The following is a 72,089-nucleotide window of genomic DNA, read 5'->3' as shown; positions in this document are numbered from 1 at the left end:
GTATTAGGATCTTCTTGAACTGTATTAGTGGCTGGGTTTAAAAGTGAGGTTACGAATTTTGTTGCTCGAGTCTGACGTGCCAGCAAGTTAAGGCGGAGCACCAGTTACCTTCGGGTTTGTTATAACCCGTTAAGGTTCTTTTATGGAAATGGGAACGAGTAATGATGGATTTCGTTAGTGGGTTTCCCTTGACACCCACTAAGAAGGATTTTATTTGGGTCATCGTGGATCAATTGACCAAGTCCACTCATTTTATTCCGATTTAGATAGACTATTCTTTGCAGAAGTTAGCAAATCTCTATATCTCTAAGATTGTAAGACTGCATGGGGTTCCTGTATCGATAATTTCTGACAAAGAAATTGCACGAGGCTCTGGGTTCGAGACTAGACTTCAGTACTGCGTTCCATCCTCAGACCGATGGTCAATCTAAGAGAGTAATTCAGATACTGAAGGATATGCTTCAGAGTTGTGTAATAGATTTTTGAGGTAGTTGGGAGGATTATCTGCCACTAGCTGAGTTCGCCTACAATAACAGTTTTCAATCTAGCATCTAGATGACACCTTACAAGGCTTTGTATGGTCGTAAGTGTTGTACTTCGCTATGTTGGACTAAGTTGGGTGAGCATCGGGTTTTGGGTCCTGAGTTGGTTTCTGAGACCGAAAATAGGGTTAGATTAATTTGGCATGTCTGAAGGCGACTTCTGATAGACAAAAGTCTTATACCGATCTGAAAAAAGAGAAATATTGAGTATGTTGTCGGTGATTTCGTGTTTCTTAAGGTTTCTCCGTGGAAGAAGGTTCTGAGGTTCGGTCGTAAGGGCAAGTTGAGCCTTAGGTTTATTAGGCTGTATCGGATTCTGAAGCATATGAGACTGGTTGTTTATCCGTTGGAGCTACCTCCAGAGTTGGACTGTATCCATGATGTGTTTCATATCTCGATGTTGAGGCAGTACCGATCTGATCCATCTCACGTTGTGTCTGTTGAGGAGATTGAGATTAAATCGGATTTGACTTTTGAGGAGGAGCCGGTTTAGATTCTGGATCGTGATATTAAGGTTCTGAGGAGGAAGGTCATTCCGTTAGTAAAGGTTTTATGGCAGAATCATGACACTGAGAAAGCCATGTGGGAACTTGAAGGCTCGATGCGTCAGCAGTATCCTCATATATTTTGATCAGGAAAATTTTGAAGTCAAAATTTCTTTTACAGGGTAGAGTTGTAACGCTTGAACAATTTATTTCTATTTCTGTAAATATCTGCCACAAATGTATATCTGCTTCAGGGGTTAAATGCTCTGGGTGTGTGTGTGAGGACTTAGGTTAAAGTCTCACATTTGCCAAATGTTGTTATTTTTCTAATCCTAGCGTTACCCTTATTGAGTGGGCTTATAGAAGGTTCTCTGCTACTTTATATCAGAATGAGCATGCTGGTTCGAGTGGTAAGGGGTTGTTATGTTGGAGGTCCTGTGTTCGAATCTCTATGGGAGTGAGGGTGTTAATTTTTGCTCGGTTGTGTGTTAGAGTTTTAGGGGAGTTCAGATTCTAAGTAAGTGGTTTGTTAGTGGGTTAGTGGGGAGAACTTCGAGGGATTTAGGTATAATCATATTATTTTTTTCTTTTTGATATTTTTTTCTCTTTGAAAACTCCCAAAATTTTTTACGTTAATTTTTTTGTGTTCTGGTAAAATTCTTTTTGTTTCCTTACTTTTGAAATTCCATCACAATTTTGTAATTTAATTCCGGTTTTTAGTTCTCCGATGTCTTTGCGCGGTTTGGTAAGTGTAAAGGGTGTTTTCGTGTGGGTTGGGGTAATCGTTTTAATTGTTCAAATCAATGCTATTCTTTTCTTTCCGTTGTTGATTTCGAGTTTTGGTAGTAGTGAATCGGGAAGAAAGGGGCTCTCTTCTCGTGGAATCGTAATTGAAATTATTCGGAGTGTTGGGGTAAGTGATGAAGGTTTGAATTGGACTGTTGTCGATTTTGATGGTTTCGGTTTAATCATGAATTATGATTCTTGTGTTCGAATCTCTACGGGAGCGAGGGTGTTAATTTTTGCTCGGTTGTGTGTTAGAGTTTTAGGGGAGTTCAAATTCTAAGTAAGTGGTTTGTTAGTGGGTTAGTTGGGAGAAATTCGAGGGATTTGGGTATAATCATATTATTTTTTTCTTTTTGATATATATTTTTCTCTCTCTAGAAACTCCCAAAATTTTTTACATTTATTTTTTTGTGTTCTGGCAAAATTCTTTTTGTTTCGTTACTTTTGAAATTCCATCGCAATTCTATCATTCAATTTCAGTTTTCAGTTCTTTCCTGTCCTTGCGCGGTTTGCTAAGTGTAAAAGGTGTTTTCATGTGGGTTGGGGTAACCGTTTTAACTGTTAAATCAATGCTATTCTTTTCTTTCCATTGTTGATTTTGAGTTTTGGCAGCAGTGAATCGGGTAGAAAGGGGCTCTCCTATCATGGAATCGTAATCGAAATCATTCCGAGTGTCGGGGTAAGTGATGAAAGTTTGAATTGGACTATTGTCAGTTTTGGTGGTTTCGGTTTAATCATGAATTATGATTCTTGTGTTCGAATCTCTACGGGAGTGAGGGTGTTAATTTTTGCTCAATTGTGTATTAGAGTTTTAGGGTGGTTGAGATTCTGAGTAAGTGGTTTGTTAGTGGGTTAGTTGGGAGAAATTCGAGGGATTTGGGTATAATCATATTATTTTTTTCTTTTTGATATATATTTTTCTCTCTCTAGAAACTCCTAAAATTTTTTACATTCATTTTTTGTGCTCTGGCAAAATTCTTTTTTGTTTCGTTACTTTTGAAATTCCATCGCAATTCTGTCATTCAATTTCAGTTTTCAGTTCTTCGCTGTCCTTTCGCGGTTTGGTAAGTGTAAAGGGTTTTTTCGTGTGGGTTGGGGTAACCGTTTTAACTGTTCAAATCAATGCGATTCTTTTCTTTCCATTGTTGATTTTGAGTTTTGGCAGCAGTGAATCGGGAAGAAAGGGGCTCTCCTCTCGTGGAATCGTAATCGAAATCGTTCGGAGTGTTGGGGTAAGTGTTGAAAGTTTGAATTAGACTATTGTCGGTTTTGGTGGTTTTGGTTTGATCATGAATTATGATTCCTGTGTTCAAATCTCTACGGGAGCGAGGGTGTTAATTTTTGCTCGGTTGTGTGTTAGAGTTTTAAAGAAGTTGAGATTCTGAGTAAGTGGTTTGTTAGTGGGTTAGTTGGGAGAAATTCGAGGGATTTGGGTATAATCATATTATTTTTTTCTTTTTGATATATATTTTTCTCACTCTAGAAACTCCCAAAATTTTTTACATTCATTTTTTTGTGTTCTGGCAAAATTCTTTTTGTTTCCTTACTTTTGAAATTCCATCGCAATTCTGTCATTCAATTTCAGTTTTCAGTTCTTCGCTGTCCTTGCGCGGTTTGGTAAGTGTAAAAGGTGTTTTCGTGTGGGTTGGGGTAACCGTTTTAACTACTCAAATCAATGCTATTCTTTTCTTTCTATTGTTGATTTCTAGTTTTGGCAGCAGTGAATCGGGAAGAAAGGGGCTCTCCTCTCCTGGAATCATAATCGAAATCTTTCGGAGTGTTGGGGTATGTGATGAAGGTTTGAATTAGACTTTTGTCGATTTTGGTGGTTTCGGTTTAATCATGAATTATGATTCTTGTGTTCGAATCTCTACAGGAGTGAGGGTATTGATTTTTGCTCCGTTGTGTATTAGAGTTTTAGGGGAGTTGAGATTCTGAGTAAGTGGTTTGTTAGTGGGTTAGTTGGGAGAAATTCGAGGGATTTGGGTATAATCATATTATTTTTTCTGTTTTATATTTTTTTCTCCCTCTAGAAACTCCCAAAATTTTTGACATTCATTGTTTTGTGTTCTGGCAAAATTCTTTTTGTTTATTTACTTTTGAAATTCCATCTCAATTTTATCATTCAATTTTAGTTTTCAGTTCTTCGATGTCCTTGCGCGGTTTGGTAAATGTAAAGGGTGTTTTCGTGTGGGTTGGGGTAACCGTTTTAACTGTTCAAGTCAATGCTATTCTTTTCTTTCCATTGTTGATTTCAAGTTTTGGCAGTAGTGAATCGGGAAGAAAGAGGCTCTCCTCTCATGGAATTGTAATTGAAATCGTTCGGAGTGTTGGGGTATGTGATGAAGGTTTGAATTGGACTGTTGTCAGTTTTTGTGGTGTCGGTTTAATCATGAATTATGATTCCTCTGTTTGAATCTCTACGGGAGCGAGGGTGTTAGTTTTTGCTCCGTTGTGTGTTAGAGTTTTAGGGGAGTTGAGATTCTGAGTAAGTGGTTTGTTAGTGGGTTAGTGGGGAGCAATTCGAGGGATTTGGGTATAATCATATTATTTTTTTTCTTTTTGATATATATTTTTCTCTCTCTAAAAACTCCCAAAATTTTTGACATTCATTTTTTTGTGTTCTGGGAAAATTCTTTTTGTTTCGTTACTTTTGAAATTCCATCGCAATTCTATCATTCAATTTCAGTTTTTAGTTCTTCGCTGTCCTTACGTGGTTTGGTAAGTGTAAAGGGTGTTTTCGTGTGGGTTGGGGTAACCGTTTTAACTGTTCAAATCAATATTATTCTTTTCTTTCCATTGTTGATTTCGAGTTTTGGCAGTAGTGAATCGGGAAGAAAGGGGCTCTCCTCTCATGGAATCGTAATCGAAATCGTTCGGAGTGTTGGGGGTAAGTGATGAAGGTTTGAATTGGACTGTTGTCGATTTTGGTGGTTTCGGTTTAGTCATGAATAATGATTCCTGTGTTCGAATCTCTACGGGAGCGAGGGTGTTAATTTTTGCTCAATTGTGTGTTAGAGTTTTAGGGGAGTTGAGATTCTGAGTAAGTGGTTTGTTAGTGGGTTAGTGGGGAGAAATTCGAGGGATTTGGGTATAATCATATTATTTTTTTCGTTTTGATATTTTTTTCTCTCTCTAGAAACTCCTAAAATTTTTACATTCATTTTTTGTGTTCTGGCAAAATTCTTTTTGTTTCCTCACTTTTGATATTCCATCGCAATTCTGTCATTCAATTCTGGTTTTCAGTTCTTTACTTTTCTTGCGCAGTTTGGTAAGTGTAAAGGGTGTTTTCGTGTGGGTTGTAGTAATCGTTTTAACTGCTCAAATCGATGCTATTCTTTTCTTTCCATTTTTGATTTCGAGTTTTGGCAGCAGTGAACTGGGAAGAAAGGAGCTCTCTTATCATGGAATCGTAATCGAAATTGTTTGTAGTGTTAGGGTAAGTGATGAAGGTTTGAATTGACTGTTTTTCGGTTTTGGTGGCTTCGAGTAAGTGGTTTAATCATGAATTATAATCATATGATTTTTCGTGTGGGTTGGGGTAACCGTTTTAACTGTTCAAATCAATATTATTCTTTTCTTTCCATTGTTGATTTGAGTTTTGGCGGTAGTGAATCGGAAGAAAGGGCTCTCCTCTCATGGAATCGTAATCGAAATCGTTCGGAGTGTTGGGGTAAGTGATGAAGGTTTGAATTGGACCTGTTGTCGATTTTGGTGGTTTCGGTTTAGTCATGAATAATGATTCCGTGTTCGAATCTCTACGGAGCGAGGTGTTAATTTTGCTCAATTGTGTGTTAGAGTTTTAGGGAGTTGAGATTCGAGTAAGTGGTTTGTTAGTGGGTTAGTGGGGAGAAATTCGAGGATTTGGGTATAATCATATTATTTTTTCGTTTTGATATTTTTTTCTCTCTAGAAACTCCTAAAATTTTTACATTCATTTTTGTGTTACGCAAAATTCTTTTGTTTCCTCACTTTTGATATTCCATCGCAATTCGTCATTCAATTACGGTTTTCGATTCTTTACTTTTCTTGCTTGATTTGGTAAGTGTAAAGGGTGTTTTCGTGTGGGTTGTAGTAATCGTTTAAGCGCTCAAATCGATGCTATTCTTTTCTTTCCATTTTTGATTTGAGTTTTAGTGAGTGAACTGGGAAGAAAGGAGCTCTCTTATCATGGAATCGTAATCGAAATTGTTTGTAGTGTTAGGGTAAGTGATGAAGGTTTGAATTGGACTGTTTTCGGTTTTGGTGGCTTCAGTTTAATCATGAATTATGACTGATTTTTGACTTTGGTTTGTCAGTTTTAGGTTCTGGTGGTCTCGGGGTTAGTTTCGCATCAAAATCATAACAGGTATGTTCCCAAATAGTGAAAAAAAGAGGTTTTTGCGAAAGCTAAAATTGCCTACTGTCGACGCCACACGGGCGTATGGGTGTAGTGTGCGATACACGATAATGTGTTTGACGAGGGCATGGTCGTGCGCAAGACGCGGCCGTGTGGTGAGGTAAGTGTAGTCGTGTGGGCCGCACAGGTTAGGCCAAATTGGGCATGTGGGTTTTGGGCCAGGCCGTGTGAGGCACACGGGTAAGGCTAATTTGAGCATGTGGGCCCACACGGGCATGTAGGCCCATATTTCTGAAATTTTCCCTAGGGTCACACAAGTTATTTCGATCAACTGTGGGCTACCGTAGGGTCGTTAAGGGCTAACCAAACCGTAAAATAATGTGATCTGATAGTGTATATTCTGCTCTGAGTATGACACTGTTATGCATGTCTGATTATTTTGTTAAATTTATATATTTGATATATGTATATGAGCATGTTAAGCATGACATTTCTGTATCTGTAATCTGTAATTATGTTGGGGTCCAATTTGTATATGTGGAGGAAGTGTTCTGTATGGCGATCATCGCCTATATTCTGGTAGCATGACTGCATATTATCTGATATGTGTCGTAACGACACAATGTGGTGTGTAGGGATGGGTGGACGTTTTTAACCCCACATGGTGTGATGGGATGGTCTGAGTTAGTGTGTAGAGAATGGGGGTAGGATTCTGTATATCTATTTTATTATCTGTGTAAAGGACTTAAGTCCGAATCTGAATATAGATCTGATTGCATTTATGATATTTGTAGGATTAGCATGTCTAATTTTGTTGGGTTACACACTGAGTTTTCGAAAACTTACATATGTTTGTCTATTCTATTCAGGTAATCCACAAACTTAGACGGGTCAGTGCGACGGAGGCTCAGCGGTGACCACTTGATCGAGAACCATTTTACTTAGTAAATTATGGTTTTTATTTATAAATCTGGTTTTATTTGGGAGTTTGTATTTTTTGGCACTCTCCAGACTGTTGGTTTTTATTTGGTTTTGGATGCATTTTTTACTCTTTCATCGTGTTGCATGACAGAAAACACGGTTTTACGAAAATAATGGTTTTGTGAAAACACGAATTGAATTTTCCAAATTATGATGGTTTGAAGACTTCCACTGTAAATTATGTTTTGACTAATAATTTAATTAAATAACACTTTCGAATATGGTTATAAACGATTATAAATTATGAAATTTGAATGATTTAACGAGACGACTCTGTTTTTAAAAAACCGTACCTCGTGACATTTCCAGATTCGGTCATAACGTCTAGGCCGAGTTTGGGGTGTTACACACACATATTTACATTGCTGTGTACTATGAAATTTTGATATATGTGAAATTACTACGGAGAATTGTTTGATGAATAATATTTCTGTATGATTAACCGTTACACCGATTATTCTTGTGTTGAATTAATCTGAAATAACAACATTCTGAATTATTATTCAATTATGATTATTCTGAATCCAGAGAAATTTATAATGAAGTGTTTTATGTGAAAAACTGTTAATCTAAAGTGTGTTTGTGTTTATTCTTGGAATTGTTAAAGTGCTTCGTCTACTGTTTTGTTTCGATTCCCTTGTGACAGAACTCACATTGAGCTTTCATATCTCACTCCCTTTCATTTTCTTTCTCTTCAGATAACCCACAAGGTTAGGACGCGAGTCAGCATTCAGAGGGCTCGACTTGGAATATTGATTTCTATATAAAAATATTTTAGACTGATTATTTTATAATTCCTTTTATTTAAAACTATATTATTATTGTGGCATGGGACTTAGTTTACGATTTTTACTTAGGCATGCATGACATTTAAATCATTTAGGCTATTAGAATATGAATTTTTATTTAATTATGTATGAAACATGGTTTTATTAAAATTATGTTAATATCAATTTTCCTCTGTTAAATTGTAAATGTGTTTTGTTAAGAAAGTAATTCGGATTTTCAACTAAGTTTTCAATAGAAAACATCAGTATAATAAAGATATTAAACTTAATATTTTTTCTTAAAACTCTCGAGTTTTTCTGAAAAGAGACAAAAACTTCTTTCTAAAATGAACAAATGGTTCTAAAGGACCGTTTTTCAAAAACTCTGATAATTTACCAGGCCACTTTGGTGGCCGATGTAATCTCTCAATACGGGTCTAACGTCTAGGGTGGGTTGGGTTGTTTACAAGTTTAGCATTTTTAAAATAGGCCAAGTTTGTGCAGAATTTTAAGCTCATTTTTCGAGTCGAGCCGGGTCCAGGACCTAGAAAATGGGTCTAAAATTTTGTACAGGCCCGACCCATGATTAGGTCTAATTCTATCCTTGGACCAATATTTTTTTGAAAGCATTTTGATTTCTATTAGAAACTAATAATTTGTTTTATTTTTCAATATATATATATATATATATATATTACTTTTTACCTCTCATGTAAAATTTATACTTTTATCTTGATCTCTAATACTAGGAAATATAGTAAGGTAGTCAGTATCGTACCGATGAATATATCGTTTTTCTACTGGTATTGGTATATATTGGAAACAATTTATTTTGGTGTACCGTTTCGAATTTTTCAAAAGTTGGATTTAATTCAAATAAACATGAGCAGAATAAATAATAATTGCTTTATTGTTGGTTAATCTTAATCAATCGATTACCATGTCCTGCTAATACTATAGCTCCATATGCTTGCTTGTAGAAGTAATACTATAGCTCCATATGTCTCATGTACCAAAATTCATACCCTATTTCATTTGGCAAACTCATAGCAATATACTAGACTATGTTTTCAATTGTTGCATCACATTCATTTATATTTCTTAGCATATTACTTGTTAACCTCGTTTTCTCATTTCTTTCTAAATATATTGATTTATTTCATATTCATATCGGTCTTTAAGGCTCGTTTTAAGCCGGTTCGTATGATCTTTCACATGCTATTAGTTGCCACATAGATACAAGTTTCACCATTAACTATTTGCTTCACATATCATATATCATTAATCAAACTTTATGTTTTATCATCCCTATTAACCAAACACAAACTCAGGATGGATACATAGATTATCCAACCATCACAGCCATATATCTGGCACCTAGTGCTTCATCGGAACATCTGAAGTATAAATTACGCTCCACGCCTCACTGGTATAACGAAAGTAAAGTGTGCTCCGCACCTCATTAGACGTCCGAAGTATAATATGCGCTCCACTCCTTATCAGTATAAACCAAAGTATATCTTGTACACTAATCCCGTAACATACCAACAATACCCAACCCTGCTCGAGATAGTTAATAGGGTAACCAATGTTCCACATACACATTTATAAATATGATCACATATCATAGTTTCATATAATACTTACTTAGACCATGCTCATCTCGATTTGATTCTTAACATATCATATCATTATATACTTACCGTATCATGAGACAAGTAGAGTCATTTCCTTAATCACGCCATTTTGCAATAAAGTATATATATATAATGATATGATATGCTACTCGTCTACGAGTCTTGCCTTTCCTTTCTTTCGAGACAGTCCAACATCACCTTTAGCTATGCTTGATAATTCAATTATAATGACAATAGTAGTTCACATCCAAATCACATTAAAACACATAATTAACATATTTTACATTTTATTCATTTTAGTCCCTACATTCGAAATACTCACATTTTTCGATATTTAACTTCATATTAAAATCCGATTTCATACCCTTTCATTCACTACACCAGAACAGATTTTTAGCGGCATTTTTTTAGGCATTCAGCGGTCCTTTTTAGCGCCACTAAAGGTATTTGCGGCGCTTCCACAAGCGCCGCAAAAAACGCCGCTAACGACAACATCGCTAACGTTTGCAGCGTTTACAAAGAAAAACGCCGCTAAAGGTCATGTTCTTTAGTGGCATTTCGAAAAAAACGCCACTAAAGGTCATGTTCTTTAGCGGCGCTTAAAAAAAAGACGCCGCTAGAGATCTTGTTCTTTAGCGGCGTATGGAGAAAAACGCCGCTAAAGATCATATTTTTTAGCGACGCTTACACAAAAACGCCGCAAAAAGAAATGTTCTTTAGCGGCGCTTTCTTAAAAAACACCACTAATTTGGGGATTTTTGTAAAATAAAATTTTCCATTTTTTCAGCCCTCCTGTAACAACAAATCACAAGCAACCAGATTTAAACCAGCCAAAAGCAATAAATTTATATAATATTTCAAATTAACCGAATAAAATAATATTAATATCAATAAATAAAAGTGAATTCATACTTTTCTTTACAAAAATGTTAAAAGTTAAAATGATAAAAATATTTATGCAATACACTATGACGGCGGAAGTTGCATTCTTTGAAACATCTTCATCATAATCAAGCTGCTGTTGAAGTTCGTCGTACTTTTTGCTCTGCTCTGCTTCTCTCGATGCCGCATCTGCTTTAAGTTGTAGCTGGAGTTCTTCATATTTCTTTTGAACCTCTGCTTCTCTCGCTATAGCCTCTGCTTCTCTCGCTGTAGCCTCTGCTTCCCTCGTTGCCACATCTGCTTTAAGTTGTAGTTGGAGTTCTTCATATTTCGTTTGAACCTCAAATGTGGTCACTTGCATCTGAGCCATCTGGTCTTTTAACCTTTGAACTTCAGCTTGAGCCTGACTCCCCGAAGCCATGTATTGCTGCGAGCTGGATCTAAAAATTGGGTTGGGCTAACAAAAGATCCTTGAAATCGAACCCGACCATACCTTTCAGGACCCAAAACTTCAATAATAATCCAGTTATCAATGTCTTCAGGATGAACAGAACTATCAGTAAAAGCAATCGCTTCGTACTCCGCCTTTTTATCCTTTAGTTTTTCCTAATAAATAAATCACATAGTTAGAAACGCAATATATATTAAAAAAAACAAATGCAACATAACAATAGTCGCATTACAAGCAATGAATTAAACCATTAGAAAATAAACACTATAAATAACTAAAACAAGTCAAATCGTATTAAGTAAACGTACCATAATTTCACCAGCTTCAGGAGTCATAGCAGATCCATCTTTCTTCCTATGTGTAATTTCAAAAAGTTGAAGGCATCCAACTTTTTGACCGGACGACCGTTCCTACAATATAGTAGTAAAAATATTATTTAATGGAAACTTATACATATTTGACAATATTAAAAAATTAAAAATACCTCCGCCTCAGCTACACATGCAAAACTTCTCGACCCGGCTGTTTGAGTGAATTTTTGTTTCTACCTGCTGCTTTTTCCAACTCGTTCACGATCCTACATTATGAAATTGTTAGTACGTAAATAGTAAATACTATAAACCAAAATAATTACAATAGTTTGGAAGTACGTCATACCTCGCTTTTCTTCGAATGCCAAAATCTAACCGCATCTTCCCATTGGTACCTCAGCATACCCGACGGGACATTTTGAAATTTCTTATCGAGGGTTGTTTTTGTCTTATAATAATATTTCTTCAAAGTACTTTTATGGTCTCTCCATCTTTTTCCCAATACCTTCTTTACATAAGCATCCGAGACCTCTAAAGCAAACCTCGCCTACAAAAAACACAAGTTAATAAAGTAAATATAAATGAAACTATTTCCCAAGCATTACAGATGACATTAACATTTTGTTACCTTAATATTATTGAGGGCTTAGTTTTTGTTGCTATCGGGCATTTGATGCCATGACTCGTAGTTGATAGGCAACATATTCGCATTTCGTGCTAAAATGCCCATGTATCCTGCTAAAAGTTGAGCTTCTGATCCAACAGGCTGACCAAAACTGTTTCTTCATACCTTAACACGCTCGACTGGATCTAACTCGTATAAATCTCTAAGTAGCGTACGTCCTTGACCTCTGCGCGTTCCACCATTTTCAGCTGCAAATGGTATATTATAATATAAGAATTTGAAAAATAAATCAATTATAAGTCAACACGCATGTAAATTAAATGTAAAATTATTTTGAACTTCTGTAAAATCCTCAGGTATAATCGGAACATTCGAAGATCCAATTACTGTCTGTTGTTCAGTACTATTTGTTTCTGTCAAGTTTGGATCATTTTGAACAAAGCTTCCCCTTGGAATTTTTCTTCTAGGAATTTTATCTGCAATACACATAAAATAGTTGAAAACTTAATAACTAATTACAACAATAACAACACATATAAAATAGTTGAAATATATAATAAGACCAAGATTTAAATTATGATATTACATATAATTAAACAATCGTAAAATCTTACTACGTCATTATTCGTAAATATCTTCATCCGTATGCTGACGAACCCATTGAAATTGTGTACTAGTACTAGGGATATTATCGTTTAAGTTTTGTTCTGGAAAGGGCAAAGTTTCTGATCTGTCATCGATGTTATCTTTACTTCCACTGCCCATGTCAAACAAGTCTCTAGGAATGTTACGGAGTACAACGTACCAACCTTCATTAGTTGGATCTTTTGAGTAAAAAACTTGTTTGACTTGAGATGAGAATACATACGGCTCATCTATCAGTTGTTGTCCTGTTTGAATCAATCGAGCAAAGTTCACCATTGTAAAACCAAATTAATCTTGCTTAATTCCACGAGCAGTATTAACATCGGCCCAATCACCTCGAAATAAGACAACTTTCCATTTGCCGTAGTAATCCAACTCAATTATGTCAGTAAGAAGTTCGAAATATTCCACATTTCCCTCGACAGGATTATTGTCCCTAGCACTAGCATAACTTGTAATTGAGGAATTAACAACTATTCCACAATTTTGCGTTCTCCTCAACCTCTCGCGATATTTTGTATGAAATCTGAATCCGTTGATGAGGAACACACTATATCTTTCAACCACTCGATTTGGACCTTGGGAGAGCCATTTAACTTTGTCGTTTACGTTCTTCCCACTCCAAACCTATTGAATGGAAAGTAAACTGAGTAATTAAAAATGTTATGAGAAAAATGTTAAAAGTAAGCGGAAGCTCCAACTGCATACCGTTTGGCTTAACCATTCATGAAAAGATTCTGTAAACAACTTATTGATATGTCGATGTTGTGTTCTTCGAGAGCGCGAACGAGATCTCAATATTTGTTTGTACTCACTATGTTAAAAAATGTTCAATTTGTTAGAAGATAAACAATTTTTAATTTGATAAATATTTATCAAATTTGTAGAACTTACTTCCGTAAAGGTTCCATTGATTCGTGATGAAACAGAACATATCGATGTGCTTGTACCCACGATAAATGATCTAATTTTGCAATTTCAACTTTGCCGATTGGTTCTCCAAAACTTTGGAACAAATAAGTATCGGCAAAGTTATGGTTCGTGAGTCTAGCATTCCTATTTGGTCTGTTCAACCTTGTTTCAACATCTTCCAAATATCTTGAGCAGAAGGTTATACATTCCTCTGCCAAGTAGCCTTCAGCAATCAATCCTTCTGGATATCGCTTGTTGCGGCAGTAAGACTTTAATTTGGATAGGAACCTAAACATGATATACAACACTATCAAAAGTTGTAACTAAAGGCATAGAGGTGAATGAAGGAAAATTTTAAAAATTTTAATTAACACCTTTCTATGGGATACATCCATCGATAGAAAACGGGTCCGCCAAGAATTGCTTCTTGCGGGAGATGGATTATCAAGTGAACCATAATGGTGAAGAAGAAAGGTGGGAAGATTTTCTCCATGTTGCATAAAGTCAAAGCGGCTCGATCCTGTACCTTCTGAAGTTCTTGAACATCCAAAACTTTGCCACAAATGGCTTTCATTATATTGGATAGTTCAATTATACAAGACGTCACCTTCTTGGACATACAACATCGTAGAGCAACTGGCAGTAAATCTTGCATCAAGATGTGATAGTCATGTGATTTTAGCGAATATAATATTCGATCTTTAACACTAACACATTGAGATATATTTGATGCATATGCATTTGGAACATTTATATCCTTCAACACTGTGTAGAACACTTCTTTTTCTGTCTTCGACATTGAAAAAATAGAAGGCGGCAACTGATATTTCCTATTCAGAAGTGGACTGGGATGAAGATCAGGCCGAATTCCCATTTGGGCTAAATCAAGTCGACTCTGAAGATTGTCTTTTGATTTTCCGTCGACATTCAAAATTGTACCCACAATGTTCTCGCAGACATTTTTCTCAATGTGCATGACATCAAGATTGTGTCGTAAAAGGTGATGCTCCCAATAAGGCAACTTAAAAAAATACTTCTTTTTTTCCACAAGTCCGCCTTATTAGGATCGTCCTCTTCATCAGAGTCATCATCAGCTTCATCATTTGATCTTCTATTTCTTTGCGTGTTTGGTGGTTGGTTCATCTTCCCATAAATGAAATTCATATCTTCCAACATGAACAAGATTTTAGAGCCACTGGTCTGCGAAGGAGCTTCTCTGAACTCTTCAGTACCATCAAATACAGAACTCTGAAATTTAAATCTATGATTTTTCGGTAACCACCGACGATGCCCCATGTAAGAGAACTTCTTCCCATTGTACAACCATTGCGAACATGTTTGTGCAGCACAACAAGGACACGCATAACGACCCTTCATACTCCAACCGGATAAATTGGCATAAGCGAGGAAGTCATTAATGGTCCACATCAAAGCTGCACGTAAATTAAAGTTCTCCTTTCTCAGCACATCGTATGTCTCGACACCAGCCCATAATTGTTTTAACTCTTCAATAAGTGGCTGTAAATAAATGTCGATATCATTCCCGGGCCCTTTCTCTCCAGGGATAATCATAGATAAGATAAGGGAAGATTGCTTCATGCAAATCCACGGAGGCAGATTGTAAGGAACAAGCACTACTGGCCAAGTACTGTACGTAGTGCTCATGATCTTGAAAGGATTAAATCCATCAGATGCTAGCCCAAGCCTCACACTCCTAGGATCGCTTGCAAAGCTTGGAAAATTATTGTCAAATGATTTCCAAGCTAAAGAATCTGCCGAATGCCTTAATAATCCATCATCGGTTCGTCCATCATGGTGCCACGTCATAGACTCCACTGTCTTGGACGACATGAAAAGCCTTTGAAGCCTCGGTATCAGGGGAAAATACCGCAAAATCTTGACTGGCTTCTTCCTCAACTGTGCATCATTTTCATCGTCATTCTCATCCTCTGTGCTTCTATTTATCCAATGGGATTGGCCGCATACATGACAGCACTGTTGGTTTTTTCGATCGCCCCAATACAACATGCAGTCATTTGGGCAACTATGGATTTTGTTGTACCCAAGGCCTAAACCTTTTATCATTTTCTTCATATCTTTGCATGACTGAGGGATTTTTGCAGACGGAAACATTTCTCTCAAAAACTCTAACAGCATTGTCAACGAGTTTCCAGTCCACCCTCCCAAACATTTTAACTGAAAAAGACGAACACAGAAGGACATTTTTGAAAATTTTGATCCCTCATACAGTTCTTCATTCATGTCATTAAGTAGAGCGTAGAACTTCGCCGCTTCTCCATTCGGATCTTCATGAGGTACACTACTTCCCGGTTCGGTAAAAGCAGTTCCACCAATATTACAATCACCAGATGCCACAAAATCCGCTGGGAACGACTGCACACCATGATTGTGCATATTAAATGCATCCCGCAACATACCTTCCATGTCATCCCCTCTATCAAACTGATGGTAAGCAGTACCAGGATAAGATACATCCATCGTTGAAGAGGAAGTACTAGGCGGGCATTCTTCATGAAATAACCATTGTTTATAACCCCGAACAAACCCATCAACAATTAGATGCTCGTATACAACCTCACGATAATGCCAGTTTATGTTGACACACTTCTTACACGGGCAAAGAATCATGTTCTCTTGGCTTGCATATTAAAATGCAAAATTTAGAAAAGTCTGTACTCCATTTCGATAATCGTTGCTAACCCTTGAAAAATTCATCCAAGACCGGACCATTTCTTAATTCTTGAAGTCTAACGTTGACAATAATTTGCACGGGTAAGTTAAAATGCCAGTTATAACCATAAATGAGTTATGTAAGTTATGTATTATGTAAGTTATGTAAGTTATTTAAGTTATGTAAGTTATTTAATTTATGTAAGTTATGTAAGTTATTTAATTTATGTAAGTTATGTAAGTTATGTAAGTTATTTAATTTATGTAAGTTATGTAAGTTAAGTAAGTTATTTAATTTATGTAAGTTATGTAGGCAATGTATTATGTAAATAATGTAAGTTAGGAAGTTTATGTATTATGTAAGTTATTTAAGTTATGTAAGTTATGTAAGTTATTTAATTTATGTAAGTTATGTAAGTTATGTAAGTTATGTAGGTTATGTATTATGTTAGTTATTATGTTATTATATAAGTTATGCAAGTTTCTATATATATATATATATATATATGTATTATGTAAGTTTATATATAAGTTATGATATATATTATTGATAAATTTGAGTTAAGTAAGTTATGATATGATTGATAAATTTAAAAAAAATATAGATTTTAAAATATATACATTAAAATGTATATAAATATGTAAGTTATTACATTGAATTTAATTGAAAAACAAATAAATATATGTTTTAATTTTTACACATTTAAGTCAATGTTTTAACTTTTTTTATGTTTTATTTGTGTTGTGTAATTTACATATTAAAATTATGGTTCATACTAAATTAAAGAGGTGAGTAGAAATGATGAAAAGAGAGGTTATATATATATATATATATATATATATGATTTGCTTGCCATGTGGTAAGCATTGTTTTATTTTATTTTTATTTTGATTTGATTTATAATGAAATGAAAAAGAAAATACATGAAAAAGAAAAATTACCAAAATTATGTGTCAAGGTTCAGGATTCAGGTTCGAGGTTCATGGTTCAGGGTAAAAAAATTACCAAAATTATGTGTCAATGACGTGAAAAAAAATCATCGAAATATCATTAAATAATTGGAAAGAGATCATAAATTATCATGAACAAAAAAAGAATGGGGCTTATTTCGGGGCTGTTTTGATTTCTTTTTATTTATGCATCAGGAATTGTTGATTAAAAAAAAATGGAGCTTATTTAGGTAAAAAGAAAAACTATGAGAACTTATTTAAATAATATATTATAATTTAATTTCTTTTTTAAATATCTAAGTGTTATTTATTTATAAAAAATAATATAAAAACTCATGAAATATATAAAATAAATTTAAAAAAAACATGACATGGCATGAAGACATTATAAATACACAAATGTGTCAAAATTTACATATAAAAGTTATTAACATGAAAAGAAAAGCTCAAACATGATATGGATATATGATTTTTCTTTGAATTCAAACACTACCAAATTATACAAATATGAAATAAGTTTAGAAAGACAAATTATTCTCTAAATAGCCTACGCAAAACACGATTTAAAATAAAAATAAAAAATCTATATAAAACAAATTATTAACAATATGTTTATATTACTCTAAATTCACCAAAAAAAAACATGTTATAAAAATTTACGAGTTAATTACAGAGCTAATTACAGAGTGCTGGAAAATCGATTACATTCTAAGAAAATTACTTTCAACAATTTTTACTGCAACATTCTGAAAAATTTAAAAATATATAACGAATAAAGAGCAGTTTACCTAAATACGAGCAGTAACAAATGCACCAAAAATTCCAAGCCATTCAAATGTTGATAAAAATAAAATCAGCAAACTTACCTAAATACGAGCAGTAACAAATGGTTAATCCACAATTTTCAGTTCTCCTTTCTTTAACAGTTGGGCAAATGCAGTGTTACTCATGGGGAACAAAACATGAACATAAGAACACTATAAATATTTTTGGGGGCCCTTCAACAATTAGAAGAACAAACTAGAAAACAAACACACAAGATCGAAACTTCTTCCCAAACCCTAGACACGCAAAAATTCCCAAATTCCCCAAATTCCCAAACAAACTTGTACAAGCTTGGTGATTGAACTTGGACCCTAAACCTCAAATTCCCAAATTACAGTGAACCAAAACCCTAAATCAAGATACAATGTTTCTAAAGAAAAAAAGCTTACCTTTTAACCACAAATTCTGCAGCTTTGATAGTATCCTCTCAATATTGACTCGTACGTTATGCTTTGTTTCTGATGATTTCTGAGTTCTCCTCTCCCTTTTTTCCTTCGTTTTTTCTCTTTCGTTTTTACCCCTTTCGTTTTCTCCTCTGTTCTGTTTCTGTTTGTCTTTCTACCTGCTGAGATATAGAGAAAATTATAAGTTAAAACACGGTACAGAAACGACGTCGTTTCACCTAAAGCTTAAGAAACATTTGCGGCGTTTTTCTGAAAAACGCCACTAAAAATTAAAGTTCAAACCGAAACGGCACCGTTTAATTAAGCTTTAATGCACAGTTCTGGCGTTTTCTGTAAAAACGCCAGTAAAAATTAATTTGCTTAAGCTATATGGGGTCGTTTAGACAATATTTTAAGTCATTTTACGGCGTTTTGTAAAAACGCCACTATAAATTAAGAGAAACGGCGCCGTTGGATTAATTTAGAGAAAATGCTAAGTTAAAAACTAGTACAGAAACGACATCATTTAGACAAAATTTTAAGACAATTTTGTGGCGCATCCTGAACAAACACCGCTATTGCTTGTACATTTACGGCGTTTTCTAAAAAGCGCCACTAAAAGTTAAAGTTCTGATCCAAAACGACGCCATTTTATTAAGCTATAATGCACATTTCTGACATTTTCTGATTAAACGCTAGTAAAAATTAATTTGCTTAAGCTAAACGAAGCCGTTTAGGCAATATTTTATGTCACTTTTGCGGCGTTTTGTATAAAAACGCTACAAAAATTAACAGAAACGGCACCGTTGAATTAATATAGAGAAAATGCTAAGTATAATAGCATGTACAGAGAAGGCGCCGTTTAGCAAAAATTTTAAGACACTTTCGCGGCGTTTATTGAACAAACGCCGCTATAGCTTGTGTACTTGCGGTGTTTCTAGACAAGAGCCACAAAGAATGAAGGTTCTAATCCGAAACGATGTCGTTTTGTTAAGATTTAATGCACATTTCTGGTGTTTTCCTTTAAAGCGCCACTAAAAATTAATTTGCTTAAGTTAGACGTCGACATTTAGCCAATAAACGACGCCGTTTTGTTAAAATAGAAAAAATGCTAAGTTAAAAATCATGGACAAAAACGGCGTCGTTCAACCAAAATTTTAAGTCACTTTTGCGCCGCTATTGCTTAAGCATTAGCGGCGTTTTTAATAAAAACGCCACTAATTGTTAAAGTTCTAATAAAAAATTGCGCCATTTTATTAAGCTTCAATGCACAGTTCTGGCGTTTTTTTGAAAAACGCCACAAAATAATTATTTTACTTAAACCAAACGGTGACGTTTTAAATAATTAATTCTAAACTTTTTAAGTAATATTTATAAGAATTATATAAAATTATAAAGTTTAGGTTTTCTTGTCTTTTTTGTTTGTATTTTTATTTCATTTCTTATAATTTGGTCCTATATATATATATATCCAAAATAATTAATTATACCTATATATATATATATCCATCCATATATATATATCAATACTTTTTTTAACTTATTTATTAATTCTATTTAAACTAATATTAATTAAATACATCAATTGGTTTAGATTAAAATTTTAAAATATATTTTAAAAAAACTAATTACTCTAAACCCAAAACTCTGATCTGACTCCAAAATCCCTAAACCTTAAATCCCTAACTCTCAACTTCTAACCCCTAAACCTTAAATCCCAAACCCTAAATCCATACAAGTGTCCACCAAGCATTGTTATTCCATTAACATATGTAAGTGTGTCCACCAAGCTCTGTTTTTTATTCTATTTATTGATTTTTTTTCTATTTCTTTAAGAATTATTGTTTTATCGTGCTTTAATGCGGTGTTTTATTAATTATTTCAGATTTGGTTGGTTAATAATTTTTATTTATGTTCAAAACTAATTAAGATCTAAACCCTAAGTCCCTAACTGTTAACTTCTAACCCCTAACCCCTAAACCTTAAATCCCAAACCCTAAATCCATACAAGTGTCCACCAAGCTTTGTTATTCCATTTACATATGTAAGATCTAAACCCAATACCCTTACTCGACCCGCCTAAATCTCTGGCTAAACCATAAATCCCTAACTCCTAACCCCTAACGTCTAACCCAGCCCCCGACCCCTAAACATTAAATCTGATCAGCTCTTAAACCATAATCCCTAAATCCATATATATACACTCCTGATCAATTATAATAACCTTAAAATAGTAACCCGGCCTTAAATCTGACCTAGATAAAATCTTAAATTAATAATCATATATATATATTATACCCTAAACCTAAAACCCTAAATTAATTATAGTGAGAATTAATTAATTCAATATTTTAAATTTAAATTAATACTATCTCTTTTATGATTATATAAGAAATTTTTTATGATTATAAATTAAAAAACAATCAATAATCATGTACCTAAAAAACTTTAAAATTCTTTTAAAAAATAACATTTTAATTTTTCCATGTGTTTTTATTTCAAATTCTTTCTACGTGTTATTTTTTTTCTAAAGATTTTAAATATTCAATTAGAAATAAGTTCAATTTTATTTAATAAATATAAATAATAAACAAATTAAGATAAAATGATTTTTGTGGCGCTTTGTCAAACACGCCGCTAAAAACCAGAACATTAGCGGCACTTACCCATAAACGTCACTAAATCCCCCGAAAGCTCCGAAAACGGCATCGTTGGGCTTACGTATTTTTGTGGCGCTTTCTAAAAAACGCCACTAAATCGCCAAAAGCTCAAAAAACGGCGTCGTTAGGCTTAGGTATTTTTGCAACGCTTAACTAAAAACGCCGCTAAATCAGTGAAAAGCTCAGAAAACGGCGTCGTTGGGCTTATGTTTCTTTGCGGCGCTTTACCGTAAACGCCGCTAAAGCCCTGAGCGTTAGCGGCGCTTACCCAAAAACGCTGCTAAATCCCCGAAAGCTCAGAAATGACGTCGTTGGGCTTACTTTTTTTGTGGCGCTTTTTTAAAAACGCCGCTAAATGCCTGAGCCTTAGCGACAATTTCTTAAAAAACGCCGCTAAATCCCCAAAAGCTCAGAAAACGGCGTCGTTGGGATTAGGTATTTTGCGGCGCTTTATGGAAAACGCCGCTAATGCTTATTTTTAGCGGCGTTTCCATGATGCGCCGCTAATGATCTTTAGCGACGTTTTTTATCCAACCGCCGCTAAAAACACCGCTAAAAGCCTGTTTTGGTGTAGTGATTAGGGACCTAGAACTTTCAATCTATAACATAATTTCATGATAGCTTTCAATTTATCCAATTTAGTCCCTAATGTCACAAAATTATCTATAAATCTTAACTTAATTTCTAACTTAATCCTTGACATATCTCACTATCTAACAATCACTTCAATTTTAAGCTTAATTTCATCAATTATGCTTTTAATGACATAACAATTAAATAAATTAAAATATAAGTTAGCTAAATCAAACTTCCATATTTCAAAATTCATATATTCAAGAAAAATATGAATACGTTAAGAATTTTAGACCAATTTGCAAAGACTATGAAAAGGAAAATTTTCTTTCTTTCTTCTTCACTTGGACAGCCGAAGAGAAGATGATGGCTTTTTGATTCCATCCACTAACATCTAATATATATATATTAGGATTAGTTTATTAATTAATCATGTTTTATTTGTTTAATTAAGATAATTATTTACTTATTAATTATAATTATAAAACCAATGATTGTCATCATCATTTTCCACTATCACATAAGAAATAATTATTTAATAATTATTTTGGTCCCTTGGTTAATTACCAATTGGGTCCTCAAGCATTTTCTAATTTAAAACTCAATATAGATTGAACTTTTACAAATTAGTCTCTGAACTTTAATTAATGATTTTCTCGGTTAAATTACTTAACCGTTCTTCAATATATTTTCATACTAACCCCGTAAATATTCTTATTTTATCCTTACCCTAAACCCTAAATTTTGACAGGAACCATCAAAAGCGATAATCATTGGTGTGCAATTTTGAAATTGGAAAAAGTAAGATTGTAGGGGCTAAATCTCAAAATATGTAGAAGGTCAGCTAGGAATTGATATCAGCATTAAAGAAAATGAGTTTTTTTATTTTATTATGATTGTTATAGTCTTCAGGGCAGGAAATTGGGTTAGAAGAATTTTAAGTCATTTTCTTGCGTCAAAATTAAAAGATGGAGGCATTGAATTGAATGTTGTGGGTTTTTCCCATAAATATTACAGCACAAATATAATCTTTACACACAAGAAACCAATAAAGTAGGCATTCAAATTTACTTGAAAAAATGGATTAATTTAAAATTCGAATTTTTTCAACTTTTTTGAATCAAATCGAGTTTTACTCACCGTCTAGAATTCTATCTAAATGGGTAATTATTTCTTAATGGGTTTGTGGGGAAGATAAGAAGCTGTGGGAATCTACCGGAATAATTAATAAATTAGATTTTTAGTAATGCTTTTGGTAAATTAATAATTTAGTTGTTGACCGGTTGAAAGTGACATTAATCCAGTCATGATTCTAAAATATTAGTATTAGAATAAATATATAATTGATAGAGATAATAAAATGTGTATATTGAAACAAAATGTATAAAATTCATTAAAATTAAGTTTTTATTGAATGGTAAATTTAAGGTTTTAGTAATCTAATTAGCGCGAGTTTAAATTCCTTTTGTTAAAATGATAATAATTATAGAAAGATATTTCCTAATTTCCTAACTCAATTACGGGTTTAATAAACTGCTAATGAAAATTAAAATATTGAAACTTCCTAATCTTTATAATAAAATATTTAAATATTGAAATTTGAAGTGGTTCATATTAAAAAAACAACATTTAGAATGAGATAAGCTGAATTATAAATGGACAAAAATGAAGATGATCCCGTTGCTGTCCCAATGCACATTAATGAGTGACGTTTCTGGTTCTAATGTCCGAGTTGAGGGGTCGTTCGTGCAATCTCTTCTACATAAATGTTTATGGTAAACTTCAGTTAATTATTCTACAATTTTAGTTAATTAGCTTTTAAAGTTCATCTTTGGTTAATTTGTTAATCAACCTCAATCCTTGGTTACTCATTCAATTATTAGAAAGTTTTCGACTTCATTATGTAAAGCTACACATTAATTACTAATATTATCGTTTTCTAACAATTTGTTCTCTCGTTCGTTAACTTTAAAAATATTTAGGGTCTGTTTGTTTGGTGGAAAATATTTTCCGGAAAATATTTTCCTTAATTTCCGGTGTTTGTTTCGTGGAAAATGAATTCCTATAGGAAAACATTTTCCAAAACACGGGTAAAAGCAAAGCCAATTTATGGAAAATGTCTTACCGATTTCTAAGCCGTAAGACATTTTCCCTTCTCTTCGTTCTCCCTTCCTCTCTGTCCATCGTCCCTTCTCTTCGTTGGCCTCACCAAGTAAATCTCTGCCTCGTCATCTCCGTCGGTCGACCGACCGTCATCCTTACCTCTGTATTTTGAAGAAACTTAGCAGCCACAGTCGAGAAAAGAAGACCCAGAAGGTTTCTCTCTCTGTCATCAACATGTATTTTGCCTATAATTTATGAACAGATATCTTGCTGTTTCTACTGGTTTTGACTTTTAGGGTTTAGATTTTTTTGTTTATAGTAATTGCTCTCGCTTTGCTTGGTTATAGTATGTATAAATTTGTATTGATTTGGTAACAGAGGAAGCTAGTTGGATTCCTAATCAATGGGGTCATACTCGATTTAGAGCCTTAATTGTTTCTGCAGACAACGCGACAAATCAGAAACATTTAAGTGGTTTGCGCTCACTTTAAAAGGCAAGTTTCTGAACTTTTAATTGGTCCTCATCTGCATATATCTTCATTAGTGCCCTCATAATTATGTTTACTATATAATTTCTTCATTATTATTGTTGTTGGGTATAATTCTGAATAATCATTGCTGTGTTTCCTTATTGTGGTTAATAGGTTTGTAAAAAAAAGCATGCATGTCCCCCCCTTCTCACAATCAAAAACCTTGTCTAAGATGCTGGGGAAGCTAATGCTAACTTTTAGGATTCTTGCACTGGCCTAATTACAGTATAATTATAAATGTTAATAAGTCATTGCCCTTTCGCTTTTACTCTTGATAACTTGATTCTCTCCAAGTGTTTATTTGACATTAGATGTCTATGAGAGCATCTCCTACCATGATTTTCCTTAGATTCTAAGCAAATTGGTTTTGTTCAAGCAGTCAATGCATGACCATGTTGATGCTTGGCCATTCAAGGAACCAGTTGATGCTCGCGATGTCCCTGATTATTATGACATTATCAAAGACCCCAAGTTATTACAGTTGCAAGTGGTATAGAATATCATCATCAAATTATTTCTCATGATAACTTAGGCTTCAGTTTACAGAGATGCTAGTTTGTTTAGAACAGTTATTGTTATGCTAATGGATCAAATATATACATGTATGTATGCATATATATTTATTAAAGATCCTTGAATATTATCCTCAAACTGTTGTTCTTGAATATCTGGACTTGTTTTTTTTTGTCATAAACTATTTATGCATATCTCGAATGAGCCATCACTTGCGCCACAAAATGACCTCAGGGAATTCAATTGACCTTATTGCTTTGGTAGTATCATAGATGTGGTCAAAAAGATTATTTTTTTGGGGTAAATCACTAATTAGGATCCATATATAATGTGTTTTTGATTAAACTACTTGTTGAATCATATCATTATGTTTGAAGAATCATCCAAATGATTGCTTTGATTGCCACTTTTTTTTCTCTTTTGATAAACTTTTCCAGCAATTTGATATGATACATAGTTTCATGACACTACTGTAATGATTTTTAATCGTTTGCCCGACATACAAAATCAATGGTGAAAAAGCTGTACATTTGAACCCTCGGCCTCAAGCTAAAGATGCCAAACCATCGACGAAATTTGTGGAAGATACCTTCAAGACCCTTCTAATAGATTTTTCTCTATCGCATGCAAGGTATGCAAATTCAACCCCATTTTTTCACCACTTGAATTCCCTCATTTCCTTTTACGAATCATAAACAAATGTTTGTGTTTCAATATGACACTGAAACCGAACCGATAAAATTGAATTACCGATACGAGAATTCCCTTATGTTTCATGGAAATACAATAAAAATTCACCTGAAATAAGTACAGAAGAAAAGCAATCATCTCTTTCATCAACTGATGTTTCGGAGGAGACAAAGACATGGGTGACCAAAAGTCTATTAAAGCCTAGGAAAAGAGTGAAGAAAAGGAAAGGCATTCCTCATAGAGCTCCAGTCAGCTAATAACTCAAGAGTTTTTGGTAGATACTCAACAAAGGGTACTTAAAATAACTTTTAATAGTTGGATCAAATCATACATTTTTTTTTTGTTTGGCAATGAATTGACGTTGGTCTTCAAGTTTAGACCCTCATTTTGGAACTTAGTTGGGGTTGGTTGCGAAAGGCAGTCCCACAATGCCATTAAAGACTGATTTTTTTTTTTGTTTTGGTTCTAGCTGAGATTGTACAGCATGTGAAAATGGTTTTGAATTGAAGTTGATGGGCTGCATATAACAATGTTTTCAAAGACCTATTGTATCTACCCCTCCTTTGACAGATTTCATTGGATCTATTATATGATTTTGTTCTTCTTTCGGTAGCATTCCTTTTTCATGGTTTCACTAAAAGCATTATTTTCAATTTATGATGGTTAATATTCTAGCTTAATAATTGAGTATTATTATATATTTAATTTGATTTATTTATTTATAAATAAATCATTGCAATATATGTAAAAACAATTTAAAATATAAATTTATTAATATGTATATAAATAATTGAGTATTATTATAAATAAATCATTGCAATAAAATATAAAAATTTATTAATATATGTAAAACAATTTTTCCGGAAAATATTTTTGAAATCACAAACAAGAGAAAATATTTTACATAGATTCAATCAAACACCGTAAAATATTTTCCAAGAAATCATTTTACGAAAAGTAAAACATTTTCCAGAAATCATTTTACGGAAAATATTTTACTGGCAATCAAACGGACCCTTAATTTAGGTACTAATGTTTGAATCCATTTATGTTTTGATTACTTGCCGTTAAATTAATAACGAAAAATCTTTTTTTTAAACAGTACAATAACACATTTAGTTCGCAATATTTGATATTCTATAAATTTAACCCTTCATATTTACAAGTTCTATAAATTTGATCCACAAACTTCTTAACCAAAGCTTCCAGCTTTTAATAGAGGAATTTCACATCTATAAATTTCTAAAACTCAAAAAAATAAAAACCTCTCTAAACTAACAAGTTGTTTTCTAAGTCAATTCCTAATACCAATGAGTTTATCTTTAATTTTTTTTCCTTTTCCTTTTTTTCATTATTTTCTTCTAAACAATATATTTTATAACCCGTTTGATTAATAAAATTAAGAAAATAGAAAATCCTTAAAAAAAAAGCAGTTTAGATTTACTCTTGTTGCTAATCTTGTGATAGTTTCTTCAAGGTATATAGAAATAATCCTCGAAGTTAGTTCTTAAAATTGGAAATTAAATCCAGAGTTAAAAATTATGGCTTCAAAAATCTAATTGTTCAATCAATAATTATATAAGAAGAATTTATGAAAATTTAATTTTTCATAAGAAAAATGTGAAAGAATATATTCAATTTCCTTTTGTTACATTGATAATGATTTTTTTTTTTAATTTTATAAATTAATGAAGAGATTATTATATAGTTATTTGTTTTAATTTTTAAATCCACAATAAGCAACACGTATCACCAACTCTTAAATAAAATGATAAAACACACTTGAGCACACTCGAATTCATGTCTTCCTACACTAACAACAATACCAATATCAACCAAGTTCAAGACTCAACCAGCACATCATCTCTATTCTTTAGTATTAATTAATTTAAGTTTAAATAAAATAATAAATTTACTTATTTTGATGATGATGATGATATAACTTTTTATGTTTTTACATTTGTAAAAGAAAAAAAAAGGAAAATTAAGGACCCACATAAATATAAAAAAATGGAACTCAAATAAACAAATTCACAAGATCATGATCCTTTCCAACACCAGACACAGAGGTTGTGATTGATTCAAACACCATCAACAGGTCATTTTTTTAGAGTGTTGAAACCTGTTAAGCCAATATCCAATCCCCCAACTACAGACTTCCAGCTTCTTTATCACATTTAGGCAACCCCTTAATTTAACCCCAAACTACATCAAATGTCAAATCCTCATCCAAACTTGAGTTTTCCCATCTGCCACCGACCACCTCATATCCACCATCTTGGGTAAAAGGACAACAGAGTGCCCCATGCTGATCGTGGTGTGAGGGTAGCTATACAGTGTAGGGGCAGTCCCCATAAACCAGATTTTGATAAGCAGAGAATTGCATTTTATCATTACAAACTATTTTGTTACAACAAAAAATTTATCCTCTGTGTTCAATTTTTTTTATATCGAACTGGAACTGGCAACTAACCAGGCTTTGAGCAATCTTAAAATAGGGGCAAGCTTGGAGGGAAGCGCACATGCATCCATTGTCTTTCGTATGTTGATAAATGGCTCCATCCAATTTCATCAAGCAAAGAGAGCTTCAATTCATAGAGTTTTTTCTTTGGAGGCTCTCCATCATCCTGAATCATCTCATTTACTACCTGCAACAGTCGATAATTGAATTGAGCTCAAGTGAAGCCACTTGTTTAGGCTTTCATTTGAAGAATTTTCTATCCGGTAACAGGGGAAATTACCACATTTACAGTCAACCAACGCATTAATGTGAAAACAAAACCTTATCAAAAGCCCAATGCACACTAATTAGCACATGCATAGGTTTTTATGGAATGGGACTGACAATCATGCTTTTCTTCAATCAAATATGTTTCATAAATTTTTTTATGCAGGCTGACATGCGAAATAAACCATCAGTAATATAACAATGACTAAGTGCTATTTTTTTTCCAAATAGTAATAATTAGTTTAATAACTACACTATGCCACTTAGATTATCCTGACAGAAAATACCTTTAGAGCGGTTCCAAGTCTTCCACATCGTCTCTCACGCAGTACAGAGAGAGTGCCGTATTTAGAGGATTTCAGATCTACCCATTTCGTTAGTTCTTTAAAGTTCTCCTCAAATAAATCTGACTGGACATCAGAGCCCACAGCAGATTGGCCTCCAGTTTGGTCCGAGTCTTTTGTGCCTTCAATAGCAGCCAAGACTGAAGCTTTCTCACCCTATAGCAGTAAAGACAATAAATTCTAATTCTTATGAAGATGATAAGCTACAATTACTGATTTTGTTGTTACATGTCTTGTATATGAGCAGATATCATCTCATTTTACAGTAAAAGAATATAATCAACATCAGAATGAAGAATGCTATAAAACAATGAACTAAAAGATTCCCACTAAAGTTGTAGACTAATGTACAGGAAAATTGTGCAGCAGGACTTACGACAGTAGAAAATCTTTGATTACATATATCAACCTGCCCCCTAAAACAATAAAGAGGAAGATCCAACAATGACATACTGCTGTTTTACATTCATGTTTCCATTAGCTCACAAGATGTGAAGAAAGCAAGTAAATCCTTGACTTATGTTGGTGACTATGGTCCTACGCAGGAGGGAGATAAGATAGAGATATTCAAGTCCTTAAGCCTCCCCAAAGATTTAACTTTCTGAGAGTGGTCATGGATTTTATTTACATGCCGTTATTTCAGTCTCATCTCTGCATTCTCTTCCCCTCATTAAAGAAAACGAATTACTGGTAGTAGCCAATATCAGCTAGGATACAAGTTATTAGAACATAACCATGTGATATGTATACCAATGACTACCTTTAGAGTTTCAATCTCAGCCAATGCCAGTCCTTTTTGGTATAGTGCCTGTGCTAATTGGTTGCGAGAAGTCTCCATCTTCTTCTTATTTTTCTGAAGAAATAAAAATCATAAAAGTAAAGATCAAAATCTTGTGAGTATACATAAAGAGATGAGATAGTAGCATGGATGACACACTCAAGAGCATCAAACTTCTTAAAAAAAGAAAGTAGCATGTTTAGTGACTTTAATTCTGATAATATACTTTCCTGAATTCCTAAATGGAATTGTACAGCATGGTTAAGGGAAGGGGAAGGGGAAAGGCAAACAGGCAATCTAAGTAGTACCTCAGCCTCCTCATCCTCTGGATCACTTTTGAGTGAAAAGAATTTTGCCAGTTCATCTCTGTCTATACTATCAATCACCTCATTTGCTGCATCTATAACCTGCATGGTCAAATTATATTAAGAAAATTTATTTTTAGTTTAGGTTTTCCCCCTTTTAGTTTTGGAATATTGTGAAGTTGAACAGACAAAACCCTGATTATTTGTCTCAAAGCTTCTGCTTTTATATCTGTAAACTCCTAGCTAGAATTAATTATTAGCCAGTACGTCTTGCCAAGCACATAAACTTCAACGAAACAAGGGGCAACCTCAACAAGACACTTTCCCAAGCAGACATAAGAGAGGCATCAATGTTTACATACCAAACTCTGCTTCCCTAATACTCACCTCATCATAATGCTGGGTTTTGTCATCAATATTGTCACGAGAAAGCAAACTTTCCATGATCTTCACAAGCAATGGAGTGTATTCAGGGTATTCAGACTGCCAGATAGCACATAATAAATGTTAATTGATACAAAGCACAAATTACAGCCAATTGAGCAGTTCCAAATTACTAAAAGAAAGACACCATCTGTTCTTGCAGTAAGAATCTATATCTAGATATAGATGTCATATAAAACAGATTCTACTTTCAGGAATTATATGCCAATTTAAACACAGATGAATTCAAGTAGTTACAATAGCAACCTTCTCACATTGAAAAATTGGCATGTGTAACACTGGCACAAAACTTTCTTCACCATGTTTGACAACAATTTAGACAGTTATAAAACAATATTCAGCTTGTATTTGAAGAGCTAACAAAATTTGGTGCAGGAAATCATTGTTTCAGGCGTAACTTGTATATAAATTTTCACATCTCTAATTCCTATATATGATTTTGCTACAAGTATACCTCAGTTTTCAACAGGAAAAAAACAGAAAATATGCTAGACTTGGATTGTGGTAGACACTAGCCCAGTGACTGCTTGATACAAAGTTTGAAAAAACTAACTCTTCAAACAATGCCTAGGGAGAGAGGATGCTTCCTCAGAAAGAGATGCACCTTTCTTCTAATCTTTGGAAAGAATATACCTAAACTAAAAAAAGGTTGACATAGAGTTCTAACCTTGAGCAATTGAGCTAACTTTTTCCATTCTGAGCGACCTTCATCAGTATCTTGCTTCAGACTTCCAAAAACCTTTAGCTTTGCATCTCGAACCTAATTGAAGAGTTGAACAAGCATTATTCTATATGTTGACATCAAAGAAAATAGATGTTTTAAATTGAAAAGTATAAGGCCTTATCACAAGCAAAGAATTGATATGAGAGGATACAACAATAGAACATGCAATTTTAATTATTATTCAGCCATTCAACCATTGCAATTTATTACCAATGGTAATTGCTACAAGTTGGCAATTTAGAGTTGCCTTCGGAATCAGCCCCCATGACAACATTGCAAATGCTTAAAGGGTGTTTGGTTTAAGGAATGTAAAATTACCTTCAATAATAAGATTATGGTAATGTAAGATTACGGGGTGAAATGCGGATGTTACATTATCTTGTGTGGTTCATTTGGTTGGCATGCAAGAATTTGATGATTGGTTGGCAGAATATAAGATTACCTATAAGCACATTTTACTAAATTATTCTTGTTATAGAGTTTGTTATTTTAACAAATTTAGTTGCTTTAATACTTTTTAGTCTTAATTTTAATATAATTATGATAAATTATAATAATTATTGTTTTATTACAATTTATATATTAATAAGTAATTATATGATGTTGAAATAAATTTATAAATCATATTTATAATCATAATTAATATATTAATAAATAAATCTTTAGAGTAAATGTAATAATTATAGTTTTAAAATATGAAATTTACCGTTTTGCTGTTAAAGAAAAAGGAGAGATTCTTGTTTTTAGTTAGACTTGAACTTTATTTGGGAAAAAAGGAAAAAAGACGAAACTAATTAAAATAAAAAAAATAAAGGGTAAATTGGTCCAAATTTAATTTTATGCTCGTAAACTAAGATAACCTAAAGAATGGGTGGTATTGCGATTACACCCTATATTCCGAATCTTGACACTATTTGGAAATATCAGATTACGAGGTAACCAGAATGTTGAGAATCCAAACAAGATAATCTTATTCTAGAATGTAAGATTACAAGGTGTAATGTTACATTCGGCAAACCAAAGACACCCTTAATGTATCAAACACATTGACAACAAACACTTTACTATACAGTGATAGGATCCCACAGAAATGGAAGGACTCAAACAGAAACAGTGACCAGATTCCAAAGATGTTAAGATGTATTATGTCATTGATAGTAAGTTTGAAACTGTAAAGAATGGTGTAGCACAGCTATTTTCAGACTAAAGCATCAGAATGAATGTCAGATATAAATTTTTAGCTATTAAGGGAACAACTTTTGTAGTTTGTTTGCCTTACCAAATTTCAGACATAAGAAATAAATGAACAAAATTAACTTCCTGTAGTATCTAGAAACGAACAGCATTTATGTATTTCCTCTACAGCAGACAACCTGCTGCAAATTGGAACTAATATTGAAAATTTGCAAACCTGATGCTTGGAACCTCAGTGGACAGTTGCAAAAAATATAATAGTTCTATAACCACAAAAGTAGAATCATCATAACACTCAGGTAAGAACATTAGACAACTTTCAAATTGCAGAAAAGCTAAGTATCCAGAGGAAATCTGTTCCAGTTTTCATAATTGATACCATTCATAGTAAAAATCTTGAAAAAGGAATAAATAAAATAAATATTCAAAGCAATAAACGCTAGAAGAAACCATGACTATATGGGTTTTTGACAACTATCCATTATATTAAAATGGTTAATAAGAACTTATTATAGTTTCATAACAAGAAAACAATGATGAAATAAAACTTTGCATCCATTAAATCCACAGGTACCAAGTTTAACGTATACCTCTTCTTCTAAACGCTCAGCTATAGGTTTAGTGCAAGCTGCCGAAGAACCTTTTCTTTTGTCTTCATCTGTCTGTCAATAAAATACTATTAACCATGGCAGAATAAACAAGAAGGTAAATATCAGCAGTGCATCATTTTAACCATAGAAGCACTATTTAGGCCAGTCCAAACCAAACATGCTGAAATAAAAATATGTAGATACTCCATATGTAAAGGCAAATATATCACGACCTTGTTGGGTGGTATCACATAAGAGATCTGATAAGATACAGGATTCTTTCGTGGATCTTTTCCCTCTTCCTGACCAGCATATGATAGTTTCCCATGTGATATTGCTCCCAGCAATATAGATCCTTGTGAGGAGTTCTGAAGGAACAATCCAAGTGTTACTGTACATCTTCTATGCTATTAATAAAGTAAAAGAGACATCAATAAATGTAATACCTTTGGAAGCTTATCCTGGTTTGGTGGACTTAAATAAAATGCTTCTTTTTTCCTAGAAAATAATGCGTCAAGTCAACTACATTTACAAATAAGAAAAGACTGTACATAGAGTTGTTGAGTGTCTATATGAACTATAATTAAACATACCCTGGAACCAAAACAGATGATTTGAAGGTGCCATTTCCCATCACAAGGCCATCTGGTTCAGAGAAAAAGTTCAATCGAACAACATCCTAGTTTCAAAATAACCACAGGAACTGTAGTGAGCATACCTCATTGTTGACTGTTGACTAATCGTACAACAATATTGTAGGGATTATTATTTGATAGCTGATAATTAGGGATTGTAAATTATTTAGTTGCCCTTTTTCTTCCTTCTTATGTGTGTATAAAAGTATTGTAATCCTCCACAAGGGAGATATGAGGAAAACCTAAAATTTCTTCATCAAAACTTCTTTTTCCGCTGCCAATTTCGTTTCTAACATGACATCAGAGCCTAAATTCCGGATTTAGGGATTTATATTTTTTCTAAACCCTAGAATCTCAAAAATTAGGGTTTCCCTCTTTAGGCTTGGTTTTTGTTCTCACTGCCGGCAAAACCCTAAAGTCCGGTGACCAAAAATCTTTGCGCATGGTCTTTCACGTGCCGCTGTCAGTATCCTTTCTGTTCTTCACGTTCCGGCGCGTGTGCTTCACCCCACCAGAGTTTTGTCTTCCGGTTGCCTCCTTTGGCCTCGTAACTGTGTTAAAACCTTCCCTTTGCTGTTGAATGGTACGGGAATTTGAAGATTTTGGGTATTGTTTTTCCTCTTGAACGTTGGGTATTTTTTCTGTTTTTATTGCTGTTATTTTTTTGGGGCTTGGAGTATGTTTTTCTAATGGCAATAACAGAACAGAGAAAAAGGCTGGTTCAATTAGTTCGACAATCCTTCCTTACTCATAAGTCTCGTTAAGCTTTATGGAAGGAAATATCCTGTATGGTCGCGCTTGTGTTTGGCCTTCATCAAAGCAAGAGGCTTACAAGGATATGTGACTAGAACGACAAAGAAACCAGCTGAAAATGATCCTACCTTTACCTTTGATAAATGGGACTCAGAGAATTCCCTTGTATGGCCTTGGCTTATTAATGCAATGGAGTCGCATATTTCAAAGACTTATTTGTTACTCGATACTGCAGCAAAAAATGGGAGGCAGTTGCTCTTACCTATTCTAAGAACGGAAATGATGCTCGAGTCTTCGAATATGAGATAAAGTTCATAATACTAAGCAAGGTGAGATGCAGAAACTTGATTATATCATGACTTTCAAGCAAATTGTACAGGAGATGCATTTAAATTTAAAAATTTGATTGCAAAAGAGCGGGTCTATGATTTCCTTGTCGGGTTAAAGCATGAGTATGAACAAATAAGGGTTCAGGTGCTTGGCAAAACTCCCTTTCCTTCACTTGAGAAAACTGTTGCTCCTGTTCAGCAAAAAGAGAGCCCTCGGAGTGCTATGCTCTATGTGACACCTATTGAAAATGCCAGATTGGTGGCTAGTGGCACACAAAAGCAGCCAAAAGCAAAGAATCCTGAAAAAGATCACTTATAGTGTGATTATTGTGGCAAGCCAAGGCATATAAAGGAGACTTGTGGGAAACTTCATGGTCGACCCACCAGAGGAAGAGGAGGAAAAAGAGCTAATCAAACTCGTGGTCAAGCAAATTTGTCCGAAAGCAAAGTGTCATCCAAAGAGGTAGCTTCTACTGAGACATTTTCTTCAGATGAAATTCAGCATCTTCGGCGTCTCTTGTCCCAACTTGGCTCTTCCTCTAATGCAACATCAGCTAATAAATGTCTTTTCTTGTTTCCAATCTTTTCATAAGATGATTAGTACTTAGTTTGATGCTAAGGTGAAAATTTTGAGAAATGATAATGGCACAGAGTACAACTTTGAGGATCATCTATAGTCTTATGGAATCATCCACCAAACTACTTGTCCCAGAACTAGTGCACAAAATGGAGTAGCTGAAAGAAAGAAAAGACATTTATTGCAAGTTGCTCAATCCTTGATATTCACTATGAATCTTCCAAAAGCTTTATTGGGAGATGCGATTCTAGCAGCACCATATCTTATTAATAGAATGCCACTAAAACACTTGATTTTAAGGGACCTTTAGAAGTTCTACAAGGAAAAAGGGATTATGTTGTTCCTCTAAAGGTGTTTGGGTGTGTTTGCTTCATTCACACTCGAAATGTTGGGAAGCTGGACCCTTGGGCTCTTAAATGTGTTTTTGTTGGATACTCCCCTAAACAAAAAGGCTACAAATGTTATCATCCTCCATTCAGGAAATATTTCGTCAGCATGGATGTTACTTTCTGTGAGGATGAATCTTACTTTGACCAATCACCTTTTTAGGGGGAGCACGTGAAAGAAGAGATGATGCATGTGGTGTCTAGTTTTGTTACTTTAGAGATGTTACTCTAAGGGAAGAATCTGCTCAGGGGAAGACTATGGGGTGCTTGGATAGGCCAAATTTTAGGACTTACACAAGGAGGAATAAGGTAGAAGAAGCCATCAACGCAAAGAATCTTACTCTCTTGGTGAGTCATCCATAACTCCTAGTTCTACTAATGATTTAGATTTACTAATAGCTCATAGGAAAGGTGTTAGGTCTTGTACTAAACATCCTATGTCTAACTACATTTCCCATGACTCGTATCCTCTTCCTGTAGAGCTTTTGTTTTGTCCTTGTCCTTTGTGTTTGTTCCACATGATTGGCAGGAAGCTTTAAAAAACCCAAGGTGGAGGGAAGCTATGACCAAGGAAATGAAAACTTTGGACAAGAATAGTACTTGGGAATTAGTCATTTTGCCACCAGGAAAAAAACCGGTTGGGTGAAAATGGGTGTTCACTATGAAGCACAAAGGTAATGGTTCAATTGAGATATCCAAAGCTAGGTTGGTTGCTTAAGGGTTCACTTATGGAGTGGACTATCAGAAGACATTCGCCCCTGTTGCTAAGATGAATACTATCAAAATTTTGTAGTTTTGTGCGGTAAATCTTGATTGAGAACTACAACAATTTGATGTTAAAAATGTCTTTTTACATGGAAACTTAGAAGAGGAAGTGTACATGAAGATTCCTCCTGATTTGATAATAAATCACAAGGCAAAATGTGTGGATTAAAGAACACCTTTGTATGGTTTGAAACAGTCTCCTACAGCGTGGCTTGACAAGTTCAAGAAAGCCATAATCTCTTCTGGCTATCAACAAAGCAATGCGAATTATACTCTTTTCATAAAACATCAAAAAGGTAAGATCATTCTCCTTATAGTATATATTGATGACATTATAATAACAAGTGACGAAAGAGAAGAGATTGCTTGACTTAAAAATCTGTTGGCAGAGGAGTTTGAAATTAAAGATCTTGAAAAGCTAAAATACTTTTTGGGAATTGAAGTAGCCAGTTAAAAAAAATAGATTCATTTCTCAAAGAAAGTATATTTTGGATCTTTTGACAGAAACATTAGTAAGTCAATTAATGCATGATCCTCGAGTCTGTTGCGAGCTGAAATGTTAGCAGAGGAATTTTCTAAGCTAAGTCAAAACTGGGAGTTTAAGATTAAGTGATACGGAGCGTTTAGTTATAACAGATTTTTGTCCACGTCATTTCTTTCATTGTAATTTCTTTAAAACCTGCATGTTTTGCATGGGAAGCATCATTCAAGGAATTATTCAACAGATTTCTCTCTCTTTTGCTCCCTTCTTCGACCTCTCTCTCTCTTTTCTCTCCCGTATCAAAGGTATCAGAGCCTTCACGATCCCTTTTCGTGGAAGGTGTATCGACAAGGTTGCAAAAGAAGGTAGGCAATATGCAGCAGGAACTTTTGAAAATGTAAGAGGAAATCGTGCAATTGGAGACCAAAATGGAGACCAAAATGGATACCCGACTACAAGATTTCAAAACCGAGATTAATGGTGATCTTCAAGCTTTGCTGAGTCAGTATTTTGGACCACCGCCAACAGGGTCTTTAGCAAATGTTCCACAGGATAAGGGGAAGGGGGTTTTGGGAGCTCCTCCTGGGTTCTTACCTAAGAATGCCGAGCTACCTCAGATGCAAACGGATCCCTTGGGTTCTAATGGAGGTAATGTACAATTGAAGAATTCTTCGTTTGTTTTGGGAACTTCAGCCCCATTTAGCCGTTTGGAATGTCCCAAGTTCGACGGCACCGACTTTCGGGGATGGTGGACCAAGTTGGAGCAATACTTTGAAGCGGAAGGTACCCCTGATGCTTGTAAGGTTCGCCTTGTAATGTTGAACTTGGAAGGCCGAGTGTTGGAGTGGCATCATTTCCACTCTCAGCGTCATGGAGGTTTGCACATGCTGTCTTGGCCGACGTATATAAAAAGCCTTCAGGATCGTTTTGGTTGCGGGATTTTCGGAGATCCGATGCGTGAGTTGGTCAACCTGAAACAATAAGGTACTGTTGAGCAATTTCAAGATCTTTTTGTCGGGTTACTTAATCAACTCCAATTGCCTGAATCATATGCTCTTAGCATCTTTCTGGGAAACTTGAAAGCTAAAATCGGTCATTATCTGGATCTATTTGCCCCATCAACGCTAATGGACGCTTTCCAGTTAGCTAAAAAAATTGAAGTTCTTGTTTCGAATCCGAGGAAAGGGTCAGCAACTTTTGGTGTTACTTCCCCTACAAATTTTAGCAATGCTTCTACTATACCAAGGCATTCCTCATTTCCAACAAATCTGTAGCGAGTGGCCAGTCCGCTACTAGGGGCTCGTCCAACAACTCCGGATCTAAGAGCATATCTCCAGCTTTGATGGCCGAAAGAAAACAGAAAGGGCTTTGTTTCTGGTGTGGGGTTAAATATCATGCTGGACATAAATGCATGAAATCCCAATTGTATCAAGTTCTGTTGGAACCTCACTCCGATGGTGAGAATGAGGATTTTCAAGAATGCTCTGACAAGTTAGAAGCAAGTGAAATTGAGGAGTAAGGGACTCGATCACCAACGATTTCCTTGAACACCTTGACGGGGTTGCAAGGACACAATACCATGCGAATGGCTGCCACAGTGGGGACCAATGTGGCTATCATCTTGATCGATTCCGGGAGCACACATAATTTTGTTGACTTGAAACTGGTCAATCGATTGTCTCTGCCAATGGTGCAACAAGAGCAGCTGCGAGTATCTATAGCGAATGGTAGTAGCCTGTTTACTCGCGGGCTATGTAAAGGGGTTACGTAGGAGGTGCAAAACCATAAGTTTTCTACTGACTTTATGGTGTTATCTTTAAAGGGATGTGATATGATATTAGGTGTGCAGTGGCTTTTGACTCTTGGAGACATTATTTGGAATTTCAGTTCATTAACCATGCAGTTTCAGTTAGCAGGGGAATCTTGTGTTCTGCAGGATATTGTGCCTGGGTCCTTAGCAGTTGGTAATAAGGGCTCACATCCGCGATGTTTCGCAACTATGGGGCAACCAATGGGACTTTTCTCAGCTATTTTGAGCTCTCCTGAACAAATGACACTCTCCACCATGGAGGACAAGAGCCATGCGAACCAGCTTCAAGAGCTGTTGAGGGAGTTCGATGATATATTCCAGATCCCAAAGGGTTTACCACCTCGCAGGCTGCATGACCATAAGATTCCATTACGGGATGAGGTAGCTGTAATCAAAATTCGACCTTATAGATATCCAGCGTTTCAAAAGAATGAAATGGAGAAACTCATCCAAGAGATGCTGCAAGCTGGAGTTATTCGCGATAGCACAAGCTCGTTTGCCTCCCCTATTGTCATGGTTAAGAAAAAAGATGGGAGTTGGTGATTATGTGTGGATTATAGACAACTGAACCAGCAGACGATCAAGGACAAATTCCCTATCCCAGTGATCGAAGAGCTACTGGATGAACTAGGTGGAGCCAAGTTGTTTTCTAAATTGGATTTAAGATCAAGTTACCATCAAATTCGTATGTGGGAATCTAATGTACATAAGACTGCATTCCGCACACATGAGGGACACTATGAATTCTTAGTGATGCCCTTTGGCCTCACTAATGCACCATCAAGCTTCTAGGCCCTTATGAACTCAGTTTTTAAGGCTTTGTTACGAAAATTTGTGTTGGTTTTTTTTTATGACATACTCGTTTATTCAAGTTCGTGGTCTGAACACTTGCAACACTTGAAGGCGATTTTGCTAATTCTCAGGTAGCAGCAGTTGTATGCTAACAAGGCCAAATGTTGTTTTGGTTCTTCTCATGTCCAATATTTGGGACACATTTTGCAGGAGGGTACAGTGTCTATGGACAGTTCAAAAATTGACTGTATTTCTGCGTAGCTTGTTCCTCGATCAGTAAAAGAACTGCGCAGTTTTCTTTGCCTCACAGGGTACTATAGACGGTTTATCAAGAATTATGGGGTGATTGCCCGACCGTTGACTGAATTGTTAAGAAAGAATGGGTGGGATTGGTCTGACAAATCAACTGAAGCTTTTCTAGCACTCAAGGAAGCTATGAGCTCAGCACCTGTTTTGGCACTACCAAATTTTCAGCTTGAATTTGTGGTAGACACGGATGCTAGTGGGGTGGGTGTTGGAGCAGTCCTACAGCAACAGGGTTGACCCATTGCTTTCTTCAGTAAAGCCCTTGGGGTACGCCACCAAGCGTTGTCGATTTACGAGAAGGAAATGATGGCAGTTCTACTGGCGGTGTGGAAGTGGCATCCTTATTTGGTGGGACGGCATTTCAAGATCCGGACAGATCATCAGAGCTTGCGTTTTCTATCTGAGCAAATGGCCGTTACTCCTTTCCAGTAGCATTGGGTCGCGAAAATGCTGGGCTATGATTTCGAAGTGTCCTACAGAAAAGGAAGCAATAATAAGGTCGCTGATGCCCTCTCTCGACATCCACAGTTTGACCACTATCAGTACTTTCAGTTATCAACTAGTTCGGCGATTTCGGGACTTTTAGAGCAAGTACAACGATCTTACACATTGGATGACCGTCTACAGAAAATTATTCAGAGTGTTTTGCAGACTCGAAATAATGATCAAAAGTATTCATGGGATGGTCGTTTTCTGTACAGAAAAGGGAAGATTGTGGTGAGGAAGGTTTCTCAACTGCGTCGGGAGCTGTTTCTTCACTTCCATGCCAGTGCCATGAGGGGTCATTCGGGGGTGCACGTTACTAGGAAGCGGTTGTCGAGTCAGCTTTATTGGAAGGGTCTTATTACGGACGTTAAGAGGTGGATCCGCGAATGTGAAATTTGCCAGAGATGCAAAGGTGAATCAGTAGCTTCTTCTGGCCTTCTCCAGCCTCTTCCAATACCTAACAGGGCTTGGTCCATAATCAGTATGGACTTTATTGAAGGTCTACCTGCATTCAATCGGAAGACTGTCATCTTGGTAGTGGTTGATCACCTGACCAAATACGGTCATTTCCTAGCTTTGAGTCATCCATTCACTACTAGAGACGTGGCCAAGGAATTTCTGACACAGATTTACAAGTTGCATGGCATGCCTGATTCCATAATATCAGATAGGGACAGAATTTTCGTTAGTGGTTTTTGGCAGGAGTTATTTAGGAAATCGGGTACTAAACTGTTGTTATCAATAGCCTATCACCCGCAAACGGATGGACAGACTGAAATCCTTAACCGTTGTTTGGAGAACTATTTGAAGTGCATGACTGGAGAAACACCTACACACTGGTTCACGCGGCTGCCTCTCGCAGAGTGGTGGTACAACTCTTCCTATCATTCTGCAATTCAACTCACACCATATGAGGCCTTGTATGGACAGCCTCCACCCACACACATGCCTTATTTGGCGGGTGCTTCCCTTGTGGATGTCATGGAGTGTAGTTTACAAGCTAGGGAAGCCGCTCGAAAACTACTACAATTTTGTCTCAAGAAGGCTCAATCTCGCATTAAGCATATGACAGATAAGCACCGATCGGAAAGGAGTTTTCAGGTGGGTGACATTGTTTACTTACGCCTGCAGCCATATAGACAACAGACAATTCGGAAGGTTATCAACCAGAAGTTGTCCCCAAAGCACTATGGCTCTTTCCCTGTGATTAAGAGAGTGGGGGAAGTGGCGTATACTTTACAACTCCCTCCACACTCTCGGATTCACCCTACATTTCATGTTTCTCAACTGAAAAGGCATGTGGGAACGAGTCCAACCCAAGCTCACTTGCCATTGGTGGATGATCATGGGGCTTTACCTAAAGAACCAGTCCGAATTATCGACAGGAGGATAGTTAAGAAAGGCAGTCAGGCAGTAACGGAAGTTTTAGTGGAGTGGGCCAACTCATTTCCGGAGGATACGACATGGGAAGCTTTCACAGTGATACAAGCTAAATTTCCAAATTTTCAGCCTTGAGGACAAGGCTGTTTTCGAGGAAGGAAGTACTGTTGCGAGCTGAAATGTTAGCAGAGGAATTTTCTAAGCTAAGTCAAAACGGGGAGTTTAAGATTAAGTGATACGGAGCGTTTAGTTATAACAGATTTTTGTCCACGTCATTTCTTTCATTGTAATTTCTTTAAAACCTGCATGTTTTGCATGGGGAGCATCATTCAAGGAATTATTCAACAGATTTCTCTTTTTTGCTCTCTTCTTCGACCTCTCTCTCTCTCTTTTCTCTATTCGTTTTCTCTCCCGTATCAGAGTCTCACATGCACGCTGTTTTTCCGCACCAAGAAAATGTCTTCATTTCTTGAAACATGATCATCTTTAGATAGAAGCCTTTACAGAAGCATATTGGGTAGGTTCTCTGGATGATAGGTGGCCTGCATCTGGGCATTGAAATTGGAGGAGCAAGAAACAAAGTGCGGTTGCTAGATTAAGTGCAGAGGCAGAATATAGAGCCATGACTCAGGGAGTTTGTGAGCTTCTGTGGTTACAAAGATTATTGAAGGAACTAAAATTATCATAAGAAAGCAAATTATCTTTGTATTGTGACAATAAAGTGGCCATCAATATTTCTCATAATTCAGTTCAACATGATCGAACAAAACACATTGAAATGGATTGACTATTTGTCAAAGAACAATTAACTACTGGAGCTTTAAAACTAATCCATGTGACATCTATCAATCAATTAGCATATATCTTCACTAAAGGACTAAACAACAAAATTTATCATAATTTGTTCTGCAAGTTGGGCATATGTAATATCTATGCACCAACTTGAGGGGAAGTGTTGACTAATTGTACAGTAGTATTTTAAGGATTATTTTGATAGTTGATAATTAAGGATTGTAAATTATTTAGTTGCCTTTTTCTTCCTTTTTGTGTGCGTATAAAAGTATTGTAATCCTCCACAAGGGAGATATGAGAAAAACCTAAAATTTCTTCATCAAAACTTCTTTTTCCACTGCTAATTTTGTTTCTAACACTCATAAACCTTTTCCAAACAACCATGGAAGATGACAATAACTAAAGATAGAAGATGACCATTAGACTTTGGAAATAGTTTATGGGATTGGTTAAGGTCAATGACAATTTAAATTTATTTTCATAATTAGAGCTCTTGATATTTTTTCTTTTTGTTGTAAACAATATCAATTTCAATCCCTATTTTTCAGGAATTATTATGTAAATTTGTTCTAGGATTCCATGCATATATTCAATAAACTTGTAACTTTTTTATTAAGATTCTGAATACAAATCTTTTTTATTAAGAAATGATCTTGACTTGCCCATAGCCCTTTGGAAAGGGACTCACACTTGTACTAAACATCCTTTATATTCTCTCCTTTCCTACCAAAATTTTTCCCAATCATAAAGTTTTTTTGAGTACGCTCCATTTAGTTCTCATCCTTAAAAACTTGTTTGTAGCATTAGGAAACAAGTGGGAGGAGGCCATGAAAGTAGAAATGAAGGCACTTGAGAAGAATAAAATGGGAGATGGTAGAATTACCTAAGGGAACAAAGCTAGTAGGATGTAGATGGGTATTTACAATTAAATATAGATCTAATGGGTCCATTAAGAGATTCAAGGCAAGATTAGTGGTGGAGTATACACAGACATATGCCATTGACTACATGGAGATGTTTGCTCCTGTATAAAGAATGAACATGATAAAGGTGTTGTCTTTAGCGGCAATGCTTAGATAGAGTACAATAATTTGATGTTAAAAATGTGTTTTTCTATGATGATCTTGAAAAAGAAATTTATATGGAGGTTCCATGGGGTTTCAATCTATAAGTTGGAAAGTATGTAAACTGAAAGGCTCTTTATAAACTTAAATAGTCTCTAAGAGTGTGGTTGGGTAGATTTGCAAAAGTAATGAAGGAGTTAAGCTACAAGTAGAGCCAAGGAGATCTACATGATTTATCAAGCATTCTGGCTCTAGAAAATTAACAATCTTATTAGTCTATGTTGATGACATTATTGTTTCAAGAGAAGATGAAACTGGAAAGAAAGAATTGAAGGAGTGTTTGCTCAAAGAATTTGACATTTGAAGTACTTCTCGGGTATTAAGGTAGCACATTTTGAACAAGAAATATTCATTTCACAACAAAAATACATTTATGATATGCTCTAGGAGATGGGTAACTATGGAGCAAGCCAATGACAACTCCAATTGAATTTAATCATGATTTATGTTGGGAAATTGATGTCTTTCCCACACTAGACCCAATATTGCCTTTGTTGTAAGTGTTGTCAGTCAATTTATGCATTATCATAAGGAAAGTCAGTAGAAAGCTGCAAAAGGAATATTACAATATGTCAAGGGAACAATTGACTGATGAATATTGTTCAAATGGGATGGAGATCTAACATAGGAAGCCTATACGGATGCTAACTATGCAGGTTCATCTATAGACAGCAGATCAACATTTGGGTATTGTAATTTATTGAGTGGAAACTTGGTGACATGGAGAAGCAAAAAGCAAAATGTAATAACAAGGCCTGGCACAGAATCTGAGCTTAGAAACATGGCTCTGGGAGTTTGTAAGCTATTGTGCCTGAAGATTATTCTTGATGACATAAAAATAGTGGAAGAAACCTATGAAGTTATATTGTGATAACAAATCAGCAATAAGTAGTGCTCACAACCCGATGCAACATGATAAAACAAAGCATATTGAGGTGGATAGACATTTTATTAAAGAAAAATTGGATAGCGGACTGATTGGCACTCCTTTTGTCTCATCTAAGAATTACTTGGCAAATATGCTCACAAAAGGTCTACCAAGCAATGTGTTTCAAGAACTTGTCGGCAAATTGGGAATGGAAGGCATCCAATTACCAACTGGAGGGGGAGTGTCAGAGTACATAATTTTGTGGGAATATTTTATGGGATTGGTTAAGGTCAATGGAAATTTAAAATTATTTCTGTAGTTATAGCCCCTGCTATTTTGTCTTTTTGTTGTAGACTGAATCAATTTAATCCCTATTTTTCAAGGATTCTTATGTTAATTAATTCTAGGATTCCATGTATATATTCAAATAGACTTGTAACATTTTGATTAAGATATTGAATACAATTCTTTTTTATTTTTCGCAATGACAATAACTAAAGATAGTGTCACCAACTTAAAACAATTTGAGGTACATCTATTAGTATGCCCCTCTCTAATATCAAAATGCCAAATCCTTTCATAATTTATAAGCAGCGTTACTAAGTGCTTCAAATATAAGAGCTATTTTTAACATAAATATCAAAACAAATGCATAATATACCTTTTCCTCCATATTCCTTTCCAGAAATAGAACTAATTGCTTCATTTTTTCCAAGTATTGTACATTGTCATGCCTGAATCATGATAGGTCACAGTAAGTGAAAGTAAACTAGGATTGAAGTGCCTTACTAGAAAAGATTGATAGAATGAATTTTCTTGTTTTACAACTATCCTACGAGAAAACATATTTCCTTTACCTCAATAAACAAGAGAATTATGGAACTTAAGAAAGGAGAACTCTAAGATACAAGATAAGTCATGCTATTCAGGAACTTCTTTAATTAGATAAAACAACAACAAAGGACCTGTGGATGAGTTGTAGTTTGGGGATAGGGAGGAGAGAATCCCACCGGCATCCAAAATTTCTCATTCAGATAGCAAAAGTAAGCCTAGAAAACATGGAATGTTTAGTAAAAAGCTTATTTGGGTGTACCTTAAATACAGTTGCAGAGTGTATTCGCCCTTTATAAGTTTTGAAGATTTTGGATAACAATCACCCATTGCATAGACACGCTATAATTGATGAGAGTGAAGCAATTTTGGTAAGTCAGCAGAATTGTGGCACAAAAATAAAGTAGAAGCTCATTAAAAATCAATTTATGGTAGAATTCGTATTTTGATCAATGTCTAAAGCACTACACATGTAAAATATGGGTTCTACTTCACATGAAATAAAGCATAATTGTTTTAGTTCAAAGCTAATTCACCAGAACCAGTCTTTTTTATATGGATTATTTCCTAAGTGATTAAAGTAGCAAGAAAAATGTACCTTGTTTGTGTCAGAAATCATGAAAAATTGGGACTCAAATTTAGTGTCATATATACGATTGTTGAGCAACGGAATATGAGGTTTCACTTCTGCTCCATCTTCCAACTTAAACTTGTAGCTATAGAAGCAAAAAGAAAAGGGAGACACATATAAGCATTAAAACAAATTATTCCATATATAAGACTTATAAGCAGCTGAAAACAAACACACGTTAATGTTAATGCTAGTATTTGTTTCCCTGATGGTAATTTGTCACGATTGGATGGAAGAGTACAAAGTTTTGCCTCAATAGGTCGGTAGGGAACTCTTATCTGCATATTTAACATAAAGAATCAGAATTAGAAGAAAGATGAGTTACTAAATATGAGCAAGCACATCAGCGGGAAAAAGTCACAAGTAACCTAAAGAAAAGAGAAATCATACATAGCCCACATTAGACTATAATAGCCTGCTTTACCTTGTTTAAAACAGCGGTAGGGGCAAGTTTTTCTGATGCCAATAGTGCTTCAGCCTCAATTCTGATGGGTGCTTCACTTCCATCAAGGACTACTTCAGTTCTGTTTACTCCAATTCCATGAAAGACAATCTAAATGATTTATAATCCACATGTCAGGTTATTAAATGCAAGAAAGAGTTCTAATTAGACTTAAAAACAGTATTCCCAATCTGTTTCATTGAGTAACCACAATCCAAAAAACACGCAACCGGAAATATATAACAAATAAGGTAGAATACACATTCTTGGCCCATGCTATACTGCTTTTCTCAATCTGGTACCTAGAGAATAAGACTTCTCAGTCAGGAACTTGTCTTTCATAAGTCAAATTACCACCATAAGCTAACTCTGTTACGACTTATGATTTGGCACGTTTGATAAATCAAAAAAGGCCAGCTGTCAAGTAAAGCCTAATTTGTGAGTCTTATGCCACTGCAGCCATTAACAGTCATGGTCTGAGGCAGATCAACCCAGCTGTCAGCCCCTCCACTGGCTCTCTTCCCCATTCTCTCTCTCTAATACCCTCTCTCTCTTTATTTTTCTTATTTTCCTCTTTTGAATTCCAAAATAAAAAAAAAATCCAAAAAGATTCTGAAATTTAAAAATTTGTATTTCAAAATTGCATCATGGATTTTTTTTTGCCACGCATAAAGACTTTATTGTGCTTTTTACTAGATCTGTCCATCGTCTATTGGTGTTAGCCAAAAACATGTAGTGGAAGTGAAGTTCACTTACTTAATTGTGAATTTTTTATTCACTAGGTATCAAACTTAAAAGAAAAAAAAGATACACTATACAAGGCAAATGTGTATTTAACCCTAACAAATACATGCTTGGTAATGTTACCAAAAGTCAAAGATAAACACAAAACTTATTAAAGATAAAATCTCCTTGACATAGGCATACCCTCGGGATGGGAAGAGAGGCTAGCAGAAGAAACAGAAAATCAATAAAATTGAAAAACAAAAGCAGATCATCCATGTGTCATTTCAACAAAATTGTTGGAATTTCGATACTAAGAAAGAAAGAATTGCAGAGAAGAAACAAGAAATTCAGCAACAAAATTGTCTGTTAAGGTTTTTATTGTTTTTCACTCATATATTTTGACCAATGTAACAGGGGTATTTATAACAAAAAAAACTCCTAAATATGGAAAGAAATAACAGAAAAATTTATACTAATAAATGTTAAATATATTGTACTAATAAATACTAAATCTTCTAAAAAGAAAATATATTTTGTTTAACTTAACTTGTAAGCGATCTCTTTAAATTCTGTTCATATTTCTAGTTCACCAAAGTTGAAGTGTTCGCCAACTTTGCATGAACGGTCATCTCGCAACACTCCTCCTTGACCTTCATGCTGCTAACACCAATTTTATCCCTCAACTCTTCAAACCTAGACCTTTCAAGTGGTTTGGTCAGGATGTCTGCAAGTTGATCCTCAATACTGCAATGGACCAGAGTCACTTCTTTACTCTGTTCGACTTCTCTTAAAAAATAATACTTGATTTTAAAATGCTTTGTCTTTCCATGAAATGTTAGGTTTTTTGCAATTACTATGATAAACTGGTTGTCGCAAAAAATTTGAGTTGCTTCAACCTGCACATGATTCAAATCAAATAAAATTGTTCTCAACCAAATTGCTTGATTAACTGCTGTTGCTGCAGCTACATACTCAGCCTTGGCTGTGGATTGAGCAACTGTTGATTGCTTCTTAGAACTCTAAGAGAGTACCCCAGATCCTAGTGAGAAGAAATATCCGAAGATACTTTGCATATCATCCACTGATCTAGCCCAGTCACTATCAATGTACCCAATAAGTTATAAGGAGTTCGCCATTGCCGTGTTCAACATTGTGAACCAAACACCAAAATCAATTGTTCCTTTGACGTATCTCAACACCCTCTTCGCCGCTTTGAAATGAGAAGTACCTCAGCAGTGCATAAATCTTGACAACAAGCCAACTGCGAACATAATATCTAGTCGTGTTGTTGTTAAGTACAACAAACAACCTACAAGACTTCGATAGTTCTTTTCATCAACTTTATGAAAGTTTTCACTACTACAGAGTTTTTCTCCAAGTGAATAGGCGTGCTGATTGGTTTACACTTGGCCATGCAGAACCTCTTCAAACTCTTCAATACAAAACCCTGTTGACTTATGAAAATTCCTTCTTCAACTTGTCGAACTTCCATCCCAATGAAATATCTCATTTCCCTAAGATCTGACATTTCAAACATGTTCTTCATTTGTTGTTTAAACTCCTTTACGAAGACTTCGCTGCTTCCAATCGCAAGTAGATCATCTACATATAGCAAAACAATTAGCGAAGTGAGTTCGTCAGTTTTCTTCACATATAAGGTAGGCTCGCTAAGACCCTTTTCAAATCGTAAGCTCGCGAAGTGCTCATCTATCCTTACGTACCAAGCTTGTAGAGCTTGTTTCAAACCATATAAGGCTTTTTTAAGCCTATATACCTTTTCCTCTTTTCCTTTAACTGCGAACCCAAGAGATTGCTTTACATAGATTTTTTCTTGCAAATAGTCATTCAGAAAGGCCAATACTGTTAAGGTCAATAATAATCTGATTGTGTCCAGCCTTGCTATTGATGCAAAAGTCACCCAGTAATCAATGCCATACTGTTGACTGAAACCTTTCACAACCAACCTCGCCTTCAGCTTGTTAAACCAACCATCAACATTTAATATGATTTTGAACACTCACTTGACGCCAATGACCTTTTTGTGCAATGGTTTGTCAATGAGCTCCAAAGTTTGGTTCTTATGAATCATGCTCATTTCCTCTCGCATGGCTTCTTCCCATCCTTCTATAGTTTTAGCCTTTTCAAAGCTCGTAGGTTCAAATAGTGCTATGTCAGCTTCTGATAGATCTCATCAATGGATCACGTGCCTCTTATTGGAGTGTTGTTGAAGTCTACTTCAATTAGCTCATCGCTAGACTGTGACCTCAGCTCACCATCATAATAGTGGTTTTGCAAACATAGTTCGACCAACCTTTGCTCAGCCTTAGTAGCATCCCAATTCCATGTTTTACTTTCATCGAACACATTCTTGCTCGCCAAAATTTTCTTGGAGGAAGGATCATAAATTCTATAACCCTTCCTATTGTTGCTGTCTAGGAAAGATACCTGACTGCGACTTCCTTTCTAACTTGCTCCTTTTCACTTGTGGAACATGAACAAAACAGACATTCAAAAACTTTAAAGTGAGAAACAAAAGGTTTGTTTCCAAGCCAAATTTCGAATGGAGTTTTTCTTTCTACAACCTTGGTTGGTAATCTGTTCAGCAAATAGATTGATGTGTTCACTGCCTCAACCCAAAATTCTTTTGACAGCTTTCTTTTCAAACAATAGGCACCTCGCCATGTCCATTACTGTCCTGTTCTTTCTCTCACACACTCCATTCTGTTGTGGAGTGTAGTTGCTTGTGAGCTGGTGATGGATTCTTGCTTCTTCATAATAACTTTGGAATTTATCTGAAGAGTACTCAATTCCATTATCAGACCTAACTTTCTTCAGTTTGCAATCTGTCTGGTTTTCAACCTGTACTTTAAACTTTCAAAACACATCAGCTACATTAGATTTCTATTTCAAAAAATGTACCCAACAAAACCTGGTATAGTTGTCAATGAACAAGACAAAATATCTACATCCATTCAATGAGGGTGTTTTCATGGGTTCGCACACGTTAGAGTGCACCAATTGTAGCTTTTCTTAAGCTCGTCAAGCTTTGTTCGCTGGGAATGGTAACCTCGTTTTGCTTTCCAAGTTGACAAACTTCGCACTTGCCACTTTGCTTCTCTACACTTATTGTTTCTTTAACTAAACCTGCTTCGCACATTCGACTAGTAGACTCATAGTTCACATGTCCCAGTCTTTTGTGCCAAAGGTTCGCATCATCAACCATACTGGTATAGGCCCTTGAGTTCGCCAAATTCCAATCTAACATAAAAATTTTATGTTTCATTAAAACTGTTACAACTTCATGTCCCAATAAATCAAATATTATGCAGCCATAATGAATGTAGTTTTCCTCAAGTAGTTGACCAATGGTAAGAAGATTCTGATCTATCACAGGTACAAAGAGAACATCAAAAATTACTTTAGTACCTGATGACGAATTAATCACAACTTCACCCTTACCCTTAGCTTTTAAGAGTTCACCATTATCAATCCTCACTTTAAGATCGCAACTCCGATCAATCTTTCAGAAGATGCTTTCATTTGAGGTCATATGGTTGGTGCATCCACTATCGATCAACCAACCTCTCACGACTTTTTCCTTTGATATAGAACTTGTGGCTGCGAACACTTGCTCCTCCGAAATGCGATCTTCCTCAAATGCCTGAGCCTACTCATTTTGTTGAAGGGTTCACCCTTTGTTCTTGCATACCTTCTCTGTGTGGCCTAACTGCTTGCATGATCTGCACTTAATATTTGGTTTGTACCAGCAATATTTCTTAGGGTGAGTGTTTTTCTTACAATGCGAGCATAGTGAATATTTATTCTTTTCACCATCTTGCATTGACTTTTCCTTCCTCTCTGACCAACATTTCTTTCCCTTATGTTTCTAGGGGTTCACATCTTTAACACTCGGGGCTCGTAAAACTTCTTCTGCGTGCTCCTTATGCCTTGATGCTCTTCTTTGTTCTTGAGCATACAGGGCATTTATCAATTGAGAGATCGCCGAAAGATCCCTTGAGTCTTCGAGTGAGGAAATCTTAGTTTCATAATTCTCAAGAAGTGCTGTTATGACCTTTTCAATAACCCTACTATCAACGAACTCTTCCCTAAGAACCCTGATGTTATTTACAACCACCATAATCCTATCAGTGTACTGCTTCACTGTTTCAGCCCCTTTCATCTTCAAATTCTTAAAATCTCTTCTGAGATTAATAAGTTGTCATCTAGTCTTATCAGAACCTTGAAACTCCTCCTTTAGCTTATCCCAAGCTTTTTTTGGAGTCTCACATCACAAGCCATAATACGTGTAAATATGACATCCGAGACGTCATTTTGTATACAAGACATTGAATTGTATTTTTTAGCTCGCTCGTCACTATGATGTTTAATTTGAGCGACTGTAGCGTTGTCCCTCAATGGTGCTAGCTCGACATTAGTATTTACAACCTCCCACAAGTCATAAGCTTGTAGGTAGGTCTTTATCTGGACAACCCATATATTATAGTTTTCTCTATTGAAAACAAATGGTGAAGGTGGTGAGAAACTTGCGGAAGCCATGTATAACTCAGAAAGAACAGTAATGACCTGTAAGAAGATAGCTCTAATACCAATTGTTGGAATTTCATACTAAGAAAGAATTGCAGAGAAAAAACGAGAAATTTAGCAACAAAATTGTCTGGTAAGGTTTTTATTGTTTTTCACTCATATATTTTGAATAATGTAACAGGGGTATTTTTATACAAATAACAAAAAAACTCCTAAATATGGAAAGAAATAATAAAGATTTTTTAAACTAATAAATACTAAATCTTCTAGAAAGAAAATATATTTTGTTTAACTTGACTTGCAAGCAATCTCTTTAAATCTTGTTCACATTTTTAGTTCACCAAAGTTGAAGTGTTTGCCAACTTTGCATGAACGGTCATCTTGCCACAAAAAATGTTTTAGAGCAACAAATATTCACTAAACAAGAAATTAAAACAGCATTGATAAAAAAAATTAATCAAAGTATATCATGGCTGGAAAATTATAAATTGAATAAAGTTTCCAAATATTATGACAGAAATTAACCTCAAAATCTACAATGGTTGTCTCATGACTTCCCATGCCACTTGACCAGAACTGAGCTATTGCTAGTTCCATTGTTTGACCACCTACGACACTAAAGGCGAAGCTTTTGGCTGTGGGGGATGAAAATGTTATGACTCTCTCCAACTTGATAGGCCTTCTTAGTGGACAAATCTGCATGTTACACACATCAAGCAAGGCTTAGGTCAATTCTAGTATTGGTTCTCACTGCATGCTATACCTGGATGGTGTCGATAAAAAATCGTCTCGTAGTATCAAACCCAGATGTCCGTATTGTTGCCTCAACCCAACTAGCACCAAGTGGCACCTCTATATACCTTCGTTCTATGTGGCCTATTTAAACAAGACAATCACAAAAGGTGAATCAAATCATGGAAAAATCGTAACATTGAAAGATTCTAGAATGCACAAAGGGTGCAGAAAACATAAATGAGATTGCATTCTCTGCCAAACAGACCTGGAAGGAATGACATTCTTGAGAATGAAACTAGTGGTGGCCGATTCATTACAACCTTTGGCTTTGTTATAGTAATCGGGATTCTGAAAAGAGGACCACGCCATGGGGCTTTGCAGTCAATTCCATAGACTTCATAATAATGAAGACCATCACGAAGATTCATAGGATCAACAATTATGCTGAAAAGGTGAGAAAATAATTCCCCTATCAAACACATAATCTTCTAGGATCACAAGCTTAATTTGGAAAATATAGAAAGTTCGATTCAACTACTTTACAAGTGAAAAAAAGGTTGGAAATGATAAATTTTAGTAAATAGAGGTTAACATAAAAGAGAGAAAATAAAATAAGAAAAAGGAATTTATAACCAAAAAGCATAATTATTAAATTAAGCACTTTCGTATGAATATTGCAGCAGTGTTAACTAACTTGAAGGAGCGCCCATTATGTGTAAGGAGAAGATACTCAGGAACTCTCAAAACTGCATTATCGCTAGAATGTAGCTCAATACACTCCTCAAAGGGAACCAATTCGTCTAATTTACTTGCACCTTCGTGAAACTTTGGTTCAATTTGCACTGCCCACTATTTAACATAAAACTTTAGCAGTTGTAAAACTCATGGATAAGCTGAAAACATGAAGTGAAAGGGGAAAATATTTAAAACTTTCTTTATTTTGAATCTAAATGAACAGTGTGGGAAGTAATATATATTACTTTTTAAAATGAAATCTTGATTGAATTTCATGCAAGTAATCTTATAAGTTAGTAATAAATGGAAAGCAAAGAACTAAAAAATATACCGTTTTAAACAGTTACGAGGAAAATAGCCATGAAAATAGTAATCTTCAAAACAGTTTCTTTATTTTGAATCTGAAATGAACAGTGTGTGAGGAAAGTAATATATATATTACTTTATGAAAATGAACACTAGATAGAATTTCATGCAAGTAATCTCATAAGTTGGTAATAAATCCACTTGATAGAATTTCTCGCAAGAAATCTCATAAGTTAGTAATAAATGAAAAGCAAAGAACCCAAAAAAAATACTGTTTTAATGAATTAAAATTTATAAGTAATAAAAGTGCACCTCAGTAGAATGTTGGCAAGCGGTAGACTCTCTTAGGTAGATACCTCGTGATGTAGGTGCTGCAAGTGAAATAGATTATGAACAGTTAAGTTTCAATGCCTAATGTGGTAATCAATGAAAAGCATATAGATTTTTTTAAATGAGGGCTAGGACGCTGGGTCAGCAACCCATGATACAATCCCTGACCTAACCAACCCGTGGTTGATCTGTGAAGAACAATACGGTCTGACCGGTGCTGAAATTTTTTCCAGCCAACCCAATCCATAGTACTCAGGCTAGGTTGGCTCTCAGATTTACCCAACCCAAGTTGCACCCCTAGAACCATGTAGATATTATCTTCTTCTTTTTCTTCTTCTTCTTTTTTTTTTTTTTTTTAATTTGTTTTCTAAATGGCTTGAGGCTTTCCATTAATCTTCAATAAACATACACAAGTTTGTTGGGCATAAGTTAATACTACCAAACACTTGGAAAACTGGATGGTACTTGTCTGCCTATCAATCTAAACTTGATTTTCTAGATCAATTGACCTTTATTTGATACCAAACACACTGAATAGTATTTTTCTGCATATCAACCTAAACTTACTTGATTTTCCAGATTGATTGATCTTAATTTGATACCAAACACATGGAAAATCTTGAGACTTCTGTATATATTCATATGCTCTGCCAGACATAAGGGTCAAGATGAGATTCAAATATGAAATAAATATAAAAAAGAAGCCAAGGATAGGGGCAGATTTCTTACTTGTCAACTTGCATAAGCCCTTGTCCAGTGGTTAGTTTATCTTCTGGCAAACCACCTACAGGAATAGATGTATTCTCAAGAGCTTTCCTTACACTGTATGGGCTTACAGTAATTCCCTCTGCCTGCAGGCAACATTAAATTATCTACCTTTAGATGCACACAGAATAGCACCAACATGTGAAGGCAAAATGAGAGGGGAAAGGAACAATCAAAAACTAAAAAATTTTGAAAAATTCATAGGAAGACCTTCATGGCACTAATAAGCAATGCAATTCCCCCACAAGCAGATGGAGAGGCCATTGATGTTCCATTCATGAGCATTCTCCCTTGGAGAGTCCAAGTAGGAACAGGGGCAACAGCCCCTCCAGGAGCACTTATACAGACTCCAAGGTCTCCATCAGCTGTAGGTCCTCGGCTGGACCTGCATCCATTGTGACCAATCTTTCAATGAGTTGGATGCAAACAAGGACAGTGATCTACAAGTGGAAGGCTGGTAGCCTGGTACATCATGTTTCAAGGCCAAACACTGAAAATTAGAACTTACCAAGTGTACTCAAGCCCTTCAGCTGGAGGTTCAACTACAGAATGAGCACCAGCAGCCATTGCAGGAGAGACATAAGCACCGACTCCTATGATGCTTGAAGAGGTACCACCCGGAGCACCAACAGTGCTCAATGCTGGCCCACTATTACCAGCACTACTCACAAATATCAGGCGGTGTTCATTCACCACCTAAATTAAACCCAAAGTCGACACTCTTAGCATATTAGAGATATGAAAATTAAGGAGGCAACCTACATAATAGATTTATGCCTATAGGGAAAGGTCCAGAATTGTTACTTCATTAACAAGATCGACAAAGCGTCCATAGTCTGGTAATAATGTAGGTTCTCCATAGCTCATGTTGATCAGATCACATTTATGCTGTCAAAGGAAAAGGAGGTAGAAAAGCCATATGGTTATATTATGAAAATGCAACATATTGAAGTCCAAAGATATGATACACTGATATACAAAATGACAACCTGGTATCATTTGCAGTACCTGAGACAACATGCTAGTTACCCATTGACACTAAATGGATAAATACATCAAAAAGATAAATGCATCTGTTCTGAGTTTATAATGAACATGATCTGGATATGTGTAAGAAGGTGATATTTACGCAAGCACACGAGATGATAAATACCTAAGGATGACAGCAACACAGAAGTTAATAATCATCGGAGAAAAAATGCACATTGACCCACCTCCACAGCAGCTATTAGTGCCCGTGTCAAGCCAGTTCCTGTCTCCATCGAACCCAAACGCGAGTCTCCAATTTTACATGAAATTAACTGTGCTCCAGGTGCAACACCATTTAACAAGGGCTCCTGTCAGCCATGATGCAAATCAGAGACAAATTTTATTCCAACTTCAAAAAGGAAAATGCCACAAACTGATTAATTAAGCTTAAATAGCAATACCTGTGGGTGGAAAGCAGCAGCAATACCAGCAACATGAGTACCATGAGGAGAGCTATCTGTAACAATACTTAGGATATTTCCCTCATCATACACATTAACAACAAATGTACAAGCATCTAATTTGCTAAAAATGCCATATTTTCGTTCAATCCTGCAAGGATTCGGCAGAGTTAGCTAACAATTCCAGGACATTTGTTACATAAACTCAGAGCAGAAAATCAATGACGAAAATTATTGTTATGAGAAGTTCTTAACAATACGAAACAATATTCAAATAGAATGTCACATGTCAAACATCCAAAACCAAATTTACTGTGGTACTGCATTAATAATAACATTCTTCCGTCATTAATAAACCATTTTGTTGCCTTTGTATATATGTCCAAGAAAGATTAGTTAACAGGGTGATAATATAAATGCCAAACATGCAGACCTGTAATTAGTTAAGGGCACAAAATCAGCCAGTTTCCCAGATTTAGTATCATCCTCAAGACTCTGTGTATCAAGAGCAACCCTGCATACTTCTCCATCATGCCATACAACAGCATCTATAACAGGTCCTTTGTCATCATAGGTCTAACACATGAACAAGTAGAAAGCTTAGAGTAATAAAAACTTAGATTAAAAAAGGTAATTCGATAAAATCCTTAGCACTTACATCAGCCTGATTTCTTAAGATGTCTATTCTATTCTGGAGATCACCGCGAACCCTTTTCAATTTTGGATCCTCCACTTTCGTATGTTTCTATAAATGAACATATAACATATTATACACAGAAATATCAATAAAATGAATGCTGCACAAGTATGATCTTATCAGACTAACAGCAGCTAGAATGCTATCAGTAACACAGAAACCATAAAAAAGCGTGGGGCTTTTCTGTTTGTCCCAATAGAATTTTCTTTATCATGGAAAAAACGTCATATTTTGAAGCATATGCATAAGGAAAGCACTAAGCACATTAAACGAAGGCTAAAATGCATGCCACTTGTCACCAAAAAGAATGACAAGAGTATACAAGCGTGTAATCTTTTTGTTGTTAGCTAAAGGAACAGTAGTATACACACAACACGGTCAGACTGCAATGCATAAATAAAATTGAAGAACAAGTTTTACTTTCATATAATGGATGCACAAATAAATGCAAAAGATATATTAATAATTAACAATTATACTATGTTTATTAACGAAATTTTACTGTGAAAATCTATGCCTATGATCATACAATAAAAGGTCACCAAATAGAATTTTCAACAACCTGCTCGAACTTGTCAAGATGCATTACAGCCTTTGCAATCTCCTCCTGGTTTTTTTCATCCCATTTTTTCTTCCTTTCTTTCTGCATTGTTAATAATAAAGTGAATGACCATAAAATAGTTAGCCTTCGGTTCCTTTAACAGGGGCCAATATCAAAAGTTGAAATTTCTTAATGGATTAAACAGAAAATATTTCTTACCTTTAGACGTGAAGTTAAAGAGTCTGTAAAGAGCTCATAAACCAATTTATAGCCTACATGCCACTCGCCAGAAGGGTTTTTCCATGAAGAACTGACAACCAGTGAAGCCCCTATAATTTATTTTTAACAAAATATAGAAGATGGGATTAGAAAATAGAAGTCAACTCAGAATTAAAATAGATGCTGATGCTGATGGTTCTACATGGAAAATATAGGAGGGCCAAAAAAGAACAACACAGAACATTATCAAGAAGTTAAATACTATTCCCCATACATTTGAAGATTCATACATTTTCTTAACAAAGTGAAAGTTACAGAAAGAACGGAAATGTCCAAGAACTACACGAAAATGGAGACAATTAATCAGTCGAAACCATATTACAGAAATAGCCAATTACTTATCATTTAATGCAGGTAAAGTTTTAGCTACCAGTTCAAGGCAACATCGAAGAAGCCTTGAGGAACAAGAAAAAACCCCACAATGTTTCTACCATTTAAGGCAAGGAACTTAGGAATTCGAAATCCTATGACCATGAAAAATGAAAAATAAAAAGAAGCGCAATAATACAACCAGAAGCCCCGCGAATTCGGCCGTCTCCATCAGCCTTCACCACATTTGAGGTATCAACATCTCCACTCCCAGTACTACAAAAATAAATAAACAAATACTTCTCAAGTAACTTGAGAAAATAATAAAAAATGAAAAGAACCAATTTAGCGGTCAGATAGTGCGGCAGGCTAAGGAGTAAGTACCAGTCAATAACATCTAAGATCTTTGGCTTCCCATCTGAAGTTAGTTGCAAACCAGCGGCAGCCGGATCAACACCAGAATCTTTGAAAAAAAAAAGTTTAATTAAATGAAAAATTTCAAAATATTGCCCCCCCCCCCATTTAAATAACAATGTCAAAAAAGTACCAAAGATCGCAATGAGGGCACCGCGACCGTCGTAAAAAGGATGAGCTTCAATGAAGCGATCGGCGCCAATCTCCTTCTTCGGCATCAGAGAGGCTAAGAATGTGGAATGATTAAGTTTAAATTTGCGAAAACGCCCATTCTCTTCACCCCCGCCACCAACATCAGCACAAGTATTATCAGTAGTCACTATTGAAGAACAAGGCATGGCTCTACATATACCACCGCGACTCCCGCTTCGGCTTCGATGAAAATTCCCCTCCTTTTTGGTTCTTCCCTTGAAATTATTATTATATTTAAGCTTTCTTCTGGGTGCAATGATTAGTAGAGAAGGGAAAGTGTGAAATGGTGGAGCTAATAATGTCACCGGGGGTTTGGCCCAGGTCAGAACATTAAATATCGAGGTTTGCATTCTAAGTTTACAGGTGTTTCACGGGACTGGGGATGAGAGGGTGTTTTGGGAATTGCGGTGGGTGTTGCGGCGGAGGAAAGCCGTTATGGAATAGCGCGCCTCCTGTATAGGGGGATAAGATTAGTTTGTATTTGTAGGTGGGCTTTGATGATTGGATGTGGTTTGGGTGGCGCGGGAGCTGAGATGTAATTAAGTTACCTATTTTGTCCTTCTATTCTAAAGTAAGTAAACGACATCTAACTCTAAATTTCCAGTGCATGTGAAAATGATCGTTAGATTCAATAGGTTGCCAATTGACATCCTTACCATCGTGAGTTTGAGAATATTTAAATACATCATATAAGTGATACAAGTTTGAATCATTGGTATATTTGGTTGATAATGCTTTTATCACCTTATTTATCTCAAGTATATATAGATTATTTACTTGTTGGTAATGGTAAAAGGTGATCATTGGACGATAAAAAGTCTATAGTTAATTTATTTCTTTAGCGCAACGGATCTCATTTTCTAGCTTTTATAGCTTATATGTAGCTAATATGTGGGATTCATGGTATTAATCGAGTGTATAGTTCTATTCATTTTGAGCCGAACTTTAATGTGCTTTTTTACTCGCCTTTGAGCGATTTACTTACTACTTTTAGTAGGCAACGTGATTGAGGAGTGAATTCACTTATTTGTACACATGTAAGTTGCAACATATTTCAAGGAGATTAGGCTTAAATGATTTATTGTATATTAGAGAGTATAGTAGAGTCGTTTCTAAGCAAGGCTCATTTACGCAAGTTAAGTTTGAATTGCATTAAATTTTGGTCTTTTGTTCTTCCATTATCTTTGCCTTTATTAGTTGGTGTTCTAAAGTTTGTGCCCACACAACTTACCACATCTCACTACCCAACTCGAATTTTCCATCAAAATCAGAGCATCCCATCTAAAGATCTGCATTTGGTAGTTGTGTAATGGCGGGAATGAAGGAAGTTCAACACGAGACTTACTATGCTCAAAAGCTTGTTTTAATTTACATCCACCATTATTGGATGGTTCCAGTTATGCATATTAAAAAGCTCAAATTAGGGTTTTCATCAAATAACTCGATGAGAAAGCATGAAGATTAATTCGAACTAGATATGAGCCTCTATATACTAAAAGATGGTTATAAACCCTAAAGCCTAAAGCTACTTAGACCTTTAAAGAAGATAAAATAGTGAATTTAAATTCAAAGCATTGAATAGTATTTCCAATGAGGTAAATCCATAAAAATTCAAAAAGGATCTAAAGTGTATCTTAGCATGTAAAGCGTGGAATACCCTTGAAACCATCTATGAGGGAACTTTTAAAGTCAAGCTATCAAAGCTTCAAATGCTTACCACCAAGTTTGAATCTTTATAAATGTTTAATAATGAGAGCACTTCTAAATTTTATGTTAAACTTTATCACATAACTAATGAGCTTCTACTCTTGATGAGGAATATCCTGACAAGAAATTAGCCCACAAGATACTACAATCACTCCCTAAAAAGTTTGTTATCAAATTCAAAACTATTGAAGAAGTCAAGAATATTAGCACAATATGTGTTATGAGCTGATAGGCTCCCTAAAAACATTTGAGATTAATATAAAAGAAGATTGAAAAGACAGAGATAAATGTAATAGAAGTATTACCTTGAATGTGACTACTCTAGTGGATAAACTTAATAACCCAATTTTATCTCTTAAAGAGTTGTAAGAACAACTAGCCCTTTTAGATGCGCTAGGATGTGCTTCATGCTCCAGTATGCATTATATGTGCTAGTTTCCCCACTTCGGTTTATTCGATGATACACTTTGGTGCTAGTTGGTGTGTTGGTTGGACGATCTATGTATCTGTTCGATTCCGAGTTAGGTTAGTAGGGGTTATAAATTGTAAGCTTGATAAATGATACCGAAATGAAATTATATGATGTTATCGAATCAAATATGTTCATATGTGAATTGTGATAAAGAAAGCATGTAATTTATTGTGCAAATCAATTGAAAACAAGCCCTAGGGGACGAAACGAATACTAATGAGTTGATAGACTCTAGAAAAGGATTGAATGGTAAGTTAAAAGGTAAATGGTATAGATTGATTATGAAATTCGAATGACTTAATGTTAATTACATGTATGTATACATGTTGAATTCATGATTGAATATGAATGTTAAATGGCTTATTGAAAGGAAAGTGGCAAATGAATTGAATTGGTTAAAAATGATAAATGTTGAGTAGATTTGTTTGCCATTGCTATAAGAATGCTCATATGTACATGATATAATGACTTCTGTTGCATTATGCTAAATTGTTAATGTTATGCTATAATATCTTAAATCATGAAAATACCACTGAGTTTTATCGCTTAGCGTACGATTTTTTTATTCTGTGCACAGGTATAGGTATTTCTCGAAGCCTAGGAAGTGAAGTTAGTATCCAGATCAAAGTTTTCAACTCAATTAAATTTGTATAGCTCTTTTTTATTTTGGTCAAATGACATGTACCTAGGATTATCTAGACTTAAGTTGGAAATGGTCAAATTGTTGTAAATGAGTTGTGAATATATGGAAATGGTTTTGATCATGCATGAAAATGGTACTATTAGTTTGGTAATTGTAAATTGAGTATCTTGTTTGTGTTGGATGGTTAATTAAGGCCATCTATTGTTGACATATGTTAGTTTGGGAATGTATGAAATTGAGAGTTAATGGGCTATCAAGGATGTCGCGACTATACACCCTGAATGTGCGCCACTGACCCTATTTGTTGCGACATTGACCCTATAATATTTTGAAAACTTTATAATTTGGTCCTCAAGTTGGGATGTTTGCTCAGTATCTTTAAAGTCGCGACACCGAACCCTAGAAGTTGCAACACCAACCTAGGATGTTTTGAAAATGTTGTAGTTTAGTCATCGTTCAACTTCGAGATGGCATTGAGCTTTTGTAAGCTCGTATATGACCCAAAAATGATTATATATCATATTTCAAACATGTGATTCTCTTATCTAAGTGTATAATGATGGAATTTGATTATAGTTTATCGTAGTTGCTTTAGCAAAATATGTGGCATCCCGTAACTCAGACCCGACGATAGGTTCGGTATGCAGTGTTATATTTATTGGTATTAGAGCTATAGGTTTAGCTTATTTTTGAACTAAATCAAGCTTAAATATGAGTTTATAGGTACATGCCAAAGTTGAGTCAAATATGAGTCGATATTTGGATGTCAATTAAAAATTTCTTTATTTTTTAATTGAAAATGTTTGGGGAATCAAGAAACATTGCTGATGATGATAATTATAGAACCGATCACTTTGTTGAGGGTAAAAATATAATTAGGATTGATGCACCTTGCATAGATGTAACACCCCGATACTCGACCTGATCGTTGGATCTGAGTTACAAGGTGTAACATTCGTTACCGAAGTAACTATGATAAACTAAATTCAATTTGTACTATTAAATGATTAAATTTATCTCAGTCATGTATACCATACAAAATATTACAGTTTTTGGGTCTCATCCGAGTTTACGAAAACTCTAAAACTAACCCGAGATCGAAATAGAACTAAACTGTAAGAATTTCAAAATAAAATGTTCACTTTATGACGTCAAGGAGTTCTTCATCATGATGCAACATAATGAGTAGGACTCGTTGCAACAACCAAAGCTAGCATTGCTCTGTAGCATGGTAGCCTAGTCTTGTGATCTACCTTAAGTTGATATGGCAAATTAGGCTTTCACGATACACTTAAGGAGTTTATTCTTAAGTAATATAGTATCTTCTTCGTAGTTTTTCTTAAGTTTTAGGTTTTAAGTTAATAAGTGTAAATGCCTTGTTTTTACTCATTTTGAGATTCAAATTGACCAATAGTGTCATTGGGGGCCCTAACTTATGGTTGAGTGATGTAGGGACATGTTGGAGGCTAAAATTGAGCAATAACGACACAAACGGAAGGCAAGATTCAAATCTTGGAATCGCGATACCTCCAACAACCCCAAGACTGAAGACCACCCTTTAGTGGTATCGCGATATCCACTTTGAGTATCATGATATCCACTTGCCAAGAGTCCTCCAAGTTTGAAACTATCTGAGGTGTCACGATATCATTTTCCTTAGTATCATGATACCAAATCGTGATAACGATATTGTGAGAGGGTAAAAATGGACAAAATGGTAGTCTTTATTCACCCGAAACACTAATCATTGAAGTCCCATTCAAAGGTATTTTGGGCACAAGAATTGGGTCAGAATAGTTGCTATATCAGCCAAAATTTGGCTGAAAGAGAAAAAAACCACATTAGCTTAGTTTAGGTTTTCTGTTAGCTTTTCTTTCTCTTCTTTTAGGGTTTCTTATTTTCATTTCCTTAACTATAGATTTAACATTTCTATACAACTTTTCTTCTTGTTTTAGTTTTTCTTAGTGTTAGTTAAGTTAGTTACCATTATAGCTTAGAGTTGTTTACACTTTTAGTCTCTGTACCTTGGTTGTAAGACATTTTCAGATTTAGTTTAATGTATTTCAATTTCTTTTTCATTGCACTTGTTAAAGTTTGTTCCTTTTATATTTATTGTTTTAGATTTTCTTGTTGAATGCTTCCCTTTACATGTCTTTTAATTTTTCTTGCATAAAAATCCCAACTTTTATATTTTTCTCAAGCTTTCTTTAATGACTTCCATGTTTTTCATTCCCATGTTCATGAGTTTTATTTCCAGTATGAGTAGCTAAACCTTTAAGGGGTTGGTTGATGGAGATGTGGTGAGTTGATTTTTGGATGAGAGACCAAATCGTAATAAATTAGACTAATTTGAATGAACCTAAAAACTTAGGATTGATGACCCTAAGGGAACATATAGGAAAGTGAGATTGAGAGGAGATCTTTTTGGGCACCAATTCATTAGTCCTAAGTTAACCGATATGATTGAAAGATAATCCAAATCAATTTGTCTAACTTGGTAAAATTGAAATAGAGAGGTGAAATGGAGCAATTTTGGGAGTTTAAGTTAAATGAATCCCTAATTCGAGGATTAGTGACCACATCAAGATCAACCAACCATCTTTTGTTATTTAATTGTTAATTTTGTAACTTTACATGTTTTACAATTTAGTCCTTGTTAGCTAGATAGTAAATTAGGTTAATCTCTCTTGATTTTATGATTTTTCGTAATATAATTCTTTTGCAATTAGTTAATTAGACTTATTATTTTACACGCACATTATTTAAAAATTGTTCAATCCACAATTCTCTTTGGTTAGATCCTTGGAATACTTCAGTCTTCTATTGTAACACTACAAATATTACAATTGACCTGTCATACTTGCAATAAAGTCGTGATTTTTATATTTAATTTTAATCCCCGAATATTGATTCATACCTTTCTCTCTTTTCGTTCGAAGAGGACGAAGAGAGAGAAAAAAGGCAATCAAGTTGTTGGCACCATTGCTGGGGAATCGACATTTGATTGAACTACTTTTTTTCCCATTGCATTATTTAGAGAGATAATCGACAAAAGTCAAAGTTATAGATACTACATTTTATCCCTATTTTAACAGTGTTCTTAATCTTGTTTTGTTGATATTTGATTGAGAATCATGTTTAATAATAACTATAGGTGGCCCAAAGAATTGTTCGTGTCAGATGCGGATGGTACTTCAACAACTAGCTGGGATGATTACAGCCCCTATGGGAGGCAATAATTGTTGGATCTAGTGCCCTAAGTGTAGTATATTCTTCAATATACACTTGTAATTTTTTCAAACAAATTGGTTAATAAAACAAATTCATTGATTACATTAATATACTTTGTATAATTGTCCTTACATGGTTTTTGTAGGCAAAGAAAAATGGAAGCAAATGTTGCTCATCGGTTGTCTAAATGTTTAACTAATACTAAGCGGTATTACGTGGTCAAATTGTAATACAGAAAGACAACTTGTACTAGTAGACGAACCTAAACATGTCCTTAGTCTAATTAGAAATAAGCAAACCGATTGAAAGACTAATATGTCATCTATCAAGTCCAACTAGGGAGATGTCTTGTAATACCCTTAACCTGCCCCTGTCACCAGATTAGGGTTTCGAAGTAGTACAACACAAAACGAAACAAATGATAACATAAAACCTTTCAAATTTTAATTTAAATACCAAAAATTCAAATGACATATCATTCATAGTATAATTACATTTACGAACCTTAAACTGAGCTTACGGGGCCTTAAAAATAGTTTGGGAACAATCAGGGACCAATTTGAATCAAATAAAAAATATGGAAAAATTTAAAAATTCTGGAAACAGGGGTCACATGGTTGTGTGGCTCAAAACATGGCTGTGTGGCCAAACCATGTACCATTCGAAGTATGGGTCACATGACTGTGTCGTAGCCCGTATGCCTGCTTGTTTACAAATCAAAATAAGGTCACACGACCGTGTCGCAGGTCGTGTCCCAAACCATGTGAGTATTCAAAATGAGATTGCACAACTGTGTCGCCAGGCCGTGTAACTCTCTATGACTGTTTGGACAAACCTGCACCTAAAATCAAAATCACACATGGCCATGTGGTGTGATCGTGTATGGCACACCGCCGTGTGACAACCCATGTCTAAGGCTGTGTGCACCTAAAATACCTACCAAAATAAGCCAAAACAAAGCCCCTTCCTTATGTGCAAAGCCAAACCAAATTCACATATATACATGCCTTCAAAACACATCCAAACAAGCCTAAAATATACCAAAACATTCAACCTAAGTGCCAACCAATATGCCATCATTTGGCAACGCAATTCATACACCAATTTAACTCAAGTTCAATGCTACAAGTTCATACCCTAAACATATATGAAACATACTAATTTAACTATACCAATCACATTCCATTCCACCATATCCTATTTACTTTCAAAAGGCATAAACAAAGTGACCAAAAATACATATACATAGACATTTACAAGTCAAAAACCAAATTCATATATATATATAAGTAAGTTAGATGTGAGTTCAAACCACATTATAATAGTAAAATAGCATAAAAGATCCTAGTACATGCCATTTATAACCATCAACAAAATAACCAAAACATCTACCAAAATTATGGACGGATAGTGTGTATTTGCTCCGACTAGGTTTCAATCGTTCGAGCTTTCCGATGATCTACAAGAAAAGAAAAACAACTAACATAAGCAACTAATGCTTAGTAAGCTTATATAAAACTTAAACGTAAACTTACCAAACATGCTCAATTTATCTAGTTCATACATAGTTCCATTAACATGCTCATGATTTCATTCAAATCCTATATACATCACAAGTCCCACAAGTTAGTGAGCTCAATAACGTAACATATAATCTTATCATTATATAAAACATGTAATAGTAACATGTCAATATACATTTCATTCATCAAATTCCAATTTGCATTACTCATTCCAATCAAGCATTTATGCCAACATTTTCCATTTCATCTATCATGATCTCATAACATTTCACATAATTAAATTCACTAGTTTAAACCTTTATTGCCCGTTGAACCAAAGGAAACAACATTGGATACACGGGAACCATGCTCACACAAAGTGTGCCTGTATCTATAACTGTAACTATATCCGTAATGCTCACACAAGCTGTGAAATAGGCCTGCTCACACCAGCTATGGGTCGGGATGTAAAGCTACACGATGCTGCTCACACAGGCTGTAGAGAGTCCGTAACAAATGCAGGACCTCAACCATCAGTAGGACATCTAAGACCAACACCTGAAACTGTATAACCCCTAATGGCATGTCATTTTTATCCTAAGTATTCACTAGGTTCAAACGGAACACATTACATACTCAAATCCTTTATCTTTATTCCATTATATCTTGTCCAATATACATCATGAAACTTATAATTCAAACATAATTATCAATTTGATTAACATTATAATTTAATCCAAGTCACAATTTAACATTTAACAATCAACTAAAGCTATATAAAGCACAAAATTAATCAACAATTCAACCAAAAAATAATAATTAAGCAACTTAATCAATATACGAACTTACTGAAACAAAAATAGTTATAAGTGCAAAGCCAACGACTAATCCACTACTATAGTTTTTCCACGATTCAAGTTCGATTTATTCGTTTCTTGATCTAGATAATAATTTTCACTCAATTAAATAATTCAAATAGATTAAATAATCAAATTTATACTTATAGGCCATTTTAATATCAATTTACAAAGAATACCCTAACATTCTACCCTTTATGCAATTTAGCCCCTAAACTCGAAACTTGCAAATTAACCATTTTTAACTATCATTCATGCTAGTCGAATTTCCTAGAGATCCTCTACAGCCATATTTATCATGTTTTTACAAAGTTTTCATGAAGTTTTACCATTTAATCAATTAAATCCTTAAACATTAATATTACTAAAAACCACTTAAAATATACTTCTATTTAACTATCAACCTTTTTTATCTAACAAATAAGTTCAAAACACATTCAATCCATTCATGGTAGGTCCTTAGAATTTTAACAATTTCACAAATTAACTCTCGGGTTAACTAAACTAAGCTTAAACGATCTCAAAAACATAAAAATCACTAAAAATGAACCTCAAAATCACAACCATGCAAAGGGAAAAGCTTGGCTGAACCACCTTGACTCAACTATGGTGTTTTTTTAGCTTGGAGAAGAAGAACATAAAGAAAATAAAATGTTTTTACTTTTGTTTATTATAATTTAACTTAACCTTATTTATTATAATTTAACTTAACATTACTTTATAATTTTTAATTATAACATATAAATTAACTTAATTAAAACACTAATCGTGTATATGATCTACTGTAATTCGGTGTAGCAGATTAAACTAGTTTTTGCACTTTAGGAGCTTGAAGCAAGCATTTTGGTTTTATTTTAATTACATTTTCGCAGTTTTAGTTACATTTAATAAAGTGTGTAATTTGAGTCTTTTATTGACCTTAGGGGCCGAATGAGGCCTAAGGGTGGTCTAATATACTTTGTGAATGTGCATAAGACCATTAGAAGGAATACTAACTCGATATTGGTCATTGGGTTGCAACACGCAGAGCTGGAGGTCGCAACAAATGGAGCAAAATAGAAGAATTTCAAGTCTACCTCTAGTATCGTGACACAGCTTGATGATATCGTGACACATCCCTGAAGATACCTTGAAGATGTAGCATACTGCCCTCGATGTCGGACACAGGACTTGGTGTGCGCGACATCACCTCTATACGGGAAATAATTACGAGTTAGGGCATTTTGGTCTGCACAATCAAACATTAAGCATGAGGACAATAGCTGGCCTAGGGTTAAGGACGACGACTACTCTAAAGTCTATAAATAGCCTTATTTAACACATGTTATGGACAACTTGGATTTATATGATTTTCTTCTTAGATTTAGTCTTTAGTTTTTTTTTTCTCTTTTCTTAGGCTTTAGGTTTATTTCAGTTTTTGTTATTTGCTTTTGTGGAAGAAATCAGATTTGGGAAACATAATCAAACTCTATGAGGATTCAACATTCAATTCTAATAAAAATCAAGCTTCTTCTAAACTTTATTCTTGAATTATTATTCATGTCTACTTTTCTATCAAGTTTATATTGTTTATGAGATCCGTGAGAAACTAATCCTCTTGTAGGGCATTAGCGAGTGGAGGTATGATTAATTAACTATTTTCTAGGGTTCTCTTAGTGGATCAGCTATTCAGGAAATGAAGAACCTAAACCATAGGTCTGACAACCTTAGGAAGTCATTAAGGTGAGAATTAGCCCAAATTTGGTATGGCCTATCTTTGAACACCTTAATCTTGAACTGGTTTGGATTGTGAGGTTGAGAGATAAGTAATTCTTACCGACTCGTGATTTTAGTGGTAGATCGGAAGACTCTACTGGGATATCGACTAGTTGATTGAATAAGAAAACCCAAAGCAATAGTTGGTTATGACTACTGAAGCAAGCTAATTACCCATATTCAAATTTGGTACATTCTATTATTTGATTTCTCGTGATTTATTTTTTTAATTTTCTTTTATTATTATTAGTATAGATCACAAAAACCTTTTTTTTATTTCATCGTAATGTAATTAATTTAATGTACTAATTAGTTCTACTTATGTTTAGGCTAGAATTAATTTAGTGCTTGCCCTTCTTGGGTACGATCCTCAAAGTACTCGTCCACTCCGTTGTAACTATATTACAACCTGACCCGTATACTTGGGAATGTCGCCTTTTCATATATTTTGTACAAGATTTCTACTCCTGCTAGTGGCCAAGTGAATGACACACATATGGCCAGAGATCATCTATAGTAAAGGCTGTTCATGAGGATGACATATATTAACAGCTAGTGGATAGAATCAACCGTAGAGTCTGAGAATAGTGCATCATCTATATATGGAGGGGATAACCCCTCTTTCATTATATAAATAATCCAACTGAGGATATGAATTACATCAGGAATAGGGGTAGAAAGCCTTATTCAAATACTTATAATCCCAGATGGAGAAAGAACTCAAATTTGATATTAGTAGGAAATAAATGAGGTAATGGTTCTAATCAAGTCAAAAACGCTAATTATCAACCTTTTTATTTACAAAAACCTCAAGAAAGGGTCAAGGCAAATGACCATATTGTATGTGGTCAACGTTTGGATTGGATCGAGGGTGAAATGCAGTCAATGAGGATGGACGTGAAGCAGGTGCAATCTGAGTGCACTAATCCAACAAAAACATTGACTAAGCTAGAAGATCAGATGAGCCAATTGATGAGTATGATGAGAGATATTAAAAGTAAAATTGGCACTGACATTCCAAGCAATACTAAAAACAATCCTCAAAAGGAAGGAAGGAGCATGTGAAAGCAATTGAGCTTGAAAGAGAATATAAACGAGAGGATATAAAAGAGAAGGTAACTGAATCGATAGTTGAGTAGAGAAAGAGGCGACAAAAAAACCTGCCAATACACAGGTACCATTTAATTCAAGATTGAAAGAGAGTAAAAAGGGGATGAATATGAGTTTGTAAGCTTTTTGAACTTGTTTAAAACATTAAATGTTAAGATGCTGTTAATTTAACTGCTCGAAAAAGTCCCTAAGTAGACAAAATTTTTAAAGGAAATTATGTCTAGGCGTAAAAAAATTAAGGCAAGTGAACAAGTTAATATGAATGCTTCTTGTAGTACTACTATATCTAGACAGGTTCCCCAAAAGCTGAAAGACCCGAGAAGTTTTACAATTCCCATAGAAATAGGGAGCCTCTATTTTAATAAACCTCTATGTGAATTAGGAGATATCATCAATTTAATGGCCTTATCTATATATGAAAAACTTGGGCTAGGGGACCTTAAAAACTCTCAAATTACACTACAATTGGCCGACAGATCTTCAATAGAACCAAAAGGAGTATTGGAATATGTGTTAGTCAAAGTGTGCAGTTTCATTATCAATACAGATTTTTTAATATTAGATTTCAAAGAAGACCGTGAGATACCTATCCTGTTAGGAAGACACTTCTTAACAATGTCAAAATCCACCATTGATTTGGAAAAGAACGAGTTAACAATAAGAATCAATAGAGAGACTAACATTTTTAAATGCGGTTACCAACAAAATGAAGTAAAGAGGGATAGATTAGGGAGATCATGTTACAAAATATTTACATCTATCCTTAACAACCTTGAGCAATGGGAAGTGTTTTATGTAATTAGTGCAGGTCGGAAGTATAGGTACAATGAGCAAGACAAGTAGAACAAGGTGGAGTGGCACAACTGGCGATGGACTTATACTGAAGGAACCAAATAATCGTCCTTATATGCATTAATGATGTTCTCTGATGAATTCGACAATAAAACTTGATAATTGAAATTGATATTTAATTTTATGTAAATTATTGTGTATCTAACTAACTGTTTAGTCTAGATTTTAATTTTTATCAAAATTATATTTTATAGGAACCGTGACACTTTAGAAATCGGAAGTTTGGGAAGAAACAGATCCAATGTTGTAACACGGCAACCTTGTGTTGCAACACCAAGGCTAGAATCAAAAGAATTGAGAAAACCAACTCGATGTCGTGACAAAGACTCTGTGGCATGACACCAAAGACAGTATACACAGAATTTCAAAATTCCAGAGTGTGTTGCGACATTGAACCCCAATGTCGCAACAACGACATATTGCTAAAGATGTCGTGACACGGAACCCTTGTGTCACGACATCATTGCAATTTTCTGTAGGATTAACCCGACTTGATTGCGTAACCCAGTTACTTAACCCTTGTTTTAATTGGTGTTTTAAACACAAAAAACCCTTATTTTTCATATTTAACACACTTAAACATCACCTAAACCCTTTTTAACCTCTAATATTCTCTAAAACCCTCAATTTTTTAAAACCTAAAACTCTTAAAACCCTAAAATTTTTTTAGTCTTTTCACAATTTCTTTGTGCAACACTTCTTCTCAAAGTAATATTCTTCAGTGCAAGATTGGCATAATAGACTAGAGACGATACAACAAGCTCTCTCAAGGAATCCAACGAATCTTCTCTCCAGGTTAAGGGTTCTTAATTTAATTTTACTGTTTCATTAAAATTTTTTCTTGATAGCTCATTAGTTTTTAACATTCAATAGTATTGAGTATGCCTCCAAGGAAGGTTAGAAGAACTAATGAAATGGAAACTTCGACTATTCCAAATCTTTCTAATTTTTCGGATCCAAACGTTGAGAAATACTTCATAAGACGTTAGGGAAAAATGGTTTTTCAAGAGAGGGGATTTGAACCACTGATGGTTCTCTGTTAGGAGATATGGCCTTTAGTTAGATATCATAGATGAGAACATTTTTGTACGATCCCCAAAGACTTTCATGTAGTCCTTATAGTTCAGGAATTTTATGCATCTTTATGGGACCAAAAGCTTAAAAAGCTGAAAGTCGTACATGGAAAACGATACCTATGTGAGGGAAGAAGTACGAATTACCCTTCGGGTTATTTGTGAATTTTATATTGCTATATTTTATAGAAAATATTTTATAGAAGAAACTTATTTGGAATATTTCTGAGATATAAACAAGGATAACATTATAAATTTCCTAACAGATGGGAGGGGTGAATGGAAATGTCGCCCAAGTATTGATGTTCCAACCTCCTTTAATCAAGCAATAATGTTTCCTGAAGCAAAAATATGGATTCAATTTTCGAGCACTAGAATAGCTTCTACTTTGACTGTTTCTAATGTTAATACTTTTCGAGCGGTTTTGCTTTATGCTATTTTGTAGAGAAAACAGGTATGCATCAAAACATGGATATATCAAAATATGAAACGGTGCATCGGCAACCAAAAGGTGGGAGTCTTCTTTCCCCACTTAGTGACAACCTTATGCAAAAGAGCAGGCATTCCGATGGTGTCTACGGAGCAATCAATGAAGCCATCCCGAAGCATAATTAGTGACACTTTGTAAACATAGTACACTAAGCTTCTGACTAAATAGATTAATGAGTGGAATAAATGACAACAAGAGATGATGGATGCTTCGACTTCATCTCAAAGGAAAGCAAAATCGATCACTCGACAAGAAATTGGCTAGAGCAGTCATTCCAAGCTGGACTGAATGATACATTGGATGTAGGAGTCGGGCTCGATTTTTTAGGAATTCACACGAAAAAAATATTAGGGTACCTAATTACACACCGGATATGTTTGGACCAACGCATCTAGAGTAGGAAGAAGAAGAGTAGGAGAGCGAAGAGGAAGAAGGAACTGAGGAGGGGGAGGAAGATTATGAGATGGATTTTTAGGAGGATGACTGAACTTCTAATTTTTTTTTAAAGATTGGATTAAATTTGGGATGATTTTTAATTGTTAGGAATAGGAGTAATAGTCAATTATTTGTTGTTTAATGTTTTGTTTAAATTTTCTATGTAGGAACCCTACATAGT

The 72,089-nt window shown here is 34.9% G+C and overlaps 1 protein-coding gene across 2 annotated transcripts; it reads right to left on the bottom strand.

Annotated features, from left to right (window-relative positions):
• Positions 1-27,285: 27,285 nt before the first annotated feature.
• On the bottom strand, positions 27,286-58,317 carry LOC105791164 (tripeptidyl-peptidase 2). 2 transcript variants are annotated; one of them, XM_012619113.2, is made up of 34 exons: positions 57,723-58,305; positions 57,560-57,638; positions 57,378-57,451; positions 56,807-56,916; positions 56,609-56,689; positions 56,008-56,094; positions 55,783-55,925; positions 55,350-55,500; positions 55,134-55,256; positions 54,724-54,807; positions 54,428-54,615; positions 54,130-54,304; positions 53,884-54,005; positions 53,722-53,801; positions 53,137-53,195; positions 52,478-52,632; positions 52,049-52,227; positions 51,812-51,924; positions 51,574-51,744; positions 45,760-45,888; positions 45,513-45,613; positions 45,303-45,420; positions 44,967-45,046; positions 44,535-44,607; positions 32,983-33,068; positions 32,836-32,887; positions 32,623-32,757; positions 32,390-32,461; positions 30,549-30,641; positions 29,825-29,920; positions 29,441-29,539; positions 29,115-29,207; positions 28,298-28,510; positions 27,286-27,930 (listed from the first exon to the last, which is right to left on the bottom strand). In XM_012619113.2, exons 1-34 carry the CDS (start codon positions 58,129-58,131, stop codon positions 27,772-27,774), a joined length of 4,182 nt encoding a protein of 1,393 aa, XP_012474567.1. In that variant the 5' UTR covers positions 58,132-58,305; the 3' UTR covers positions 27,286-27,771. The 2 variants fall into 2 exon arrangements, 1 of the variants encoding a protein (XP_012474567.1); XR_001132807.2 differs by lacking the exons at positions 27,286-27,930; positions 28,298-28,510; positions 29,115-29,207; positions 29,441-29,539 and having other exon boundaries at positions 29,866-29,920; positions 32,390-32,475; positions 57,723-58,317.
• Positions 58,318-72,089: the final 13,772 nt, after the last annotated feature.

Source organism: Gossypium raimondii, chromosome 8 (assembly GCF_025698545.1).
Source record: "Gossypium raimondii isolate GPD5lz chromosome 8, ASM2569854v1, whole genome shotgun sequence".
NCBI lineage: Eukaryota > Viridiplantae > Streptophyta > Magnoliopsida > Malvales > Malvaceae > Gossypium > Gossypium raimondii.
The sequence above is the reverse complement of the archived record's forward strand: the minus strand, read 5'-3'. Positions and strand labels throughout refer to the sequence as shown.

Coding starts and splice junctions, on each gene's coding strand:
- LOC105791164 (XM_012619113.2), bottom strand. CDS start 58,131: ATGCAAACCTCGATATTTAATGTTCTGACCTGGGCCAAACCCCCGGTG. Junction 56,917..57,377: donor CCGAATTCGCGGGGCTTCTG/GTTGTATTATTG, acceptor AATAAATTATAG/GGGCTTCACTGGTTGTCAGT. Junction 51,925..52,048: donor AAGAATGTCATTCCTTCCAG/GTCTGTTTGGCA, acceptor TTGTTTAAATAG/GCCACATAGAACGAAGGTAT.